We start from the raw sequence: 51,515 nt of genomic DNA, 5'->3' as shown, positions 1-51,515 counted from the left end.
AATTAAAAGAATGGGGGATTGCAAAGAATTGAAGAATGTAAAGAGAAAGTGGAAATCAGAAATGGGGAATTATTGTTAGGGATATTGAAATCTCCGAATCAAACATGTATATTCTTCCTAATAATGCATTCATTGAATTTTGCTTGGCAATCTTATATGATTGGATCCATTCCTTGGTCACCAATGCTCTTAAAAACAAACAAATTCCCATCCTTGGTTTAAATGTTCATAGAAGAGATGATGCCTTGATCACTGATTATACCAACACCAATTTCATGAACCACATTTGGTAGGATTACATGTCACAATATCCATCCAAACCCCAATCCTCCCTGTGAGAAAGCTTCTCTAGCATGAATCTCCATTCCTTTCCAAGGCTCCGAAGGATTCCAAGTATGAGTAGTTTCTTTCCCAAGAAACTACTCATGGAATTAGATCGAGAAGCTTTCTAACAAATTCAAGAGAAGATTGAAGAGAAGATAAACTATTATTGATTCATTGAATTACATAGAGCTCCCTAACCCAATGAAGGGGGTTTAGTGAATCATAGCTCTGAATTCATTACAAGAAAAGGAAACTAGCTAAAAGTGAAAGTAAAAGTCCCCTCTAATTAACTTCTATCCTATTTAATTTGGCCTCTTCTATTGCTTTCTTTTGCTTGGTTTATGTCCTTCTTATGAGGTTGTTGATATCCTGTAATTTATTGAGCATTAGTGATATCATTAAATGATCAATTTGAGTTTATCATCAATCTTGCCACCATACATGTTTAATTGTTTATCCAAGTAGTTTAATTTAATTTGCTCAAGACTAACTTATAATATTTTTGGCCCAGAACTTTTTCAGAGTGGCGTTTAGTTGTGTTTAAGCTTAACTGCAACTTAACGCAGACACTTCCAGTGAGGCCATTTGTAGAAGCACGTTTAAGCTTCAGTTAAGGTTAACTGAAGCTTAAACGTGGAAATGGAAGAAGGTAGTCCTGGAGAGTCATGTAGTCGAACACGTTAAGCTTCAGTTTAAGGTTAAACTGAAGCTTAAACGTGGAGATAGGAAGGGCAGCCCTGGAGGTCGAACACGTTTAACCTCCAGTTTGAGGTCAAACTGGAGGTTAAACGTGGAAAAGGGTGGAGGCATACTGGAGGTCGAACACGTTTAACCTCCAGTTTGAGGTCAAACTGGAGGTTAACGTGGAAGCTTAGAATGGTGGCCCTGGAGGTGTCGAACACGTTTAACCTCCAGTTTGGGGTCAAACTGGAGGTTAAACGTGGAGATGGAGAGAGCAACCCTGGAGTAGAAAGCTATCGAACACGTTTAAGCTCCATTTGAGTCAAACTGGAGCTTAAACGTGGAATGGCTCCCTGGTACTCTTCCTGGTTCTGGCGTTTAACCTCCAGTTTGAGGTCAAACTGGAGGTTAAACGTGGAATCTCCCCTGGGTGGCTACTCATTCTGGCGTTTAACCTCCGTTTGAGGTCAAACTGGAGGTTAAACGTGGAATGCTTCTTTAGTGAGGCTTATCTTCTGCGTTTAACCTCCAGTTTGAGTCAAACTGGAGGTTAAACTTCAATCCCAGATTTCTTATCCTTCATGATTTTGGCGTTTAAGCTCCAGTTTAGGCTTAAACTGGAACTTAACTCCACATGTGATGTTCAAGCTTCCTTTATTGATTTTGTTGCTTCCTTGCTTAGCCTCTTCTTCCCTGAAATCATCCAACATTGCATCAAGTCTTGCAAAATTTCATGAGAAATCTTTCATTCATAGCATTTAAGTAATATAGCTAAAACTCATGGAATTTGCATCAAATCATATTGTTTGGATGGTTCATTATTTGTTCTTCATTTAACCATTTTTGGTTACTTTAAGCTCAAAAATGCATAAAACAACTAAAACTAACAGAAAATGCTAGTGAAACTAGCCTATGATGCCTTGGCATCACAACACCAAACTTAATACTTGCTTGTCCCTAAGCAAGTCCTGAGTTATTTGAGAAGAAAGTATGAAACAGAAAGCATTACATTGGCTTATAGCAAGCATTTGAAGTTCATCGAGGGTTTTATGCAGAAATTGCAGCATCACTTTTTCATACTTATCAGTAGGATATCACTTTTTCATCGCATCCATCAAAATTGCTATGGCCTCTTTTATTCTTTGTCTTTGGCACTTTTCTTCTTTGTTTTTTTCTTTTTTCTTAGCTTCTTTTGCTCCTTGTTTGCTTAGTGTCATGTGTTGCACAAGCCTTTGGCGTTTTCTTTTTCTTATCAGTGCACTACACATATCCACCTTAGGCATTTTAGTTCACATTTCTTCTTGAGACATTGGTGCCCAGCACCTCTTTGTGTGACTAAATGTTTTGTATTTAGGTTGCTCTTGATAATGGACTTTTGGTTGATAATCCCGGGTTAGTTAACCCAAGTTACCAAGTGTTGAAACACTCCTCAGAACCTATTCATCCAAGCATATCCTTAATACATAAACACCACAGGCATTTGTCTCAGAAGTTCAAACCATTGGTACTAGCTTATTTCTCAATTTTTTTTTTGCTTTTTGGTTGCCTTTTTCCGTGGCTTTTTTTTTCTTTTTCTTTTTTTCATGGCCAAAACATTTATTCATCAAGATCCATAGACATGTTCACTTTCTACATAAAAAAAAATGATAATTCTACACTCTAATTTTAGTGATCTGACTAAACAATCAAGCATGCATACCACCACTTAATTCTACTTGATTTGTCACTATTTAGCCAAGTTACTTTTGTTCAAACTTTTCTTTTATTTTTGGAAACAGAACAAGCATGGCACGCACTTGTTTAAGAAGGTGAAGTTATATCCAAACATCCAGGCATTCACTTTATTCAAAGCACTTAACAAACACACATACTAAAAAAAACGACTCATAAAAAAAAAAAAAAAAAAAAAACTCCACATAACACTTAAATGACTTATGATGAAAACACGTTCATAAAGACAATTCACCAATTATCATTTGATTATTAAGGAACGAGACCACCTCTTATTTATTGCTTGGTTCTTCTTAATTCTTGGGATCCTGCTTCTTCTTGCTTCCTGCCTCTTTTTGACCACTTGTGCCTCCCTTGTCTTTTCTTATGAGCTTTTTCCAGAATCCAGCCTTTTTCATCGTTTCTTCCACTCCTTTTTCAAGGATCATTGCCTTGTTTATTTCTCCTTCTTTCCTCCCTTTGAAATACTCATCATAAGCTGGGAATGCTGGGTCCATCTTGTGTAGATGTTCCCCTATGTAGTTAAGCTTGATTTGCGAACTGATGTTGTAATCAGCTTGGACTGAGTATCTTGCATTCTGTAAAGTGGTGGCTTCCTTGATTGCCAAGACATTGGCATCTTGGTGTTGGCATATGTGGCTGAAGGATTCCTGTAAGTGTAAATTTTGTTCCCTTTGCAGATCGAAGAATCTTGATTCAAAGTTCCTTTGCATATCCATCATTTTTAGATGAAAGTCCTCTTGTCTCTCCTGAGACCTCATGTATTGTTGAGACATTCCTTCCATGAATTCCTGCATTCTGCTCATATCCATGGGGTCTCTGGGAATCCGTTGTCTTCTTTCAGGAGTTGCTTGCTCTTCTTGCTCTTCTTCTCTATCTTCTCCTTCCTGTCTTTCTTGTTCTGCTTCTTGCTCGGCTTCCACTTGTTGCCCTTCTTCATTTCTTCTTCTTGTATGTCTTGGAGGAGTTGGGCCAAGAGTCATTCTGTGCGCAGTTATGGCCAGTCCAGGATATAGCCAATTAGGTCTTTCATCCTCAAGTGGTACTTGGGCATCGATGCATAGTCTAATGATAGTGCTAGGGAAGTGGAGCCAGGATTCAGGGTCACTTTTCTCACTAAACTCTTGTATCTGTTCAGCAATGAGTTTATGAACTTTGATCTCTCCTCCAACCATAATGCAATGTAGCAAGATGGCTCTTTTAGGGACTATTTCTGAAGAGTTTGCAGTGGGTAGGATGGATCTCCTAACTATTGCATACCACCCTTTAGCTTCAGGTGTTAGGTCTCCCCTTCTCAAGACTCTTGGAGCCCCTCTTGTTTTTCTCACCCATTCAGCTCTGATGGCACAAAGGTCTTCAGCAATAGTTGTATAGTCAGGTTCTCCTATCATCCTTTCTTCATAACTTGCTTGGCTGAAATGTATGTTTTTCAGGCCAAGAGTTTTCATGATTGCTTTAGGACTGAAGTCAACTTCCACCCCTTTCACATAGCTTTTGTATGTGGGGTTCTTGGTTTGATCCTCCCTTACTGCATTTGCATAAAACTCTTTCACCAAGTTGATGTTGATTCTAGTGATTGGCTTAGTTAGGAGCTCCCACTTCCTCTTTTTGATCTTTTCCCAAACACCTGGGAACTCATCCTTTTCAAGGTCAAAGGGAACCTCAGCTAGTACCGTTTTAGGTCTCATCCATTCGGCTTGAATCTCATGGAACACTGATCTGTATCTCCATGCATCAAATTCCCTGTTTTCCTCCATTGGCTGCTTGTCTTTTCTTCTTTTGTGGCTAGATGAAGCTGCCATTGGTTTTTTTTAGTTTTGGTAAGTGACAAGCTAAAGTTGACAAGGTGAAGCAAGAAGTGTTGTTGGAGGTGTGGTGAGGTTGTTTTCGGCAAGAGATAGTTATGCTGTGATGAAGGAAAATGTGTATGAAGGAGAATTGGTGGTGTGGGACTCGTTCCCCAAGTGGTTCTTTATAGTGCCCATGAGTGAAAAATGAACGGCTAGGGTGGTTTGTGAAGGGTGGCTTGATGGTAAATATATGAATTGTAGATAAGGACGATTGGCTTTTCATTTTCTTGGAAGTATTCTGGATGCATTAGGTTGTACATGTAGCTTTCTTTTCTTGCAGAACTTCCTTTTCCCATGTGTTAGTTTCAAAGATTTGTGGATTTTCTTTTTGACCAAGCACGTACCTCCCTTTGTCTTTTTCCTCCATTTTTGTCTTTTCTTTTGTACCTGCACAAACAAACAAATTTGCTATCATTTTTCGGTCCATGTGAATTATGAATAGTATTTGCACATGTAAATCAATGCTTGTCTTTATGAGCTTATAGCCGTGACTTCTACATGTATGCACACTTATTATTTGGACACCAAACTTAGTTTTTGGTTAAGTCTCCTGATGACATGAAATCCATATTGGTTGTCCTTAATGAGTGTGCATATTTCTAATAAATCATAGTCACCTTGGCTCTTTGATTCTAAACAAAGTGACTACCCTAAGTAATTGAAACTAAAGCATTAAACATGTGAATGGTATACTTGTCATGAATTTTGAAATCCAGAGGAACTTCTTGCTTTTCATAAACTGTGTTCAAAAAGAACACCAAACTTAATGTTTGGTTGTGCACCTTGAATGAAAGATGGAATTCAATTTGAGTAAGATTTGGGAGTGCCATCAGGCACACCAAACTTAGAGACCAACTGTAATTTACATGCACGGTTTAGTGCACTTAATCAATAGTTGCCCTGAGGATTCAAGTTCATGCATAAGAAACCATGTTTTATTAGATGTAAAGCAAAGCACTAAAGATTAAGGATACTAAAAAAAAAATGGGTTGCCTCCCATGAAGCGCTTCTTTAACGTCACTAGCTTGACGGTTGTCCCTTGTTAGGGTGGATTGTAGTGCTTGACGTCTTCTCCTCTCACTATGAAAACGTCCCCACTTGATTCATTCATGACCTCTAAATGTTCCATAGAAAGAACTTTCCTGATTGTGAACACTTGAGGGAGCTGGGAAGGAATGGTTTTGAGGCCAGGTGGGATTGGCAGATAATGACTTGATATCACGTTATCTCCCGGAGAAAAACCTTCAGTGGGAATTTTCTTGTTTCTCCATCCTCTTGGCAATCTCCCTATCACTCTTCCCTTTCTCTTGAGGATTTCTTCATTGACCTTTATGTCAGGAGGATCCTTCTGATCTGTTTCCACTGATTCTTGTGGCTCTAACTCTTGCAACTCTTGTTTGCCTTCCAATGACTGTTTTAGAGTCTCAGCTGCTGGATTACTTTCCTCCAAACACGGATGGCTACTATCATCTTTAGGCTTTTCAGGTTCTGGTTCAGGCTCAGATGCAGGTTTGAAGACTTTAAAAATGAGCTGTTCATCATGTATTCTCAGAATTAGCTCTCCTTGTTCTACATCTATGAGCGCTCTAGTAGTGGCTAGAAATGGTCTGCCCAGAATGATAGGGTGTAAGTAGCTTTCCTCCATGTCCACAATGACAAAGTCTGTGGGGAAATAATAATCCCCCACTTTCACCAGCACATTTTCAACTACCCCTTCAGCTTGCTTCTGAGTTTTGTCAGCCAGTTGTATGATTACATCAGTGGATCTCACCTCATTCAGTTGTAGCCTCTTCATAAGAGTTAGAGGCATCACATTTATGCTAGCTCCTAGATCACAGAATCCTCTGTCAATTTTTGTTTCCCCTATGATGCAAGGGATATGAAAACTTCCTGGGTCCGTTTTCTTAGAGAGTGTGTCCTTCTTGATGAGAGCACTGCATTCTTTGTTCATTGTTACTGTTTGTCCTCCCTTCAAAACTCTTTTTTGCTTAACAATTCCTTTAAATACTTGATGTGTGTGGGCATTTGATGAAGAATCTCAAGAAAGGGAATATTGACATGAAGAGAGTTAAATGTCTCTAGAAACCTTGAGTAGGTTTTCCTTTTTTCACCTCCTCCTAACCTCTCAGGAAATGGTGCTTTTGGTTGGTATATTTCCATCATGCCTTTTTGCAGTTCCTTGGCTTGCTCAGTTCCACCTTCCTGCTTAACTTCTTCCACACCTTCCTTCAAGATTTCTGGTTCCTGCTCTGAGGGCCTGATTCCTTCTTCTTCTGAGACTTCCTTCATTATGGTGATGGCTTTGCATTCTTCCCATCTTACTCTCTTTTGTTCCCCTTTAGGATTCTTTTCTGTGTCACTAGGGAACACTGCAGTTGATTTGGGTGCCTGTTGAGATAGCTCTCCTACTTGAGATTCCATCCTTTTGAGTTTTTCACCATGGTTTCTTAAGGTAGTTCTCACATCATCCCTGAAGCTCTTCAGTTCAATGATGTCTTGACTCATGGTTGCCATAATTCCTTCTATCCGGTTCAATTGATCTTGAAATTGTTGGTTCGGATTAGGTTGGGTATGTTGATTATTTTGGCCATGATATGATGATTGGGGGTAAGTGTTTTGTGTGGCTTGGTATGATCTTTGGTTGGAGTTTTGGTATGTGGAATTGTTTTGTTGGTTGTGGTTGTAAGGTTTGTGGTTTTGTGGTTGGGTTTGTTGGTTTCCCCACCCAAAGTTTGGGTGGTTTCTCCAGCCTGGGTTGTAAGTGTTGGAATGTGGATCATATGATTGCCTTTGTTGGTTTCCCACATAGTTAACCTCATCCCAATCACCTCCTTCAATGCCTACTTCCTCTTGATCTTGTGTGTGTATTGCAGCCACTTGCTTTGTTTCTAATTGCCTGGTAAGCTCTGCTAGTTGCTTGGCAAACACCTTGTTTTGGGCTAGAATTGTATCAACATGGTTCAGCTCCATGACTCCCTTAGTGTTGTGCCTTTCTGATGCATAGTAGTACTCATTCTCAGCCACTGTCTCGATCACTTCAATGGCTTCTTCCACAGTCTTTTTCCTGTTCAATGAACCTCCTGATGAATGGTCTACAGCCTTCCTTGATTCATAAGAGAGCCCATCATAGAAGATGTGCAGTTGCACCCAATCATGGAACATGTTTGGTGGGCATTTCCTTGTCAAGTCCTTGAATCTCTCCCATGCCTCGTAGAGAGTTTCACCATCTTGTTGTCTAAAAGTCTGAACCTCAGATCGAAGCCTATTGACCTTTTGTGGAGGGTAGAAACGTGCCAGAAACTTGCTTTCCACCTCATCCCATGTTGTTAGACTCCCCCTTGGGAATGATTCCAGCCACTTAGCTGCTTTGTCCCTAAGTGAAAATGGGAACAAAAGCAGTTTATAGGCATCTTCCTGGACTCCATTGGACTTCACAGTGTCACAAATTCTCAGGAATTTTGTGAGATGTTGGTTTGGGTCTTCATTAGCACTTCCTCCAAAGGAACAATGATTTTCCACAAGTGATATTAGCTGTGGCTTGAGCTCAAAATTGTTGGCCTGAATGGGTGGTTTCTGGATGCTACTACCACAATTCCCAGAGGTTGGGTTTATGTATGAACTAAGAACCCTCCTCTCAGGGATGGCATCGTTTCCATCAGCTCTCTCATGGTTGTGAACTTCTCTATCCATGTTGAGATCTAAAGCTTCCTCAAAATTGTCCTCAGATTCTCCTTCAGATTCCTCTTCTCCCACTACTCTCTTCCCTCTTGCTTCCCTTCTAAGTCTATGAAGGGTCCTCTCTGGTTCGGTATATGGAGGAGTTGATGTCTCTCCTCTCCTACCTGTCATACAAGAACACAGCTCAAACACAAACAAGTGAAATACTCTTGGTTACTGGAAGAGTATGGTTAGCTCAATTGAGGAATTAATTCAAACAGTTAGTGAGTCAGTGAGTTAGTTGCATGAATTTAAAGGCATAAAGAAGGAAAGCATGTAACCAAGTGCAGAAATTAAAATTCAACAAGTATCTAGAACAGAATTAACAAAGCAAGAGAAAATTGCTCAATCTAGTTAGCTTCCAATTTGAGAATTGTCAATCGAAAACCAATCCCCGGCAACGGCGCCATAAACTTGATGCGCATAAACTAGTTATGCTACGATTTAGGAAATTGCACGATCGGCAAAATTCCTTCCGGCAAGTGCACCGGTTATCGTCGTCAAGTAAAAACTCACAATAGAGTGAGGTCGAATCCCACAAGGATTGGTTGATTGAGCAATTCGGATTAGAAGTGTGTTCTAGTTGAGCGGAATCAAGAATTGAGATGAGAATTGCGGAATGTAAAATTGGCGGGAAAAGTAAATGACAAGAAAATTAAATGGCTGAATCTTAAATTGCATGAATTAAAGAGCAGAATGTAAATTGCTGAAATTAAAAGGGAATGGGGGTGATTGCAAGAATTGAATTGCTGAATGTAAAGAGAAAGTGGAAATCAGAAATGGGGAATTCATTGGGTTTAGGAGATATTGAAATCTCCGAATCAAAACATGTATATCTCTTCCTCAACCAATGCATTCATTGAATTTTGCTTGGCAATCTTATATGATTGGATCCCAATTCCTTGGCTCACCAATGCTCTCTAAAAACAAACAAATTCCCAATCCCTTGGTTTAAATGTTCATAAGAAGAGATGATGCTTGATCACTGATTATACCACACAATTTCATGAACCACAATTTGGTAGGATTACATGTCACAATATCCATCCAAACCCCAATCCAATCCACTGTGAGAAAGCTTCTCTAGCATGAATCCTCCATTCCTTTCCCAAGGCTCCGAAGGATTCCAAGTATGAGTAGTTTCTTTCCCAAGACAACTACTCAATGGAATTAGATCGAGAAGCTTTCTAACAAAATTCAAGAGAAAAGATTGAAGAAGAAGATAAACTATTATTGATTCATTGAATTACAATAGAGCTCCCTAACCCAATGAAAGGGGGTTTAGTGAATCATAGCTCTGAATTCAATTACAAAGAAAAGGAAAACTAGCTAAAAGTGAAAGTAAAAGTCCCCTCTAACTTAACTTCTATCCTATTTATACACTTTCTATATTGAGCTTCAGTTGTGCTTCTTGGGCTTTGAGGCCTCTCCTTGCTTTCCTTTTGCCTTGGGTTTATGATCCATAATCTTGATGAGGTTGTTGATCCAAATCCTGTAACATTTATTGAGCCAACTTAGTGATAATCAAATAATGACACATGACTCAATAAATTGAGATTTCAAACTCATCAATCCTTCAGGCCCAATCCCATAAACCATGATATTCAATTGGGTTTCATACCAAAGTAAGTTTAAGTTAATAATTGTGCTCAAAGACTAACTTAAATCACAATATTTTTGGCCCAGAAACCTTTTTCAAGAGTGGCGTTTAAGTTGTAGTTTAAGCTTAAACTGCAACTTAAACGCCAGACACTTCCAGTGAGGCCATTTGTAGAAGCACGTTTAAGCTTCAGTTAAGGTTAAACTGAAGCTTAAACGTGGAAATGGAAGAAGGTAGCCCTGGAGAGTCATGTAGTCGAACACGTTTAAGCTTCAGTTTAAGGTTAAACTGAAGCTTAAACGTGGAGATAGGAAGGGCAGCCCTGGAGGTCGAACACGTTTAACCTCCAGTTTGAGGTCAAACTGGAGGTTAAACGTGGAAAAGGGTGGAGGCATACTGGAGGTCGAACACGTTTAACCTCCAGTTTGAGGTCAAACTGGAGGTTAAACGTGGAAGCTTAGAATGGTGGCCCTGGAGGTGTCGAACACGTTTAACCTCCAGTTTGGGGTCAAACTGGAGGTTAAACGTGGAGATGGAGAGAGCAACCCTGGAGTAGAAAAGCTATCGAACACGTTTAAGCTCCAGTTTGAGTCAAACTGGAGCTTAAACGTGGAATGGCTCCCTGGTACTCTTCCTGGTTCTGGCGTTTAACCTCCAGTTTGAGGTCAAACTGGAGGTTAAACGTGGAACTCCTCCCTGGGTGGCATACTCATTCTGGCGTTTAACCTCCAGTTTGAGGTCAAACTGGAGGTTAAACGTGGAATGCTTCTTTAGTGAGGCTTATCATTCTGGCGTTTAACCTCCAGTTTGAGGTCAAACTGGAGGTTAAACTTCAATCCCAGCATTTCTTATCCTTCATGATTTTGGCGTTTAAGCTCCAGTTTAGGCTTAAACTGGAACTTAAACTCCACATGTGATGTTCAAGCTTCCTTTATTGATTTTGTTGCTTCCTTGCTTAGCCTCTTCTTCCCTGAAATCATCCAAACAATTGCATCAAAGTCTTGCAAAATTTCATGAGAAATCTTTCATTCATAGCATTTAAGTAATATAGCTAAAACTCATGGAATTTGCATCAAAATCATATTGTTTGGATGGTTCATTACTTTGTTCTTCATTTAACCATTTTTGGTTACTTTAAGCTCAAGAAAATGCATAAAACAACTAAAACTAACAGAAAAATGCTAGTGAAACTAGCCTATGATGCCTTGGCATCACAACACCAAACTTAATATGGAGAAAAGGAGGAAAGAGAGTAGTTGGTGCTGAGGAAGAGGAGGAGTATTTTGAACCAAACGTGGATGAAAATATGGAGAATCATCATGAAGAAGAGGCTCACAACCATGGCAGAGAAGGTCTAGCAAATCATGCTGGGCAAGAGAGAAGAGTTTTAGGCTTTTATATCAACCCAAACCCAGGAAACTGTGGGAGTAGCATTCAAAAGCCAACCATACATGCCAACAACTTTGAACTAAAGCCACAGCTCATCACCCTTGTTCATAATAACTGTTCGTTCGGAGGAGGTGTCCAAGAAGACCCCAACCAGCATTTAATCACCTTCCTGAGGATATGTGATACTGTGAAGTCTAACGGTGTTCATCCTGACACCTATAGACTACTCTTATTTCTCTTCTCACTCAAGAACAAGGCATCTACATGGCTGGAGTCCTTCCCAAAGGAGAGCTTAAAAACCTGGGAAGATGTGGTGAACAAATTCTTGGCAAGATTCTATCCTCCTCAAAGAATCAATAGGTTGAGAGCTGAGGTTCAAACTTTCAGGCAACAAGATGGTGAGACTCTATATGAAGCATGGGAAAGGTTTAAGGACCTGAGAAGATGCCCGCCAGATATGTTCAATGAATGGGTGCAGCTGCACATTTTCTATGAAGGTCTTTCTTATGAATCGAAGAAGGCAGTTGACCACTCATCCGGGGAATCTCTGAACAAGAAGAAGACCATTGAAGAAGCCATAGATGTCATTGAGACTGTAGCTGAGAATGACTACTTCTATGCTTCTAAAAGAGGCAACACTAGAGGAGTGATGGAGCTGAACAATGTGGATGCACTGCTGGCCCAAAACAAGCTTATCACCAAGCAGCTGGCTGATCTTACCAAGAAGATGGAGAGGAACCAAGTAGCAGTAATCACCACCTCATCAGCAACCCAAGAGGGAGTGAATGCAGAGTCAGAAGGTGAGCATGAACAAGCCAACTACATTGGAAACTCACCCAGGCAGACCCATGATCCATACTCCAAGACCTACAACCCTGGTTGGAGGAATCACCTAAACTTTGGGTGGGAAAATCAACATGATCAAGGCTAAGATCAGAGACGTCACAACCCCAACAACCATGCAGCTCACCAACAGTCCACACAGAGATCATATCAACACCACCCTAACAACAACTCTCCACATCCATACCAAAACCAAAATAACCCAACTCACCCCTCCACTCTCAACTCACCATCATCTGAAGATAGACTCTCCAGAATTGAGACTCTACTTGAAGGCATATGCAAGGAGATTCAAGATAATAAGGTGTTCAAGGAGGAGGTGCGAGCCAATATTAAGAATCAGGGAGACACCATCAAGAGGCTGGAATTTCAAGTGGGATACCTCTCCGAGCAGATTCCCAAACTTATAGACAGCTTCCCAAGTGACACAGAGAAAAACCCGAGAGGTGAAGCAAAGAAAGTAAGATGGGAAGATCGCAAGATGGTTACTATAAGTGATAAGGAGACTGAGGAAGAGCTGAACAACCCATTAGAACAACCTGAAAATACTTCAGCAAGAAAGCAGGGGGAGAATCATCAAGAAACCACAATTACACAGAAGGAACTGACACAGAAGGAGCTGCTGAGACTCTATGCACCCTTTTCCCAATTACTAAATGGCTGTGTAGAGAAGAGAATATACTCAAGGTTTCTTAACATATTTGCATCTCTCCATGTAAACATACCATTCATCAAGGCCCTCCAACAAATGCCCTCATACATTAAGTATATGAAGGAGCTGCTGACCAGGAAAAGCTCACTCAAAGGAGGACAAACAATAGTGATGAATAAGGAGTGCAGTGCTCTCATTCAACCAGAGTTGCCGACAAAGAGGAAGGACCCTGGGAGTTTCCACATCCCCTGTGCCATAGGAGAAATAATGTTTGATAAAGGACTTTGCGATCTGGAAGCAAGCATCAACTTAATGCCTTTATCCCTTATGAAGAGGCTACAGATCAATGAGATAATACTCACAGATGTAGTTATCAGGCTGGCTGACAAAACTCAAAAACAAGCAGTAGGAGTGGTTGAAAATATGCTGGTGAAGGTTGGAAAATACTTCCTTCCCATAGACTTTGTCATCTTGGACATGGAAGAGAGTCACCTCCACCTGATCATATTGGGAAGACCATTCCTAGCTACAGCCAGAGCACTTATAGATGTGGAGCGAGGGGAGCTAATTTTGAGGATCCATGGTGAACAACTCACTTTCAATGTTTTCAAGCCCTCACAAGAAACAGATCAAGAGAACAAAGAACCAAGGAAAGATCACAGTGAGATACTGAAGGAAGAAACAAGCACTGAAGCACAACCGGCACATCTGGGAATCCCCTTGGTTGATGAACAAGGCAATCAGCAGCTGTCACAGCTTAAGGAAAATCAGGAGGAACCTAAACCACCAGAGTTATATGAGACCAGCAACAAAATCTCCTTGGAAGAGGAGGTCACAAGGAGCAAGGCAACATCAAAAGGAACAAAGAAGAAGGTACTAAGGAGGTAGAGGAACAAGAAGATCCCTACAGAGGACTTCTCTCCAGGGAATAAAGTAATCTCAGCTTACTTCCCAGCTATTCCCTGATGCACGGAAAACTTGTCTCATAACAAATTTCCTTCGGCAAGTGTACCGAATTTGTCGTCAAGTAAAAACTCACAATAGAGTGAGGTCGAATCCCACAAGGATTGATTGATCAAGAAACTTTAATTAGAGGAATGTTCTAGTTGAGCGAATCAGAAATTTAGTTGAGAATTGCAGAAAATTAAATGGCGGGAAAGTAATCGGCAGAAAGTAAATTACAGAATCTTAAATGGGAATGGGGAATTGCTCATAAATGTAAATAACAGAAATTAAAGAGAATGGGTAAGATCAGAAATGGGAGTTCATTGGGCTTAGGAGATGTTGCATTCTCCGGATCAATCTCATTTACATCTCTTCCTCAATCAATGCACTCATTGATCTCCTTGGCAATCTTAAGTGATTGAATTACAATTTCTTGTAATTGAATCTCTCAAATCTTGATCAATAGCCAATTCCTTGGTCAATTGCTCATGAGAAGAGATGAAGTATGGTCACTGATTATACCACATGCATTTCCCAAACCAAGTATTGAGAGGATTATAGTCACATATCCATCCAAACCCAATTCGGTCCAGCATGAGAAAACATTTCTAGCTTGATCTCTTCATTCCTCTTCCAAGGTTCAGAAGAGATCCAAGTATGAATAGTTTCTTTTCCAAGATCACTATCCAATTGGATGAAGATCGAAAGCTTTCAAGTAAAATCAAGAGAAAAGATAGAAGAAGAATAATGAAAACTAGTATTGATCCATCAAATTACAACAGAGCTCCCTAACCCAATGAAAGGGGTTTAGTTGTTCATAGCTCTGGAAAATGAAAACAAAGATGGAGAATACATAATGAAAACTAGAAGTGCAGAGAAAGTAAATACAGGAAGTAGTTCTATGCTATTTTCCAACTCCCAGAACTGTCTAAAATAATTCAAAGCTACTCCTATATATACTACTCTTCTCATCTTCTAGTTGGTTCTTCAAGTCTTGGGCCTTTGGATCTTGAGTTTGAAGCAGTTCTTTTCTTCATTTGGGCTTGGCTTTACTTGCAGAGAGAAAGTGTGAAGTGGGCAGAGACTTTAGCTCAGGGCATTAGGGGTGTTAACGTTTAGTGAAAATATGAGTTTGAGAACGTTAGTGACAATCAACTTTCTCACTAACGTTCCTAAGTAAAAGCCACGTTAACTTCAACGTTAGTAGCACAAACGTTGCCACTAACGTTGCCTCTAGGTCCTTCGCACACGTTATTGGGGCTTAACTTTCCCAATAACGTTGAAAAGCCCCCCTTGCTCCTACGTTAGAGCCCACGTTAACTTAGTTAACGTAGCTCTTTAACGTGGGCTTGCCATCCTTCGAGAACGTTAGTGACACTCAACATTGTCACTAACGTTCCAATGTGCCCCCACGTCTCACGTTAGAGCCAACGTTAACTTAGTTAACGTGGGTCTTTAACGTGGCATTGCTTAGCCATCCTCAACGTTAGTGACAATGTTGAGTGTCACTAACGTTGGCTCATCTTTTACTCATCCACGTTAGCTTCCACGTTAACTAAGTTAACGTGGGAGTTAACGTGGCTCATAGTGGCCTGTGTGGCTCCTTCCAACGTTAGTAACAATGTTGAGTGTCACTAACGTTGGCCATCACCTTCTTCTCTCACGTTAGCCTCCACGTTAACTAAGTTAACGTGGAAGTTAACGTGGCTCCTTGGGGTTGTGTGGTTGCTTCCAACGTTAGTGACAATGTTGGGTGTCACTAACGTTGTCGACCACTCTTGCCTCTTCACGTTAGCTTCCACGTTCACCAAGTTAACGTGGGAGTTAACGTGGCATTGTGCACTTAGGCAAACGTTAGTGACAAGGTTGAATGTCACTAACGTTTGCTTCCTTTCCCCCTTTTAACGTTAGAGGCCACATTAACTAAGTTAACGTGGACTCTAACGTGGCCACTTGTGAGTATTGGCAAACGTTAGTGATAATGTTAAGTGTCACTAACATTGGCTCGAATTCCCTTCTTCACATTAAAGTTCAAGTTAACTTAGTTAACGTGACTCTTAACGTGGGTAATGATGGCTTCGAGAGCGTTATTGGCAGTCACTTTTCTCATTAACTCTGCAAGTTACCTCCCATTCCTTGCTTCCTTTGGTCCTGAAATCAGGCAATAGAGTGCATCAAAGTTTTGGTCCAAGTCATGGGTAATGCAGCATACAATTTGTCACTAAACTCATGCAAAATCCTCATGAAATCATGTAAAATGCACAATGTATGCTTGAATCCAGGTGTAAGTGAATATCTACCCAAAACTAGCTTATTTCCTAAGAAAATGCATGAAACTACCCTAAAAACAGTAAAGAAAAGGTCAGTGAAACTGGCCAAAATGCCCTGGCATCACAACACCAAACTTAAAGCTTGCTTGTCCCTAAGCAAGTACTGGAACAAGAGAATGATGAATGGGATACCAAGAGAAATGAGTCATTCTTGTGGAAGTTATGTCCCTGGTTTTATGGTGGTTTCATGCATAGCAACTTAGGTTCATTCCTGGCTTTTAGACCTTTATCATATCCTAGAATACTTACTATGATTGCATCCCATAAAACTTTTATTTATTGATCCTTTTGCTGTTATTTCAGGGCTTATTGGTGTTCTTCAGGCTAAGTGTTCTGTAAGGGGGCAACTCTTTAAGATAAGCTTTCAGCCAACACTCCCGAACCAGTTGGTTCAAAGTGCTAGGTGTTGAGACACCCCTAAGGACTTACTCCCTCAAGTCTCTCCCCCATACATACACACCACAGGCATATAGTTTATTCATTTTCTTTTCTTGATGCCTTGGTGTCCAGCACCTCTTTAGGTTACTAAATGTTCTGTGGTGAGGGTTACTCTTGATAGTGGACTTTCAGCTGATAATCCCGAGTTAGTTAACCCAAGTTACTAAGTGATAAAGCACCCCTAAGAGCTTATTCATCCAAGTAGATCCCTCACACAGGAACACCACAGACACATGCCTCAAGATTTAAAACCATTGGTGCCTAGCCTTATTGCTTAGTCTTTTTCTTTTATTTCTCAACTTTAATTGTTCTTTTCCTTTTTCTTATTAGGATCTTCTTATTTATCTAGTCTCATGGGGTGTGTCTCAAGTATAGTATTCATGACAGATAGTTGTCTTCCCACCTTATGGTTGAACCAACTTAGCTAACTTATGATCCCACCAAAATCTCATGAATGCACTTCCATATTATGGACTCCACTCTGGTCTTTTTTTAAAAAAACACACTCATTCTCTTTTTCATCTGATTTCAAGGGACAAATATACAATTAAGTAAGGTAAAGATGCAGTGACATAAGGACTAGATATCATAAACCTCTTCAACAAGAACATAAAAGAAGGAATTTAGAAATGTTTAAACTGAAATGGAAGCAAGTTCTATTTCATACAAGATCTTCCTTATTTAAAACATAGAGAAAGATGGACCAAAGAAGGAACTCCACCACCTTTTATTCTTGTGGATGTCCATGCTCTCCTTCTTGATTGCTTGTGCTCCCACTTCCCTTGCCTTTTCCAAGCAGCTTCTTCCAGAAACCACCATCTTCCATCTTCTTCTTGAGTGTCTCCTTTTGCTGTTTCACTTTCCTCTCTTCTTGTTCTACAAAATCTTTTTGGACCTCATCATATGTAGGGATGGCATAGTGTAGCTGATGCATATTACTGGACATGTAGTTCAACTTGGCTTGAGTGTTGACGTGGAACTCCTCCCGATGTAGTTGTCGTCCTTCATTAAGTATAGTGAACTCATTGAATGCTTTCATTTGGGCTAGTTGTCGCTGATTGAGTTCCTGCAAATGCTTATCTTGACGTTCTTGCCTCTCGGTAACTTGGTGGATGGTTTGAGTGAGCTGGGAGTATTGTTCCTGTTGCTGCTCCATTTGTTGTTTCTTCCACTCTTCTTGTTGGCTCATCCAGTTCAATATTTGCTCTTGTCCTTCCATATGTCTCATCCCGAAATCTTCAATAGCTCTTAGAAGGTGATTCATATTCAGATCGGCTGGGTAAGGATGCTCTCCCTGATGATATTCTTCCTGATGAGACTCCTCTTGGTGAGTTTCTTCCCTTGCTTTTAGTTTCCCTATTTGTGGCCTTCTTTGTTACTGAGCAAGTGTAGTATAGGCCATACGCTGAGTTGTCATTAGCCTCCCTGGGTTAACCCAGTCTGGATTACTATCCTCAAAGACCACCTTGGCCTTTGTGCACAATCGGAGAATGGTGCTGGGGTACCAAAGCCTGGCACCTGATTCAAGCTTCTCAGTTGAATCTTGAATTTCCTCAGCTATAAGTTCATGCACGTTGATTTCTCGACCTTGTACTAGGGAATGTACCATAGTTGCTCGATTAATATTTACCTCTGAATTATTTGCAGCTGGGAGAATAGACCTCCTCACGAGTTTAAACCACCCCTTGGCTTCTGGGCTAAGGTCTCCTCTCTTGATGAACCGGGGTCTCCCATCTCCATACCTCTCCCAGTCAGCTGCTATAACATAGATGTCAGTCACTATCTCAGTGAGCTCATCATTGTCTTGGCTTTTACTTATCCTTGTATGATAGCTAGGCTCATTAAAGTATGGTGATTTCAGGTGAAGAGTTCTTATTATAGCATTTGGACTGAAGTCTACCTCCTTTCCCCTTACATAGCTTTTGAAGGTTGGGGTTCTGGTTTTGTCTTCTCTGACCACATTTGTGTAGAACTCTTTGATGAGGTTTGTATTGATCTTCCCCTCTGGATTGGTGAGCAATTGCCACCCTCTTTCTTCAATCTTCTCCCGAATCTGTGGGCATTCGTCTTCATTGATTTGGAAGGTTAACTCGGGCAGTATCTTTTTGAGCTTTATCCGCTCAAATTCTCGTTCATGGAAGGCAGTCTTGAATCTCTTCTCGTCGAAGGGAATGTTCTCCGTTGGTTCCTTCCTCTTCTGCCTCTTGGAGCTTGATGATGCCATGAATGAAGTTAAAGTAAAAGGGGTGTAGTGAAGGGAAGAGATGTGGGGTTTAGAGAGTGGGAGGTTGAAGAATTGGTTGCTGGAAAGTGAAGTGCAAGGGGTATGAATTTTGAATGTGGAGATGGTGTGAATTTGATTCACTTATATAGAGAAGTGATGAAGAGATGAAAGGTGTGGATTGATGGCGTTGGTGTATGATGAACGGATGGGGATGTGTATGGAGTAAGCACGAGGATTCTCAACTTTATGATGGAGTTGGTTCGCTTTCCAAGTTTGTTCTTCCTCCAATGTTGCATGGCAACCATTCCCAATGCATTCCCCTTGAGGCACGTGTGTAGTGCCCTCTTCATGAATTGGCCGAACCTTTCCCATTAAATTATCCAATCAATCTCTTTCAATGTTCTTTTCCTTTCCCTATAAAGATAAAATAAGAAAAGTAAGAATTATCACAAAAAGAAATCACTTTAAATTCTTACGGCTAAAATAATAAAGAGATGAAAAGATGAGATTGTTTATTCATGAACTCCAACTAACTAACTAACTGTGTATCCTTATATGCATTTTGGTGGCACCATGGGGTGACACCAAACTTAGTTTGGAGCACTGTGATCAAAAGTCTTGTTCAAAGCTCCAAGACTAGCATGCTCTCTGTTGCATTCATGCTTTCTTGGTATGCTTTGAACACCAAACTTGTTCTTCACTATATACTACAATATAAGGACTTCACCGAGTTTGGGTTGGAATTCATGAATATTGACTTATTCAATAATAAAAGCTAATAAAACATGGGTTGCCTCCCATGAAGCGCTTCTTTAGCGTCACTAGCTTGACGTTTCTCCTTCATCAGGGAGGTTGATAATGCTTCAAGTCCTCCCCTCTTGCCTTGGACTTATATCCATTGGTTGTATCAATGATCTCTACATGCTCCAAGGAGAGAACTCTGTTAATAGTGAAGACCTTTGGTAACTGAGATGGTACAGTGGGGAGATCAGGTGGGATATCTGGGAAGTAGGCTGAGATCACTTTATCTCCTGGAGAGAAATCTTCCGTAGGGATCTTCTTGTTCCTCCACCTCCTTGGTACCTTCTTCTTTGTCTCTTTTGATTCTTCACTGCTCTTGGCGACTTCTTCTTCTAAGTGCATTTTGTTGTTGTCTTCACATGCCTCTGGTGGTTTAGGTTCCTCCAGCTTCTCCTTGAGCTGTGACGATTGCTGTCTGCCTTGTTCATCATTCAGTGGGGTTTTCGGATGTGTTGGTGGTGCCTCAGTGCTTGTTTCCTCTGTCAGCATCTCATTTATATTATTGCTTGGTTCTTTATTTTCTTGGTCAGCTTTTTGGGAGAGTTTGAAGACATTGAAGCTGAGTTGTTCATCATGGATCCTCAATATTAGCTCCCCTCGCTCCACATCTATGAGTGCTCTGGCTGTAGCTAAGAATGGTCATCCCAATATGATTGGGTGAGTGTGACTCTCCTCCATGTCCAAGATGACAAAGTCTGTTGGGAGGTAGTATTTCCCAACCTTTAACAACACATTTTCCACCACCCCTATTGCTTATTTTTGAGTTTTGTCAGCCAGCCTGATGACCACATCTGTGGGCAATATCTCATTGATCTGCAGTCTCTTCACTAGGGCTAAGGGCATTAAGTTGATGCTTGCTCCCAAATCGCAGAGTGCTCTATCAAACACTGTTTCTCCTATGGCACAGGGGACATGAAAACTCCCTGGATCTTTTCTTTTCGTAGGCAACTGTGGTTGAATGAGGGCACTGCACCCCTTGTTCATCACTATAGTCTGGCCTCCCTTGAGTGAGCTTTTCCTAGGAAGCAGCTCCTTCATATACTTGATATATGTAGGCATTTGTTGGATAGTCTTGATGAATGGTATGTTCACATGCAAAGATGCAAACAAGTCAAGAAATCTTGAGTATATTCTCTACTCCACAGCACCATTGAGCAGTTGGGGAAAAGGTGCATAGAGTCTCAGCAGCTCCTGTTTTGATATTTCTGGTTCTTGGTATTCTTTTTCCTCCTTCTCTGTTGAGGTATCTTCAGGTTGTTCTGACAGCTTGCTTGGCTTGTCGTCAGTCTCCTTATCAATTATAGTGACCATCTTGCAATCTTCCCATCTTACTTTCTTTGTTTCACCTCTCGGATTCTTCTCTGTGTCACTTGGGAATCCATCTGTGGGTTTGGGAATTTGCTCAGAGAGATATCCTACTTGAGATTCCAACCTCTTGATTGTGTCTCCCTGATTATTGAAACTAGCTCGCACTTCCTCCTTGAACACCTTGTTGTCTTGGATATCCTTGCATATGCCTTCAGATAGATTTTCAATCCTTGAGATTCTTTCATCAAATGATGATAGGTCAGGTTGAGGAGGGTTGTTCTGGCCTTGATATGAATGTGGAGAGGTGTTGTTATTGGATGTTGATATGGTCTAGATGTGAAATTGTTTGGATTTGGGCGTCTTTGATCAAGGCTTTGGTCTTGTTGATTTCCCCACCGAAAGTTTAGGTGATTCCTCCATCCAGGGTGGTAATTCTTGGAGTATGGATCATGGTTCTGCCTAGGTGAATTCCCAATGTAGTTGGCTTGCTCCTGACTACCCTCTGCTTCTTCATTCACTCCTTCTTGGGTTGTTGATGAAGTGGAGATTTCTGCTACTTGGTTTCTCTCCATCTTCTTGGTGAGGTCAGCCAGCTGCTGGGTAATGAGCTTGTTTTGGGCCAACAGAGCATTTACATTGTTTAGCTCCATTACTCCTCTTGTGTTCCCTCTTTCGGAAGCATAGAAGTAGTCGTTCTCTGCTACTGTTTCAATGACATCTATAGCCTCCTCAATGGTTTTCTTCTTGTTCAAAGATCCTCCGGATGAATGGTCTACGACCTTCTTTGACTCATAAGAGAGCCCTTCATAGAAAATGTGCAGCTGCACCCATTCGTTGAACATGTCAGGTGGACACCTCCTTGTCAAGTCCTTAAACCTCTCCCATGCCTCATATAGAGTCTCACCATCTTGTTGCCTGAAGGTTTGGACCTCAGCTCTCAGCCTATTGATTCTTTGAGGAGGGTAAAATTTTGCTAAGAATTTGTTCACCACGTCTTCCCAAGTTGTCAAGCTTTCCCTTGGGAAAGATTCCAGCCACTTGGCTGCCTTATCCATGAGTGAAAATGGAAATAAGAGCAGTCTATAGGCGTCAGGGTGAACACCATTAGACTTCACTGTGTCACATATTCTCAGGAAAGTGGTTAAATGTTGATTTGGATCCTCTTGGACACTTCCTCCGAACGAACAGTTGTTCTGCACAAGGGTGATGAGCTGTGGCTTCAGCTCAAAATTGTTGGCATGGATGGTTGGCTTTTGAATGCTACTTCCACAGTTTCCTGGGTTTGGATTGATGTAAGAGCCTAAAACTCTTCTATCCTCCCCAGCATGATTTGCTCGACCTCTTCCGCCATGGTTGTGAGCCTCTTCTTCATGATGGTTTTCCATGTTTTCTTCCATGTTTGCTTCAAAGTATTCCTCAAAGTGTTCCTCCTCTTCTTCAGCGCCAACTATACGTTTGTCTCTTGCCTCCCTCCTTAGTCTAAGGAAGGTTCTTTCAGGTTCAGAATCAAAGGAAGTTGAAGCCCCACTTCTTCTTCCTGTCATACAACCAACAAGTACAAGCAAAGAGAATAGATGCAGAAAGTATATCTGTCAGAATTACTGTTAGTGTGAGTGATGCAATATATCAAACAGTTAGTAGGTTAGTAAGATGAAATGTAAATAAAAGAAAAAAAAGTAGGGGGAAAGGAAGAAATTAACTAAAACAGGAAATAAATAACTCAAACAGAAATTTAAATCAAACAAAAATAAAATGCTCAATCTAGTTATCCTCCAATCTAATCATTGTTGATGCACAATCAATCCCCGGCAACGGCGCCATAAACTTGATGCACGGAAAACTTGTCTCATAACAAATTTCCTTCGGCAAGTGTACCAAATTTGTCGTCAAGTAAAAACTCACAATAGAGTGAGGTCGAATCCCACAAGGATTGATTGATCAAGCAACTTTAATTAGAGGAATGTTCTAGTTGAGCGAATCAGAAATTTAGTTGAGAATTACAGAAAATTAATTGGCGGGAAAGTAAATGGCAGAAAGTAAATTGCAGAATCTTAAATGGGAATGGGGGAATTGCTCATAAATGTAAATGACAAAAATTAAAGAGAATGGGTCAGATCAGAAATGGGAGTTCATTGGGCTTAGGAGATGTTGCATTCTCCGGATCAATCTCATTTACATCTCTTCCTCAATCAATGCACTCATTGATCTCCTTGGCAATCTTAAGTGATTGAATTACAATTTCTTGTAATTGAATCTCTCAAATCTTGATCAATAGCCAATTCCTTGGTCAATTGCTCATGAGAATAGATGAAGCATGGTCATTGATTATACCACATGCATTTCCCAAACCAAGTATTGAGAGGATTATAGTCACATATCCATCGAAACCCAATTTGGTCCAGCATGAGAAAGCATTTCTAGCTTGATCTCTTCATTCCTCTTCCAAGGTTCAGAAGAGATCCAAGTATGAATAGTTTCTTTCCAAGATCACTATCCAATTGGATGAAGATCGAAAGCTTTCAAGTAAAATCAAGAGAAAAGATAGAAGAAGAATAATGAAAACTAGTATTGATCCATCAAATTAAAATAGAGCTCCCTAACCCAATGAAAGGGGTTTAGTTGTTCATAGCTCTGGAAAATGAAAACAAAGATGGAGAATACATAATGAAAACTAGAAGTGCAGAGAAAGTAAATACAGGAAGTAGTTCTATACTATTTTCCAACTCCCGGAACTCTCTAAAATAATTCAAAGCTACTCCTATATATACTACTCTTCTCATCTTCTAGTTGGTTCTTCAAGTCTTGGGCCTTTGGATCTTGAGTTTGAAGCAGTTCTTTTCTTCATTTGGGCTTGGCTTTACTTGCAGAGAGAAAGTGTGAAGTGGGCAGAGACTTTAGCTCAGGGCGTTAGGGGTGTTAACGTTTAGTAAATATATGAGTTCGAGAACATTAGTGACAATCAACTTTCTCACTAACGTTCCTAAGTAAAAGCCACGTTAACTTCAACGTTAGTAGCACAAACGTTGCCACTAACGTTGCCTCTAGGTCCTTCACACACGTTATTGGGGCTTAACCTTCCCAATAACGTTGAAAAGCCCCCTTGCTCCTACGTTAGAGCCCACTTTAACTTAGTTAACGTGGCTCTTTAACGTGGGCTTGCCATCCTTTGAGAACGTTAGTGACACTCAACATTGTCACTAACGTTCCAATGTGCCCCCATGTATGACGTTAGAGCCCACGTTAACTTAGTTAACGTGGCTCTTTAACGTGGCATTGCTTAGCCATCCCCAACGTTAGTGACAATGTTGAGTGTCACTAATGTTGGCTCATCTTTTACTCATCCACGTTAGCTTCCACATTAACTAAGTTAACGTGGGAGTTAACGTGGCTCATACTGGCCTGTGTGGCTCCTTCCAACGTTAGTAACAATGTTGAGTGTCACTAACGTTGGCCATCACCTTCTTCTCTCACGTTAGCCTCCATGTTAACTAAGTTAACGTGGAAGTTAACGTGGCTCCTTGGGTTGTGTGGTTGCTTCCAACGTTAGTGACAATGTTGGGTGTCACGAACGTTGTCGACCACTCTTGCCTCTTCACGTTAGCTTCCACGTTAACCAAGTTAACGTGGGAGTTAACATGGCATTGTGCACTTAGGCAAACGTTAGTGACAATGTTGAATGTCACTAACGTTTGCTTCCTTTCCCCCTTTTAACGTTAGAGGCCACGTTAACTAGGTTAATAGGGACTCTAACGTGGCCACTTGTGAGTATTGGCCAATGTTAGTGATAATGTTAAGTGTCACTAACGTTGGCTCGAATTCCCTTCTTCACATTAGAGTTCACGTTAACTTAGTTAACGTGACTCTTAACGTGGGTAATGATGGCTTCGAGAGCATTATTGGCAGTCACTTTTCTCATTAACTCTGCAAGTTACCTCCCATTCCTTTGGTCCTAAAATCAGGCAATAGAGTGCATCAAAGTTCTAGTCCAAGTCATGGGTAATGCAGCATACAATTTGTCACTAAACTCATGCAAAATCCTCATGAAATCATGTAAAATGCACAATGTATGCTTGAATCCAGGTGTAAGTGAATATCTACTCAAAAATAGCTTATTTCCTAAGAAAATGCATGAAACTACCCTAAAAACAGTAAAGAAAAGGTCAGTGAAACTGGCCAAAATGCCCTGGCATCATTCCCCCCGATCTCCCCACCATCCCATCTCAGCTACCTAAAGTCTTTACCATCAACAGAGTTCTCTCCCTAGAACATGTGGAGATCCTTGATGAAGCCAATGGAGATAGATTTACTGCAAGGGGGGAGGACTTGAAGCACTACCAACCACCCTGATAAAGGCAGAACGTCAAGCTAGTGACGCTAAAGAAGCGCTTCATGGGAGGCAACCCATGTTTTACATGCTTTAAAAAATAGTTAATAATGCAAGGTTCATGAATTTCAAATTAACTTGATATGCACTTGAATGAATCCTTCTGTGTAACATATAGTGAGGAACAAGTTTGGTGTTCAAGGCACACTAAGAGAACATAAATGTAACCCACATCATGTCACTCTTAGGGGCCTTGAACAAATCTTTTACACCACATGGCACCAAACCAAGTTTGGTATTGCCAATGTTGCATACATGGATGTTGAGTTAGTCAGTTAGTTTACACTCATGAATAGCACTTAGTCAGTTAAAAACAAAAACTTTAAAAAGTGGTTAGCCTTTTAATTTTGCCGCCACTTACTACAAGTGTGTTTTTAATCACATTTCTTTTATTTTGTAGGAGCATTGATGGGGCAATTGAAGGGTTCAAATAACATAAAAGGAAGATACTACACACGTGTTTTCAAGGGGATTGCATTGGGAATGGTTGCCATGCAACATTGGAAGAAGAACAAGCTTGGAAACTAAACCAACCCCATCATAAAGTTGGTGATCCTTGTGCTCACCCATGCTAAACCCCATCTGTCCATCACACAATCACCCCATCAATCCACACCTTTCATTCACTCATCACTTTCCTATATAAGTGAGTCCTAGTCCGTACTTCCCTTCACATTCAAATTCCTATTCCTTAACACCTAGCACCTTGAACCAACTGGTTAGGGAGTGTTGGCTGAAAGCTTATCTTAAAGAGTTACCCCCTCACAAAGCACTTAGCCTAAGAGCACAATCAAACCCTGAAAATAATAAAAGGATCAATGAATAAGAGTCTCATAGGGTGCAATCAAGTGAGTATTCAAGACATGATAAAGGTCTGAAAGCCAGTGAAGGAATGAACCTACGTTGCTATACATGAAACCACCATTAAACCAAGGACATGACTTCCACAAGAATGACTCATATCTCTTAGCATTTCATTCATCATTCTCTTGTTCCAGTACTTGCTTAGGGATAAGCAAGCTTTAAGTTTGGTGTTGTGATGCCAGGGCATTTTGGCTAGTTTCACTGACCTTTTCTTTATGGTTTTAGGGTAGTTTTATGCACTTTCTTAGGAAATAAGTAAGTTTTGGGTAGAATTTCACTTACATCTTGATTCAAGCAAACATTATGAGTTTTATATGAATTCATGAGAATTATGCATAAATTGAATAACAAATTGGATTATGCATATCTCATAACTTGGACTAGAACTTTGATGTACTTTATTGCTTGATTTCAGGACAAAGGAAGCAAGGAAGAACCACGTTAGCAGCCACGTTAGTCTAACTAACGTGACCTCTAACGTGGAATGGGAGCTAGCTTGCAACGTTAATGAGAAAAGTAATCGCCAATAACGTCCTCGAAGCCATCATAGCCCACGTTGAGAGTCACGTTAACTAAGTTAACGTGAACTCTAACGTGGAAGAAGGAAATGAAGCCAACGTTAGTGACACTCACCTTTCTCACTAACGTTGGACTAAGCTCATATTGGCCACGTTAAGAGCCACGTTAACTCAGTTAACATGGACTCTAACGTGGGGAAGCAAAAGAATCGCCAACGATAGTGACACTCACCTTTGTCACTAATGTTGGAATGAGCCACTATGAGCAACGTTAACTCCCATGTTAACTTAGTTAACGTGGAAGCTAACGTGGATGAAACAATGATGAGCCAACGTTAGTGACACTCACCTTTGTCACTAACGTTGGAGATGGCTATCACCACCACGTTAGAAGCCACGTTAACCTAGTTAACGTGAACTCTAACGTGGGAAGTAGGGGCGTTTTGAAACGTTAGTGACAAAGGTAAGTTTCAGTAATGTTTTCGAAGATTTGGCAAGCCTACGTTAAAGGTCACGCTAGCCACACTAACGTGAACTCTAACGTAGGGAAGAGAGGATTCTCAACGTTATTGGAAAAGGTAAGTCCCAATAACGTGTGCGAAGGATCAAGAGGCAATGTTAGTGGTCACGTTGGTACCACTAACTTTGAAGTTAACGTGGGTCACCATTGGGTTAGGAACGTTAGTGAAAAAGGTGACTGCCACTAACGTTCTCGAACCCACACTTTCACTTAACGTTGACGCCATTAACGTCCTAAGCTAAAAGTCCTTGCCTACTTCATACTTTCTCTCTGCAAGTAAAGCTAAGACCACTGAAGAGGATAACTGCTTCAAACTCAAGATCCAAAGGCCCATATCCAAGATTTGAAGAACCAACTAGAAGATCAGAAGAGTAGTATATATAGGGGTAGTTTTGAATCAAAAAGGGGGTTGGAAATTGGAGAACTACTCTCTGTATAATTTTACTTTCTCTGCACTTCTAGTTTACTTTTCATAATGTATTTTCCATCTTTATTTTCCATTTCCAGAGCTATGAACAACTAAACCCCATTCATTGGGTTAGGGAGCTCTGTTGTAATTTGTTGGATCAATAGTAGTTTTCATTATTCTTCTTCTATCTTTTCTCTTGATTTTACTAGAAAGCTTTCAATCTTCATTCAATTGGGTAGTTATCTTGGAAAAAAAGCTATTCATACTAGGATCTCTTCGGAACTTTGGAAGAGGAATGAAGAGATCATGCTAGAAATGCTTTCTCACGTTGGACTAAATTGGGGTATGGATGGATATAGTGACATATAATCCAACCAACACTTTGATTTGGAAATACATGTGGTATAATCAGTGACCATACTTCATCTCTTCTCATGAGCAATTGACCAAGGAATTGGCTATTGATCACACTACAAGAAAAACACCCATTCAGGTACACTTGAAAAGTGTAGCCAAAAGTGAAAAAAAATGATGCCTTAGGCTACGGCTACGCTTTCTAGGCTACGGCTACGCTTTTTGGGGTGATTCCTATTCGGCCGTTGCCTATTCTCAAAGGCTACGCTTTTCTGCACCAAGGGCTACGCTTTTGGCATTTGGGAATAGGCTACGCTTTTCAAGTGATGCTGTCCAGGACCAAAGGCTACGCTTTTCAGCTTCCATTTTTGCCAGAATAGGCTACGCTTTTCAATGCTACTGCATCACTTGTAAAGCGTAGCCACATTGTATACCATAGCTACTTTTTATAAGTGTAGCCTTAGGTCCCTCATTTTTTTTGTATACTATAGCTACTATATATAAGTGTAGCCTTAGGTCTCACTTTTTTTTGCATATATATATATATAATATTCTACTAATTATTAATACAACATAATACTTAATAATATAATTACATGTATAATAATTTAGCATTTTTAATTAAACGAGTTAAATATTATAAAATAAAAATAAATACATAATTATACTAAATAATTTTTTTATATAATAAAAATTATCTATAAATAAAATATATTCTTTGATGAATACACAATGCATTACAATGCAACTCTTAGAAATTGTAATGCATTGTGGATGAAAAAATCAAAACCGAACTTCATAATCCACAATGCATTACAATTTCTAAGAGTTGCATCAAAACCGAAGTTCATATTCTTTCTACAAAAGCACCGCAAACAGAAGTCTTTTATGGAAAATAGCACAACTCAGATTTTATTATTTTTCTTACAACAATTATATTAAATCAAATGTAGTAGAAACACACCAGCCAAGAAGAAACACCAGGTCATTCAGGATACAAATGAATACAAAAGTACTTTTCCATCCAGGATTGGTGTAAATAGAAGCTGCAAAATGAATATGAATTTTAATAACAAAAAGATGAAGTACCAAACCATGTTTTTAATTAATGCATGAAAATCAGTTCAATAGTTCATAGCCCCAGAAGTAAAGATAAGATATCCACATGTTTTCTTTTTCTCTAAATTTGCTTCTTCAAAATTCAAAATGTGGACATTGCTTTTACACACATCAACCTTGATATGAAGACTATTAATCACAATCCCAACAGTTCCGATCAATGGCTTTGCAAGCTTAGCAAACATCAAAATACTCATTTCATTTGTGTCCCAATCTAAACCCAGTTTTAGGACTCGCTGTGAAATACCAAGAAAATGCTCATTTCATTTGTGTCTGAATCAAAACCTGCCGAATTGCATACTAGGCAGAGCCCCAATAAGATGATGGGGATGTGGATTTTAGCCATTTCGTGCAACCACCTGAATACTGCAACAAATTCAAGAGGATTTCGATTAATTCCAAGTACATAAAAAAATATGTCAATTGTGTGCATATGCCTCAGATTCAACCCATTGAATCTCAAACAAGAACAAACCCCTCTCAATGTATAAAAGAATGCACAGCTTCTAGGACTAGTAGAGATGGATCACTTAAAAGATGGTGCAAAAGAAAACTAAAATGGAACATAATGTTGATTACTCATTGAAGCTGGCAAATTGCAGTTGGAAACTTGAGCAATTCATTCACTTAGAACCATCAAGATTTAGGATAAAAATTCATTCATGTGATTTCACAGGAACAACTTTAGCTCAAACCATGTGGAAAAATAATTCATGATATAGGGATATCATGAATTAAAACCTAATCATGTCAAATATTCTTAATAAAATATCTAAAACTACTATTTTTCAGGTTATAATATTAAAATGTGAAGGAAGTAAAACCTGATCAACATAGTTGACCAACGCATCCCTTGAAGACCCACACTAGGAGGGCATGAACCCAATGAAAACTCCTGCAGCTCGACACTTTCCTACAGAATAATTTCCCTAGTTTAGCACGCACGTATGAAATTTCCAGCACCTATTGCTTCCGTTTATGCCAAACACAGAAAGGAATCATAACAAATTGAGAATCAGAAGGCGAAACCCCCAAAATTAGAAAACCTAAAATTAGAACCCAAAACCCCCAAAAATTCACAGAACCAATTGAAAATTGATACATACCTTCTGTATCTCAATTAGCCATTGCAGTTCATCATCACTATCAAAATCATTCACACCTTCGAACTACAAAGTGAGAGCGAGTTAGAGAATGAGCAAGAAAGAGAGGATACAGAATAGAGAATGCTTACCTGGTGACAGAGGATACGACAATGGTGTTGATCAGTGACAGTGAAGAGATGAGCGGCGACGCAATGGCTTGGAGACGGTGCAGCAGCTCAGCAGCGAGCTCCAATTGACGGCAGCGCCGCGACAGAGCACGAAGGCGGCGATACATCCCTCCTTCCTCCCTTCGAGCTCCTCGGCGGGGGCACAGAAGCCCGACGGTGGCAGAACGGCGACTAAAACAAGCCCTAGCAGTGGTGGTGGAGCTTCAGCGGCGACGGAGCACCTCCTTTTTCTCTCCTCCATCGCGTTTCCTCTCATCCTCGAGCTCTCTCTCTCTCACTGGCGCTCGACGACGACGGCGACGGCGGCGGAGCCCTAGACGGCGTCGTCCTCTCTTTCCTTCCTTCCCTTCTCCTCTCTGATTTCTTCTCTCTTTCGTGTTTGTGTATGTTGAGTGAGGATAAGAGTGTGTGCTGCACTGCTGCGTAAGTGAGGGAGAGGGCCAACAAATTTTTTTACTAAGTGTTTATTGAGGATTCCCATATTAGGAGACATTTTAAAAGCGCACCCGAAACAGAAAAAATAAGCTACTCTTTACAAGCGTTCCCTTAGATGAGAAAAGTGTATTTATAGATATTTAGATAAGGCTACGTTTTATAAGTGATTTCTATAATACCTAAGGCTACACTTTTTAAATGATGCCACAATTGTGTATCCTTTTCTTATATAAAAAGGCAACACGGAGAAAAGCGTAGCCTATTCTATGAATAGGCTACGCTTTTCAATTGTAGCTTAAAAAAAGTGTGGCTGAATGGGTATTTTTCTTGTAGTGTCAAGACTTGAGAGATTGAATTACCAAAGAATTGGAATTCGATCACTTAAGATTGCCAAGGAGATCAATGAATGCATTGATTGAGGAAGAGATGAAAATGAACTTGATCCGGAGAATGCAACATCTCCTAAGCCCAATGAATTCCCCATTTCTGATCTTACCCATTCTCTTTACTTTCTGCTATTTACTTTCATGCTAAACTCCCCTTCCCCATTTAAGATTCTGCAATTTACTTTCCGCTATTTACATTGAGCTCTTTATTTCCAGCATTTACGTTTCTGCTATTTACTTTCCTGCAATTTAATTTTCTGCAAATCACAAATCTAATTCTGCTTAGTTTAACTATAACATTCTTCTAATTAAAATTGCTTGACCAATCAATCCCTGTGGGATTTGACCTCACTCTATTATGAGTTTTTACTTGACGACAATTCGGTATACTTGCCGAAGGAAAATTGTTGAGAGACAAGTTTCCATGCATCACGTTCCAAAAGGGGCAATTGGCCACGTTAAGAGCCACGTTAACTTAGTTAACGTGAGCTCTAACGTGGAAGAAGAAGATGATGCCAACGTTAGTGACACTCACCTTTGTCACTAACGTTGGACTAAGCCCATATTGGCTACGTTAAAAGCCACGTTAACCTAGTTAACGTGGACTCTAACGTGGAGGGAGCAAGAATCACCAACGTTAGTGATACTCACCTTTGTCACTAACATTGGATTGAGCCACTATGAGCCACGTTAGTTGCCACGTTAATTACATTAACGTGGAAGCTAACGTGGAGAAGAGGGATGATGAGCCAACGTTACTGACACTCACCTTTGTCACTAACGTTGGAAATGGCTATCAATACCACGTTAGAAGTCACGTTAACCTAGTTAACGTGAACTCTAACGTGGGAAGTAGGGGCGTTCTGAAGTGTTATTGACAAAGGTAAGTGTCACTAACGCTCTCGAAGATTTGGCAAGCCTATGTTAAAGACCACGTTAACTATTCTAACGTGAACTCTAACGTAGGGAGAAAGGAGTACTCCCAACGTTATTGAAAAAGGTAAACCCTAGTAACATTTGCGAAGGGCCAAGGGTCAATGTTAGTGGTCACGTTGGTGCCACTAACATTGAAATTAACGTGGACCACTTTGGGTTAGGAACGTTAGTGAAAAAGGTGATTGTCACTAACGTTCTCAACCCCACATTTTCACTTAACGTTAACACCACTAACGCCCTAAGTTAAAGTCCCTGCCTACTTCACACTTTCTCTGCAAGTAAAGCTGAGCCCACTGAAGAAGATAACTGCTTCAACCCAAGATCCAAAGGCCCATATCCAAGACCTGAAGAGCCAACTAGAAGATCAGAAGAATAGTATAAATAGGGAGAGCCTTGAACTAGAAATAAGCTTTTGGCATTATTAGAATTACTCTCTGTAATTTACTTTCTCTGCACTTTTAGTTTAACTTTCAGAATGTACTCTCCATCTTTGCTTTCCATTCCCAGAGCTATCAACAACTAAACCCCTTTCATTGGGTTAGGGAGCTCTGTTGTAATTTGATGGATCAATAATACTTTTCATTATTCTTCTTCTTTCTTTTCTCTTGATTTTACTAGAAAGCTTTCAATCTTCATCTAATTGAGTAGTTATCTTGGAAAAGAAGCTATTCATACTTGGATCTCTTCTGAACCTTGGAAAAGGGATGAAGAGATCATGCTAGAAACACTTTCTCATGTTGGACCAAATTAGGGTTTCGGCGGATATGGTGACATATAATTCTCCCAATACTTTGATTTGGAAATACATGTGGTATAATCAGTGACCACACTTTATCTCTTCTCATGAGCAATTAGACCAAGGAATTGGCTATTGATCTGATTTCAGAGATTGAATTACCAAGGAATTAGAATTCAATCACTTAAGATTGATTGCCAAGGAGATCAATGAATGCATTGATTGAGGAAGAGATAAAAATGAACTTGATTCGGAGAATGCAACATCTCCTAAGCCTAATGAATTCCCTATTTCTGATCTTACCCATTCTCTTTACTTTATGCCAATTACTTCTATGATCATCTTCCCTATTCCCATTTACAATTCTGCAATTTACTTTCCGTCATTTATTTTCAGCTCTTTATTTCCAGCATTTACGTTTTCTGCTATTTACTTTCCCGCCATTTAATTTTCTGCAACTCTCAAACCACATTCTGCTTAGCTCAACTAGAACATTCCTCCAATTAAAGTTGCTTGACCAATCAATCTCTGCGGGATTCGACCTCACTCTTTTGTGAGTTATTACTTGACGACAATTCAGTATACTTGCCGAGGGAGATTTGTTAAGGGACAAGTTTCCGTGCCTCAAGTTTATGGCGCCGTTGTCGGGGATTGATTTTGTATCAACAATGATTAAATTGGTGGATAACTAGATTGAGCATTTGTTTTTATTTTATTTGATTTAAGTTCATTTGAGTAATTTACTTTCTGTTTAGCTATTTTCTTCGCTTTCCCCCACCCATTTTCTTAGTTGTTTACAATTCAGTCACTAACCCACTAACTGTTTGATATATTGCATCACTCACGCTAACAACATTTCTGTAGAAATTACTATCTGCATCTATCTTTCTTGCTTTTGCCTTGTTGGTTGTATGACAGGTAGAAGAAGCGGGGCTTCAACTTCCTTTGATTCTGAACCTGAGAGGACCTTCCTTAGATTAAGGAGGGAAGCAAGAGGAAAGAGAGTAGTTGGTGCTGAGGAAGAGGAAGAGTACTTTGAACCAGACATGGATTTGAATATGGAAAACCATCATGAAGAAGAGGCTCATAACCATGGCAGAGAAGGTCCAGCGCATCAGGCTGGGCAAGAAAGAAGAGTTCTGGGTTCTTACATCAACCCAAACTAAGTAAACTGTGGGAGTAGTATTCAAAGGCCAACCATACATGCCAACAACTTTGAACTAAAACCACAGCTCATCACCCTTGTTCAGAACAATTGTTCATTCGGAGGGAGTGTCCAAGAAGACCCCAATCAACATCTAACCACCTTCCTGAGGATATGTGATACTGTGAAGTCTAATGGTGTTCCTGACACCTATAGACTACTTCTGTTTCCCTTCTCGCTCAAGGACAAAGCATCTAAATGGCTAGAATCCTTTCCAAAGGAGAGTTTAGCAACCTGGGAAGATGTGGTGAACAAGTTCTTGGCAAGATTCTATCCTCCTCAACGGATCAACAGGTTGAGAGCTGAGGTACAAACATTCAGGCAGCAGGATGGTGAGACTCTATTTGAAGCATGGGAGAGGTTTAAAGACTTGACAAGAAGATGCCCACCAGATATGTTCAATAAATGGGTGCAGTTGCATATTTTCTATGAAGGTCTTTCATATGAATCAAAGAAGGCAGTAGACCACTCATTCAGGGGATCTCTGAACAAGAAGAAGACCATTGAAGAAGCCATAGATGTCATTGAGACAGTAGCAGAGAATGACTACTTCTATGCTTCTAAAAGAGGCAATACTAGAGGAGTGATGGAGCTGAACAATGTGGATACACTGCTAGCTCAAAATAAGATGATTACCAAGCAATTAGCTGACCTCGCCAAGAAGATGGAGAGGAATCAAGTAGCAGCAATCACCACTTCAGCAGCAACTCAAGAAGGAGTGAATGAAGAAGCAGAGGGTAGTCAGGAGCAAGCCAACTACATTGGGAATTCACCTAGGCAGAATCATGACCCATACTCCAAAATGTATAATCCTGGTTGGAGGAACCACCCAAACTTTCGGTGGGAAAATCAACAAGACCAAGGCCAAGATCAGAGATGCCATAACCCCAACAACAATGCAACTCACCAACACTCCACACAAAGGTCATACCAACACCCACCCAACAACACTTCTCAACATCCATACCAAAGTCAAAATGGCCCTTCTCATCCTTCCAATCTCAACTCTCCATCATCGAAAGAAAGACTATCAAGGATTGAGACTCTACTTGAAGGCCTATGCAAGGAGATTCAAGATAACAAGGTGTTCAAAGAGGAGGTGCAAGCCAATATCAATAATCAGGGAGACACCATCAATAGGCTGGAATTTCAAGTGGGATACCTATCTGAGATGATTCCCAAACCTACTGATAGCTTCCCAAGTGACACAGAGAAAAATCCGAGAGGTGAAGCAAAGAAAGTCAGATGGAAAGATTGCAAGATGGTTACTATAAGTGATAAGGAGACTGAGGAAGAGCCGAACAAACCATCAGAATAACCTGAAAATGCATCAGCAGGAAAGCAGGAAGAGAATCATCAAGAAACCACAATTACACAGAAGGAGCTACTGAAACTCTATGCACCCTTTCCCCAATTACTCAATGGTGGTATAGAGAAGAGAATATACTCAAGGTTTCTTGACATATTTGCATCTCTCCATGTAAACATACCATTCATCAAGGCCCTCCAACAAATGCCCTCATACATTAAGTACATGAAGGAGCTGTTGACCAAGAAAAGCTCACTCAAGGGAGGATAAACCATAGTGATGAATAAGGAGTGCAGTGCTCTCATTCAACCAGAGCTTCCTACAAAAAGGAAAGACCCAGGGAGTTTTCACATCCCCTGTGCCATAGGAGAAACAATGTTTGATAAAGGACTCTGTGATTTGGAAATACATGTGGTATGTAACGGCCTAGCCCGGAAGAAACGGCACTTTTTTGGGATCAAACGGAATTTTTACAGAATTTTTACGAATTTCTATGCATATAAGCACCTCCACTGCACAGGTGCTGCGTCATCAAGCTGCTTAGTCAGCAGCTTGATTGCACAGGACACCTCTCCTAATCTAAGTAGGCACGACACGAAGAGTTGCGTTTTTGAGCCACTTCGGTCCCGAATTTCAAAATTCTGATTTTCGTGGTTAGTCTCTATGTGACGAGCCGGTCACGAATTTCGAGAGAAAAATTATATTAATATAATATTCATATATTATTATTTTATTCAGAATATTATATTATTATCTTCTCTGCTGTGATTAATGTTGATCTATGTTTAGTAATATAATAACTGAGCTTGAAATCTACCGGTAACGGATAATACCGGCATTCTTAGATGAACTTAGCACTGCTAATGCTTCATCATATATCTTTTATTCTTATGATTATCCAGTTACTAGTGTCATTTACACTAAGTAACTTAATGTTTATCCATTAGTAGTGTAATTACTTAAGTTCTAATACATCTAGCTTTAGTAATTATCCTTTCCTGAGATATTTTGACAAGTAACTTTTGGATAATCATCATCCAAAAGCCACGGCCTTCCTTGGACGGCTTGGCTATCATTTTTGTTCTTGGAAAAGCTTAGAATACCATGAAAGAAAACCATGAAATTTCCATGAACACCTGAGCTACTTTCTCCGTTCTTTCTCAAACCGAAACCCCTATCAAAAATCTAATCTTACCAAAGTGTTCACCTCTTCCTCCTCTTCATTTCTATGTCACTTTTCATGGAGTAAATCAAGGTATGAAGGCTGCTCCTCCTCCTTGAAGATTCGGCCATGGTGGTTCCTTAAGTTAATGATGTTTTCTTCATGTTCTTTCTTAGGATCTCTTATTCAATCACCAAAAGCTCCATGAAAACGTGATTTCTAGTTACCTTAAGGTGAGGAAAACCTTCTTTTCATCATCATGAAGCTTCAGCCTTCATGGTTCATAAGATTCTAAAGTTGTTTTTGATGTTAAAATAGGCGTAAAAGTGCTTCTGGAAGCTTGTTTTTGGTGCAATCTCGGACAGCAGCAAAGGAGGTAAGGTTTGGTAAATTAGTCAATGATTGGCTGTGTTCTTGAAGTGTTAAGCCAGATCTTGTTGCTTGAGATTTGATTTTGGATGTTTGTGTGATGGTTTGATCATGGAAACTTGTTGTTTAATGCTTGAAAATCATGTTTATGATGGTTTTGAAGTGGCTGTTGGTGCTTCTGGAAAACGTGACATTCCAGCCATGAAAATCATGATTTTTGATGCTTATTTGATGTGTATTTGATGGCTGAAAAGTTTCTCTTTGGTTTGATAAAAATCGGGTTCAAATCGGTTTCCGAAAAGATTGAAAAACTAGCTGAAAATCAAGCAGAAAACTGATGAACTTTTGAAAAAAAAATATTCAAGGAGTTTTGGGGTCAAAATGCAATTATTAAAAAGTTTGGAGTTGAAAATTAATTAATCAAAAGTTGAGGGGCTAAAGTACAAATATTAAATGTTATAGGGGTCAAAGTGCAATTTCCAAGAAGTCCGGGGGTAAAAATGCAATTTTTGAAAGTTAAATAAAATATTATTATTTTAATAATAAAATATTAATATATTATTTTATTAATAATATTATTTTAATAATAATATTATTTTAGTAATAATAATAAAATATTGATAAAAAGACAGTTTTCCCTGAAAGCCTCAAGAAGGCAGATTTGAGTCTAGAATTCTCTAATTTCCTTTACTAAATACCTAAGAAGAGGTATAAGAGAAGATATAGAGGTATATGAGGCAAAGAAACAAGATTTTGAAACCTGTGTTTAAGTTAAAAAGAAAAGGAGTTAAAAGTGATATAGCTGTGTACCTGATGAGCGGATAATTTATACGCTTTTTGACATTGTTTTTAGTATGTTTTTAGTAGGATCTAGTTACTTTTAGGGATGTTTTCATTAGTTTTTATGTTAAATTCACATTTCTGAACTTTACTATGAGTTTGTGTGTTTTTCTGTGATTTCAGGTATTTTCTGACTAAAATTGAGGGACTTGAGCAAAAATCAGATTCAGAGGTTGAAGAAGGACTGCTGATGCTGTTGGATTCTGACCTCCCTGCACTCAAAGTTGATTTTCTGGAGCTACAGAATCCGAAATGGCGCGCTTCCAATTGCGTTGGAAAGTAGACATCCAGGGCTTTCCAGAAATATATAATAGTCCACACTTTGGCCAAGAATAGACGACATAAACTGGCGTTCAACGCCAGCTTTCTACCCAAATCTGGCGTCCAGCGCCAGAAAAGGAGCCAAAACCAGAGTTGAACGCCCAAACTGGCACAAAAGCTGGCGTTCAACTCCAAGAAGGACCTCTACACGTGCAACACTCAAGCTCAGCCCAAACATACACCAAGTGGGCCCAGGAAGTGGATTTATGCATCAATTACTTACTCATGTAAACCCTAGTAGCTAGTTTATTATAAATAGGACCTTTTACTATTGTATTAGGTATCTTTGGTCTCAGTTTTAATCCATTGTTCATCTTAGGAGACTATTGATCATGTTTTAGGGGGCTGGCCATCTCGTCCATGCCTGGACCTTCACTTATGTATTTTTAACGGTAGAGTTTCTACACTCCATAGATTAAGGTGTGGAGCTCTGCTGTTCCTCAAAGATTAATGCAAAGTACTACTGTTTTCTATTCAATTCATCTTATTTTGCTTCTAAGATATCCATTCGCACCCAAGAACGTGATGAAGGTGATGATTATGTGTGACGCTCATCACCATTCTCCCCTATGAACACGTGCCTGACAAAGACCTCCGTTCTACATGAAATAAGCTAGAATAAATATCTCTTAGATCTCCTAACCAGAATCTTCGTGGCGTAAGCTAGAATGATGGCGGCATTCAAGAGAATCCGGAAGGTTTAAACCTTGTCTGTGGTATTCCGAGTAGGATTCAATGAATGAATGACTGTGACGAGCTCCAAACTCGCGATTGCAGGGCGTTAGTGACAGACGCAAAAGGATAGTAAATCCTATTCCAGCATGATCGAGAACCGACAGATGAATAGCCGTGCCGTGACAGGGTGCGTGAGCATATTATTCACTGAGAGGATAAGATGAAGCCATTGACAAGGGTGATGCCTCCAGACGATTAGCCATGCCGTGACAGGGCATTGGATCATTTTCCCGAGAGATGACCGAAAGTAGCCATTGACAGTGGTGATGTATCACATAAAGCCAGCCATGGAAAGGAGTAAGACTAATTGGATGAAGATAGCAGGAAAGCAGAGGTTCAGAGGAACGAAAAGCATCTCCATTCACTTATCTGAAATTCCTACCAATGATTTACATAAGTACCTCTATCCCTATTCTATTATTTATTATTCGAAAACACCATTATCAATTTATATCTGCCTGACTGAGATTTACAAGGTGACCACAGCTTGCTTCATACCAACAATCTCCGTGGGATTCGACCCTTACTCACGTAAGGTATTACTTGGACGACCAAGTGCACTTGCTGGTTAGTTGTATCGAAGTTGTGAACCATGGTATTGGCACCATGTTCTTGGCGCCATCGCCAGGGAAAGAAAGATCCATGAATTTTACATAATCAAAGTGTAATCACGATTGCGCGTACCAAGTTGCTCACGTTGCCAGGGATTGTTTGAGCCTGGACATCACAATTTCGTGCACCAAGTTTTTGGCGCCGTTGCCGGGGACTTAATTGTTCCTGTTTGGCGCCAAGAATCGTCTGAGATCCCAATCCCGGCAACAACACCAAGTTTTTGGTGCCGTTGCCAGGGATTGTTCGAGTTTGGACAACTGACGGTTCATCCTGTTGCTCAGATTAGGTAATTTTCTTTTTGTTTTGTTTTCAAAATTTTTTCAAAAATCTTTCAAAAAATTTTTCTTGTGTTTTCAAAAAAAATAATATAAAAATGTTTTCAAAAATTTTATTCAAAAATTTTTAAGAATGAATTCTAGTGTTTCATGAAGCACGTTGAAGCCTGGCTGGCTGTAAAGCCATGTCCTATTCCTTTGGGAATGAGTATGTCAGGCGTGTCATGCCAGAATTACATGCTGAAGCTTGGCTGGCCATTGGCCATGTCTAGTGTTTTGGACCGAAGCTTTCATTGAAAGCTTGGCTGGCTAGTGAGCCATGTCTAATTCCTGGACTGAAGCTTTAGACTAACATGGCAAGATTCCTGGAATTCATATTAAAAATTTTGGAATCCTTATTTTTCTTTCCTTCTAAATAATTTTCGAAAAATATAAAATAAAAATCCCAAAAAATTAGAAAATCATAAAAATCAAAAAAATATTTTGTGTTTCTTGTTTGAGTCTTGAGTCATATCATAAGTTTGGTGTCAATTGCATGTGCATCTTGCATTTTTCGAAAATTTCATGCATTCATAGTGTTCTTCATGATCTTCAAGTTGTTCTTGGTAAGTCTTCTTGTTTGATCTTGATGTTTTCATGTTTTGTGTCTTTTCTTGTTTTTCATATGCATTCTTGAATTCTTAGTGTCTAAGCATTAAAGAATTCTAAGTTTGGTGTCTTGCATGTTTTCTTTGCAATAAAAGTTTTTCAAAATTGTGTCTATGATGTTCATCTTGACATTCATAGTGTTCTTGGTGTTCATCTTGACATTCATAGCATTCTTGCATGCATCACATGTTTTGATCTAAAAAAAATTTCATGCATTGCATCTTTTTTGTGATTTTCTCTTGCATCATAAAAATTCAAAAATCAAAAAAATATCTTTCCCCTTTTCTCTCATCAAATTCGAAAATTTGAGTTGACTTTTTCAAAAATTTTAAAATCAAGTTGTTTCTTATGAGTCAAATCAAATTTTTAATTTGAAAATCTTATCTTTTTCAAAATCTTTTTTCACAAACCAAATGTTTTTCAAATTTCTTAGTTATTTTCGAAAATTCCAAAAATATTTTTCAAAAATCTTTTTCTTATTTTTATACCAAATTTTCGAAAATAACAATAGGAATTAATGTTTTGATTCAAAAATTTCAAGTTTGTTACTTACTTGTTAAGAAAGATTCAAACTTTAAGTTCTAGAATCATATCTTGTGATTTCTTGTGAATCAAGTCATTAATTGTGATTTTAAAAATCAAATCTTTTTCAAAACTAATTTCAATCATATCTTTTCAAAAATATCTTATCTTATCTTTTTCAAAAATATCTTTTCAAAATATCTTTTCTAACTTCCTAACTTCTTATCTTTTCAAAATTTGTTTCAACTAACTAACTAACTTTTTGTTTGTTTCTTAACTTTTTCAAAACTACCTAACTAACTCTCTCTCTAATTTTCAAAAATATCTTCCCTCTTTTTCAAAATTTCTTTTTAATTAACTAATTATTTTTATTTTTTATTTTTTGATTTCAAAAATTTTCGAAAATTACTAACATTTTTCAAAAACTATTTTCAAAAATCACTAAATCTTTTTCAAAAATATTTTTCGAAAATTATCCCTCCCCCATCTTATTCTATTTATTCATTCATATCCTAACATCTCATCTCACATCTCTGCCATCCTCACAGTTGTGTTTCTTCCATTATATTACATTCTTTGTCTCCCTCTCTTCTTCTACTCACACAGGGATCCCTATACTGTGGTATAAAGGATCTCTATTATTATTATTATTATTTTTCTGTGCCTTCTTCTTTGTCATATGAGCAGGAGCAAGGATAAGAACATTCTTGTGGAAGCAGATCCAGAACCTGAAAGGACTCTGAAGAGAAAATTAAGAGAAGCTAAAATACAACAATCCAGAGATAACCTTTCAGAAATTTTCGAATAGGAAGAGGAGATGGCAGCCGAAAATAATAATAATGTAAGGAAGATGCTTGGTGACTTTACTGCACCTAATTCCAATTTACATGGAAGAAGCATCTCCATTCCTGCCATTGGAGCAAACAACTTTGAGCTGAAACCTCAATTAGTTTCTCTGATGCAGCAGAACTGCAAGTTTCATGGACTTCCATCTGAAGATCATTTTCAGTTCTTAACTGAATTCTTGCAGATATGTGATACTGTTAAGACTAATGGAGTAGATCCTGAAGTCTACAGGCTCATGCTTTTCCCTTTTGCTGTAAGAGACAGAGCTAGATTATGGTTGGATTCTCAACCCAAAGACAGCCTGAACTATTGGGATAAGCTGGTCACGGCTTTCTTAGCCAAGTACTTTCCTCCTCAAAAGCTGAGCAAGCTTAGAGTTGATGTTCAAACCTTCAGACAGAAAGAAGGTGAATCCCTCTATGAAGCTTGGGAAAGATACAAACAGTTGACTAAAAAGTGTCCTTCTGACATGCTTTCAGAATGGACCATCCTGGATATATTCTATGATGGTTTATCTGAGCTATCAAAAATGTCACTGGACACTTCTGCAGGTGGATCCATTCACCTAAAGAAAACGCCTGCAGAAGCTCAAGAACTCATTGACATGGTTGCTAATAACCAGTTCATGTACACTTCTGAAAGGAATCCTGTGAGTAATGGGACGCCTATGAAGAAGGGGGTTCTTGAAGTTGATACTCTAAATGCCATATTGGCTCAGAATAAAATATTGACTCAGCAAGTCAATATGATCTCTCAGAGTCTGCATGGAATGCAAGCTGCATCCAACAGTACTCAAGAGGCTTCTCATGAAGAAGAAGCTTATGATCCTGAGAACCCTACAATAGCAGAGGTGAATTACTTAGGTGAACCTTATGGAAACACCTATAACTCATCATGGAGAAATCATCCAAATTTCTCATGGAAGGATCAAAAGCCTCAACAAGGCTTTAATAATGGTGGAAGAAACAGGTTTAGCAACAAAAAACCTTTTCCATAATCCACTCAGCAACAGACAGAGAACTCTGAACAAAATACTTCTAATCTGGCAAACTTAGTCTCTGATCTGTCTAAGGCCACTGTAAGTTTCATGAATGAAACAAGATCTTCCATTAGAAATTTGGAAGCACAAATGGGCCAGCTGAGTAAAAGGATCACTGAAATCCCTCCCAGTACTCTCCCAAGCAATACAGAAGAGAACCCAAAAGGAGAGTGCAAGGCCATTGACATAAGCACCATGGCCGAACCTACAAGGGGAGTGGAGGACGTGAATCCCAAGGAGGAAGACCTCCTGGGACGTCCAGTGATCAATAAGGAGCTTCCCTTTGAGGAACCAAAGGACTCTGAGGCTCATCTAGAGACCATAGAGATTCTATTGAACCTCCTTATGCCCTTCATGAGCTCTGATAAGTATTCTTCTTCTGGAAAGAATGAGGATGTAACTGAAGAGCAAACTGCCAAGTTTCTTGGTGCAATCATGAAGCTGAATGCCAAATTATTTGGCATTGATACTTGGAAAGTTGAACCTCCCTTGTTCATCAATGAACTAAGTGATCTGGATCAACTGACATTGCCTCAGAAGAGACAGGATCCTGGAAAGTTCATAATACCTTGTACCATAGGCACCATGATCTTTAAGGCTCTGTGTGACCTTGGTTCAGGAATAAACCTCATGCCCCTCTCTGTAATAGAGAAACTGGGAATCTATGGGGTGCAAGCTGCTAAAATCTCACTAGAGATGGCAGACAATTCGAGAATACAGGCATATGGGCAAGTAGAGGACGTATTAGTAAAGGTTGATGGCCTTTACATCCCTGCTGATTTCATAGTCCTGGATACTGGAAAGGAAGAGGATGAATCCATCATCCTAGGAAGACCTTTCCTGGCTACAGCAAGAGCTGTGATTGATGTTGACAGAGGTGAAATAGTCCTTCAATGGAATGAGGACTCCCTTGTGTTTAAAACTCAAGGATCTCCCTCTGCAACCATGGAGAGGAAGCAGAAAAAGCTTCTCTCAAAGCAGAGTTAATCAGAGCCCCCACAGTCAAACTCTAAGTTTAGTGTTGGGAGGCCACAACCAAACTCTAAGTTTGGTGTTGAACTCCCATATCCAAACTCTAAGTTTGGTGTTGGAGAGTCTCAACAAAGCTCTTCACATCTGTGAGGCTCCATGAGAACCCACTGTCAAGCTATTGACATTAAAGAAGCGCTTGTTGGGAGGCAACCCAATTTTTATTTATCTAACTATATTTTTCTTAGTTATATGTCTTTGTAGGTTCATGATCATGTGGAGTCACAAAATAAATATAAAAATTGAAAACGGAATCAAAAACAGCAGAAGAAAAATCACACCCTGGAGGAACATCTGCCTGGCGTTCAAACGCCAGAACAGAGCATGGTTCTGGCGCTGAACGCCCAAAATGGGCAACATCCTGGCGCTGAACGCCCAGAACAAGCATGGTTCTGGCGTTCAACGCCAGAAATGGCAACAAATGGGCGTTGAACGCCCAAAATGGGCACCAACCTGGCACTAAACGCCCAGAGTTGTGTGCAAGGGCATTTTGCATGCCTAAATTGGTGCAGGAATGTAAATGCCTTGACACCTCAAGATCTGTGGACCCCACAGGATCATCTCAGGATCTGTGGACCCACAGGATCATCTCAGGATCTGTGAATCTCACAGGATTTCCACCCACCACTCACATCCACCACTCACATCCATACACACATCCTTCCATCTCCTCCATATCTTCTTCTTCTTCTATTCCTTCTTCTTTTGCTCGAGGGCGAGCAACATTCTAAGTTTGGTGTGGTAAAAAGCATAGCTTTTTTTGTTTTTTCCATAACCATTGATGGCACCTAAGGCCAGAGAAACCTCTAGAAAGAGGAAAGGGAAGACAAAATTTTCCATCAAGGGTCTATAGCTCAGTGGTAGAACATTTGACTGCAAATCAAGAGATCCCTGAGATACCTCAGGGGATACATTTTCTTCCACACAATTATTGGAAGCAACTAAGGGTAGAACATCAAGAGCACTCCATCATGCTTCATGAAATAAGAGAAGATCAAAAAGCAATGAGGGAGGAGCAACAAAGACAAGGAAGAGACATAGAAGAGCTCAAGGACATCATTGGTTCCTCAAGAAGGAAACGCCACCATCACTAAGGTGGATTCATTCCTTGTTCTTATTTCTTCTGTTTTTCGTTTTCTATGTTTGTGTCTTCATTACATGATCATCAATAGTAGTAACTATGTCTTAAAGTTATGAATGTCCTATGAATCCATCACCTCTCTTAAAAAAATGTTTTAAATCAAAAGAACAAGAAATACATGAGTTTCGAATTTATCCTTGAACTTAGCTTAATTATATTGATGTGGTGACAATGCTTCTTGTTTTCTGAATGTATGCTTGAACAGTGCATATGTCTTTTGAAGTTATTGTTTAAGAATGTTAAATATGTTGGCTCTTGAAAGAATGATGACTAGGAGACATGTTATTTGATAATCTGAAAAATCATAAAAATGATTCTTGAAGCAAGAAAAAGCAGCAAAGAACAAAGCTTGCAGAAAAAAAAATAGAAAGAAAAAGCAAGAAGAAAAAAGCCAATAACCCTTCAAACCAAAAGGCAAGGGAAATAAAAAGTTTCCCAAGGCTTTGAGCATCAGTGGATAGGAGGGCCTAAAGGAATAGAATCCTGGTCTAAGCGGCTAAACCAAGCTGTCCCTAACCATGTGCTTGTGGCGTGTAGGTGTCAAGTGAAAACTTGAGACTGAGCGGTTAAAGTCAAGGTCCAAAGCAAAAAAAAAAAGTGTGCTTAAGAACCCTGGACACCTCTAATTGGGGACTTTAGCAAAGCTAAGTCACAATCTGAAAAGGTTCACCCAATTATGTGTCTGTGGCATTTATGTATCCGGTAGTAATACTGGAAAACAAAGGGCTTAGGGCCACGGCCAAGACTCATAAAGAAGCTGTGTTCAAGAATCATCATACTGAACTAGGAGAATCAATAACACTATTCGAAATCTAAAGTTCCTATAGATGCCAATCATTTTGAACCTCAATGGATAAAGTGAGATGCCAAAACTATTCAAGAGGCAAAAAGCTATAAGTCCCGCTCATATGATTGAAGCTATGTTTCACTGATAGTTTGGAATTTATAGCATATTCTCTTCTTTTTATCCTATTTGATTTTCAGTTGCTTGGGGACAAGCAACAATTTAAGTTTGGTGTTGTGATGAGCGGATAATTTATACGCTTTTTGACATTGTTTTTAGTATGTTTTTAGTAGGATCTAGTTACTTTTAGGGATGTTTTCATTAGTTTTTATGTTAAATTCACATTTCTGGACTTTACTATGAGTTTGTGTGTTTTTCTGTGATTTCAGGTATTTTCTGACTGAAATTGAGGGACTTGAGCAAAAATCAGATTCAGAGGTTGAAGAAGGACTGCTGATGCTGTTGGATTCTGACCTCCCTGCACTCAAAGTGGATTTTCTGGAGCTATAGAACTCGAAATGGCGCGCTTCCAATTGCGTTGGAAATTAGACATCGAGGGCTTTCCAGAAATATATAATAGTCTATACTTTGGCCAAGAATAGATGACGTAAACTGGCGTTCAACGCCAGCTTTCTACCCAAATCTGGCGTCCAGCGCCAGAAAAGGTGCCAAAACCAGAGTTGAACGCCCAAACTGGCACAAAAGCTGGCGTTCAACTCCAAGAAGGACCTCTACACGTGCAACACTCAAGTTCAGCCCAAACACACACCAAGTGGGCCCAGGAAGTGGATTTATGCATCAATTACTTACTCATGTAAACCCTAGTAGCTAGTGTATTATAAATAGGACCTTTTACTATTGTATTAGGTATCTTTGGTCTCAGTTTTAATCCATTGTTCATCTTAGGAGACTATTGATCACGTTTTAGGGGCTGGCTATCTCGGCCATGCCTGGACCTTCACTTATGTATTTTTAACGGTAGAGTTTCTACACTCCATAGATTAAGGTGTGGAGCTCTGCTGTTCCTCAAAGATTAATGCAAACTACTACTATTTTCTATTCAATTCATCTTATTTCGCTTCTAAGATATCCATTCGCACCCAAGAACGTGATGAAGGTGATGATTATGTGTGACGCTCATCACCATTCTCCCCTATGAACACGTGCCTGACAAACACCTCCGTTCTACATGAAATAAGCTAGAATGAATATCTCTTAGATCTCCTAACCAGAATCTTCGTTGCGTAAGCTAGAATGATGGCGGCATTCAAGAGAATCCGGAAGGTCTAAACCTTGTGTGTGGTATTCCGAGTAGGATTCAATGAATGAATGACTGTGACGAGCTCCAAACTCGCGATTGCAGGGCGTTAGTGACAGACGCAAAAGGATAGTAAATCCTATTCCAGCATGATCGAGAACCGACAGATGAATAGTCGTGCCGTGACAGGGTGCGTGAGCATATTATTCACTGAGAGGATAAGATGAAGCCATTGACAAGGGTGATTCCTCCAGACGATTAGCCGTGCCGTGACAGGGCATTGGATCATTTTCCCGAGAGATGACCGAAAGTAGCCATTGACAATGGTGATGTATCACATAAAGCCAGCCATGGAAAGGAGTAAGACTGATTGGATGAAGATAGCAGGAAAGCAGAGGTTCAGAGGAACGAAAAGCATCTCCATTCGCTTATCTGAAATTCCTACCAATGATTTACATAAGTACCTCTATCCCTATTCTATTATTTATTATTCGAAAACACAATTATCAATTTATATCTGCCTGACTGAGATTTACAAGGTGACCATAGCTTGCTTCATACCAACAATCTCCGTGGGATTCGACCCTTACTCACGTAAGGTATTACTTGGACGACCCAGTGCACTTGCTGGTTAGTTGTATCGAAGTTGTGAACCATGGTATTGGCACCATGTTCTTGGCGCCATTGCCAGGGAAAGAAAGAGCCATGAATTTTACATAATCAAAGTGTAATCACGATTGCGCGTAACAAGTTGCTCACGTTTCCAGGGATTGTTTGAGCCTGAACATCACAATTTCGTGCACCAGTACCTGACCTTACAGAGTAAACAGAGAATTGTAAAATGAGCTTTCTGTGATGTTGTAATGCTTGGTTTATGATGATTGCTAAATGATGGAAAGTATGGTTATATGTGAATTATGAGCCTTCGGGCAATGCTTGTGAATGTTGTGCGGGGACGCCCGTATTGTGATGTTGCTTCCCAGACAGGCTGCGGTAGAGTAGTACCAGCCCTGCAAGCTGAATGCTTGGTAGAGGCCTGACTTGCGTACCTGCGGTATATTGAGACCAGAGCAAATACCAGCCCTGCAAGTCGAGAGCACTTGGTAGAGGGTATGCGGTACTTAATCTGGGATTAAGTTCTGGGAAGGCCTTATCTGACTTGGAGGGTCGGATTGCGTCGGGTGCGGGTCGAAACCGACAAATGAGCTCATTACCTGCAGTAGGGACAGACCTGCATCATATTTGTTTGTGCATTATTTATTGCTTATCTTCTTGTGTTCTTGTTCTATTCCTTGTTTGTTTGAGCATAACTGTGTGATTGCATATTAATGTGTGAATGTGCATTTACTTCCTATTTTCTCTCTTGTTCCTGTGTTACCACCCGAGCTCGATCCTTTACCTGAGCCGATCGAGCCTCCTGTCTTTGATGAGCAGCAGGGACATGAGTATGATCAGATCATGGAGGTGCCACCTCCTTCTCCCGATTGTATTTTGTTTGGTAGCTATCCTTTTATGGTTCCTGTGGCCAGCAGTGGTTCCTCTGCTATCACTCCGGCAGAAGAAGAGACGAGGACGAAGAAGATCCAGAGGAAGATCCTAACTTCATAGTTTTCTCCTCTGACAGGGATGACGATGAGCCAGGCGAGGCGCCAGCAGGCGAGCATCACCATTCGCCCGATGATTTTCTGTGAGGTACTCTAGACCAGGATTGAGGAGACTTTTTGAGATGCCTAGTCTAACTTCAGTACATTAGAGTGTCTCCCTCACTTTTGTTAGCATGATTAGAGGGAATAGGCATATATCAGAGTTAGGCTAGCCTGGGTGCCAGCTTAGGGCTTTTGGTCAGGCCAGGCCCTGGGGCGTCTTATGTACATATATGTATATACTATATGAGTCACTGACTTAGGGGTGCTGTACCATAGCTCTATGCTTATATAACTGAACCACTTCTGTAACATGATGTATATTATAGTGTGTTGTTCCATATTCTGTTATCTTTTGTCTTATGTATGTGAATGTTTAGTTGTCCCTTGATATATGGAAGGTATACGACTTAAATTATTCTTGTTAAAAAATTTACTTGTAAAATTCGCGGGGTTTTAACAACGTACAGGCTTATAGTTATTAATTAATAATACAAAAGGAAAAACAAGTTGGTAACATACGATTTCTAGTATGATCTAGACATGCTGGAAGTTGGGTCGTTACAATTTGGTATCAGAGCAGTTCTTCCTATTAGAGCCTGGGAATGGACTGAATCATGCTTTATTGCATGCTCTGTGGTGTGTCTCATGCTTATAGGGTATCTATGTGATATGTGTTGCATGAATGTCTTTGTGCTTTCATTCTGATAATGTTCACGCCCAACCTGAGGTATTAAGACTGATCACCTTGGTATGATGTTTGGTATGAATAGAATCAGGATGCCTCCACGGAGACGTAGCGATCGGGAAGGGTCTACTGTTAATAATCCGCTACAAAACAATGATAATCTGTTTGCTGCGATTCACGCTATGGCTGAGGCTGTGCGTGAAACGGCGACTGCTACTACTCGAGCAGTTAACCGTCTGGGGAACGTAATGGAGAGCGTAACAATGACCGTAATGGTGAGAATGGTGGGAACCGTGATGGAGATAACATGAATCATGATAGGCCTATGACATTAGCTGCTTTCTTGAAAGTTAATCCATCGAAGTTCAAGGGTACGACTGTAGCAATTGAAGCTGATAATTGGTTTCGAGGCATAGAAAGGTCCTTGAGGGAACAGTATGTAGAATTTGCTACTTATATGTTGGAAGGGGATGCTCAGCACTGGTGGCAGGGCATTCAACTTTACTGCAGCAAGATGAGGGTATATTTTGTGGGATGCTTTTAAAGAAGAGTTCTATAAGAAGTACTTTCCTAGAGCTACTCGTGAGGCAAAGAAGATGGAGTTGATGCAGTTAAAACAGGGAAGTATGTCTGTTGCTGAGTATACAAGGAAGTTTGAAGATTTATATCATTTTTCCAAGGTTTGTCAAGGGAATCCAGCAGATTTTGAAGAGTGGAAATGTTTGAAATTTGAAGGGGACTCCGTGAAGATTGTTGAACTCAGTGATTCCATTGGAAATACAGAATTTGCGGAGTGGTTAATAAGAGTCAGCTAGTAGAGGACTGTGCTAAGAAGATAGCTGCAGCTCGGATGAATCGCCCAGGATCTTCTTTTCAGAATTATAATCGGTATACAGCTCCTCAGGGAAGGAATTTTAAGCAGGGAGCAATGCCTTCACGAAGGTACAATCAGAATAGAAATGTTCATGCACGTCCTACAGGAGGGAATGGAGGAAGAATGAGACAGGATATAGGTAAGCGACCTCAACAGGCGCAGATGCGACCAGTATGTAGGCAGTGCGGAAAGGAGTATGGAGGTAGACCTTGTCAGCTTACAGGCATTATCTGTTTTTCTTGTGGTCACCTGGACATATGGCTAAGGACTGTCTGAAGAAGCCAGTACAAGGAATAGATAGGCCGCGACAGCAAGGACGTGTGTTTGCTATGACTGCTGATGACGCATAAAATCAGACTCCCTAATTCAAGGTCAGTGTTATGTCAAATCTCGACTCTTAACTGTACTGTATGACTCTGGTGCATCACATTCATTATTTCTGAGACTGTTGCACATGAGTTGGGATTAGATTTCACCATGTTAGATTATAATCTAATTGTTCGTACACCCACATCTCAAAATGCCTTGACTAGTCAAGTATGTCAACAGGTGCCTTTTGTTATGAGGCTAGGACTTTTATACATGACCTGGTTTGTTTGCCTTTGTGTGGTTTAGATATTATCTTAGGTCTAGATTGGTTGTCCAAGCATCATGTTTTCCTTGATTGTTTTAAATGAATTGCTACATTTCCATCATCTGAAATGCACACTGAACCAGTTGAGTCTTGTACTTTCTATTTGAATTCCCTAAGAGTTATTTCTAGTAATAGTGGGTTAGAGGGTTACGTTTACTATCGGCTTGCTCAGAAACTAATAAACAATACTTGGAGCAAATCCGAGTGGTGAAGGAGTTTCCTGATGTTTTTCCGGATGATATACCTAAGTTTCCACCTCAGAGAGAGATAGAGTTTAGTATTGATCTGGTTCCTGGAGCCGGACCAATTTCTATAGCACCGTATCGGATGTCACCGTGGAATTAGCAGAGTTAAAGAAGCAGTTGAATGAATTGCTGGGGAAGAAGTTTATTCGTCCGAGTGTATCACCATGGGGAGCTCCAGTGTTACTAGAGAAGAAGGATGGTGGAATGAGGTTATGTGGATTATCGGCAATTGAACAAGATCACAATCAAGAACAAGTATCCACTCCCAAGGATAGATGATCTGATGGACCAGTTGAAAGGTGCGACAGTATTCTCGAAGATTGATTTGTGGTCAGGTTACCATCAAATCCGGGTGAAGGAATTAGATATACCTAAGACTGCCTTTCGAACTAGGTACGGTCACTATGAGTATACAGTTATGTCCTTTGGACTGACTAATGCTCCTGCTGTATTCATGGATTATATGAATCGCATTTTCATCCGTATCTAGATCAGTTTTGGTAGTCTTTATAGATGATATCCTCATCTATTCCAAGACAGAATAAGAACATAGAGAGCATTGGATTGTTG

The 51,515-nt window shown here is 39.9% G+C and overlaps 4 non-coding genes across 4 annotated transcripts; 2 read left to right on the top strand and 2 right to left on the bottom strand.

The window, feature by feature from the left end:
• The first annotated feature begins 7,746 nt into the window (after positions 1–7,746).
• Positions 7,747–7,850, top strand: LOC112760019 (small nucleolar RNA R71). Its single transcript, XR_003180478.1, has one exon. It is a non-coding gene; the product is annotated as a small nucleolar RNA R71 (small nucleolar RNA).
• Positions 7,851–21,673: 13,823 nt separating this feature from the next.
• Positions 21,674–21,777, top strand: LOC112761060 (small nucleolar RNA R71). Its single transcript, XR_003181469.1, has one exon. It is a non-coding gene; the product is annotated as a small nucleolar RNA R71 (small nucleolar RNA).
• Positions 21,778–34,263: 12,486 nt separating this feature from the next.
• LOC112760600 (small nucleolar RNA R71) lies at positions 34,264–34,370 on the bottom strand. Its single transcript, XR_003181033.1, has one exon. It is a non-coding gene; the product is annotated as a small nucleolar RNA R71 (small nucleolar RNA).
• Positions 34,371–41,977: 7,607 nt separating this feature from the next.
• On the bottom strand, positions 41,978–42,085 carry LOC112760811 (small nucleolar RNA R71). The gene has a single exon (XR_003181232.1). It is a non-coding gene; the product is annotated as a small nucleolar RNA R71 (small nucleolar RNA).
• Between the last annotated feature and the right edge of the window lie 9,430 nt (positions 42,086–51,515).

The sequence above is a fragment of the Arachis hypogaea genome, chromosome 16 (assembly GCF_003086295.3).
Source record: "Arachis hypogaea cultivar Tifrunner chromosome 16, arahy.Tifrunner.gnm2.J5K5, whole genome shotgun sequence".
Classification (NCBI taxonomy): domain Eukaryota; kingdom Viridiplantae; phylum Streptophyta; class Magnoliopsida; order Fabales; family Fabaceae; genus Arachis; species Arachis hypogaea.
Note: the sequence above shows the minus strand (reverse complement) of the source record. Positions and strands in the feature narration are given on the sequence as shown.